We start from the raw sequence: 53,258 nt of genomic DNA, 5'->3' as shown, positions 1-53,258 counted from the left end.
TCCCCAGCACCTTTGGCAAGCCCACCAGGAGGCCTCACCAGCGAGACACGGCTCTTCAAAGCTGTTGCCGTAGGAAGAGCCTGGGATGTCCGACAAGAGTTGGCAAAAAGTAAGAATTCTTACATCAGAGTCTTGTATGTCCATGTGCACCGTCCCGTGGAAGCAGTGGTGAGAGGCCCGCCTTCTTTTTCCTTCTCTAAATTTAGATTAGCAGGAGAAAATAGTGGAATTGGTTCCCTGAGGTTAGCAACTCTAGGGGTCCTTTCTCTCCCAGAGATGGTCATACTCTGTTGTGTTGATTGTCGTAAGAAAGGAAACCACAGGGCAGAACGCAGCGTCCAAGCCTGCCGTTTGAGCCGGTCACAGGCCGGGAGTTCATAGCTGCTACCAGAACAGCATCTTTTTACTTTTTATTTTTTTTTAAAGATTTTATTTATTTATTTATTTGACAGAGATCACAAGTAGGCAGAGAGGCAGGCAGAGAGAGAGGAGGAAGCAGGCTCCCCGCTGAGCAGAGAGCCGGATGCGGGGCTCGATCCCAGGACCCTGAGATCATGACCAGAGCCGAAGGCAGAGGCTTTAACCCACGGAGCCACCCAGGCGCCCCGTGCCCAGTATCTTTTTAGACAAATGTGGCTTTGCGTTAACATGCACATGAGGTAAAGGCTGTTGCTAAGGAACAGGTGGAAGCCAAATCCACAAAATTATTGGGCACAAGCAGGAAGGTGTTCATGTGGCTCTGAGAGACCCAAGGCTTCGCTAAAGCTGTTAATGTGCACGTAAGAACTCGTCTTGTTCTGTATCCTGAGAACACGGCTTTGTGACCTGTGACAACATGCACTCTGGTCCCCACCATCTGGAAGGTGTGGTGCACCTTGGGGTCCAGCTGAACCGGCTGGGGTCCCAAACAGCACATTTTATTTGGCCATGCCAACTCTCAGGGGGAAATGTCATAAAATGTCCCAGTCCCTAGTCTTTGTCATTTCATTCTTCATTACTCTGTGGGCGAGCACCTGCCCAGCATCACAGCTTAGGGGTTTGTGACTGGCGGTGTCTCGTGTTCTCATGGGAAATCGGACTACACCATCCTTACTGCCTAAGCAATGAGGGTCTCTGCTTTCTAGGACTCTCTCTGGGAGTGACCTTTCTGGATCTTAGGAGCACTGCATAGCTCATAGTCTCTTGTGTGAGTCCTCTTTGGTCCCTGGAAAGGCTTAATGGTTTGCATTGCTATTGATGATCCTACTCACCAATGGCCAGACGAGGATCCTTTGAGTTGGCTGTGTTTGAGAGAAGAATAAACAAATTTGGAGTTGTCCTCCTAAACAATTTATTTATCGGCACCTGTGGAGAGTCCTAGCACAAAGAAATGTAATGACTAGCCTTAGGGACTCCCTCAACAAGATGAAAGAACAGAGATTAGAACAAAAAATCAATCTCAATGTAAATTCCCCTTCTCAAAATCTGGCCTCATCTGCCTGTTTTAGGTTCCCTTCATTCTCCAGCCTAAGGTATGCAGATGCTCATGTAAATGCTAGAAGTTAGAAGTGCTTGGACAGACTGCGGTTGCCAGCTTCTGGTCTTCCAATGTGATGTTCTTTGTGGATCTATCCTAGGCCGCCAGCTGAAGAATTCTTGTCCCTTGGACAGCTCTCTTTAGCAGATTATACCAAATTTAGAGAATTAGAAAGATGAGTGGCTATTCACAAACCCCTTCCCACCATCATAGAGAAAAGAGATGACCAGAATTTCTCCTAGGCTTTCCCACAAATGGCCAGCTGAAGGCTGATGTTTAGGGACAGGTAGGAGAGGAAAATGAAATTCCTTATGCCCCCTCTTTTCCAATTCCACACCCTCTGGTTACTGATCCTTTCCCTTCCAGGGACCGCTGTTGCTTTCTTCCTTGGCTCATTCTGTTTGCCTGACTGGGACATGGAGGTTGTCAGTCCTTCCTTAGAGCTATCTTTGGGAGTGACTCTCTCTCTTGGGAAGGTAATATCCTTTGCATCCTCTTTGGTAATATCCTTGCTAGGCTATTCAATACTGCCAGTAGTGTTTACTGCTCCTCTTGGCTGAAAACTGACAAGATATTCAAAAGAATTTGTTTTTAAGTAGCTCTTAAGTCAAAAGTTTGGCCACGGGGCACCTGGGTGGCTCAGTGGGTTAGGCCTCTGCCTTCGGCTCAGGTCATGACCTCAGGGTCCTGGGATCAAGCCCCGCATCGGACTCTCTGCTCAGCGGGGATCCTGCTTCTGCCTCTCTCTCCCCTGCCTCTCTGCCTGCTTGTGATCTCTTTCTCTGTCAAATAAATAAATAAAATCTTAAAAAAAAAAAAAAAAGGTTGGCCACATTGGAAGCTGCCATTTGAGCCTGATAGGAATGTAGGGTTTCTCTCCTAAGCTAAAGTAAAACTAGGTACCTGGAGGGAAAGTAGTAAATTGAGGATAATGCAGTTGGATGGGTAGATAAACCTATGATGTCATTTAAGTTGCAAAGCAATCTTTAAAACCTTTTCACAACTAGGAAATGGCCCCAGAATTGTGCAGAAAAAAATGGAAGTCCTTCAACCTGTCCTTTTGACCAACCTCAAAACCTCCTCTCTTTATCTCAAAAGGCTCGTAGAGTATTGTCCTGAGAAACCAAAGTCCTTGGAGAAACTTGAGTACTTGCTCTGTGCCTGTCACATAGACTTCCCACCCACATCTTCTCTAGGATCTAAGGGCCAGTCCCTCAAATACAAACTTCAGGGAGATGTTTCTCATCACAGAAAAGGAGAGAGAGAAAGAGAGAGGAATTAGAAATTAGACAAACGAAACCCCTTCTCCCCTAAGCTTGGGTACTGAGGTTTCTCTCGGCATCTGTTCCTAGATGCCTCTACTGCTGTGTGGCATTTTCCGACTTCTGGATGGTACTGCCCAAATCAATTTGTGGAAACTTCTCTGGCTTGGTCTCAAAGAGCTCTAAGTATCTTACTTCAGCTACACAGCTTTTTATTATTTTATTTTTAAAAGACATCATTTACTTTTGAGAGAGAGAGAGAGAGAGAGAGAGGACACACAGGTTGGGGGAGGGAAAGAGAGAGAAGCAGGCTCCCCGGTGAGCAGGGAGCCCGGTGTGGGGCTCAATCCCAGGACCCTGGGATCATCACTTGAGCTGAAGGCAGATGTTTAAGAGACTGAGCCACCGGGGTGCCCCCAGACTGAATCTTTTCAATATGAAAAGTTAGGTTTTGCTAATAACCATATAACCTTTGGATGTGCCTTTTCAATCTTTTATTGTCACGCTGTTTCACAACCGAAGTGCTGTTTCACAGAATGACCTATGGCCCTATTTGACCAAGTGCCTTAAAACTCCTTTTGATGTTTCTGACAAACTTCCCCAAATCAAATTCTAAATGAAGCTTCTTGATCTGGAAGAAAACTGGGGATTTCCCTTGAAGGGTCCCTAGAATATTCCAGAGGATTTGTTATGTTAAACTAATTAGGCTTGCTGGATACATTAAATTACACAGGAAACTGTCAAATAAGGAATACTAAACCTTTAGGCTGTATTTGTGTGGATACAAAAATGTTGTAGAAAGCATATGAAACTCCTAGAAATCTGGAATGTCCTGGTATGTTATCACTTGCAATGCTAGTTACTTAAGGGTTTAGTGTTACAGAAATAACCAAATCTCTGTGTCCGCTACATTAGAATGAATTCTCTTCAGATCCGTGGCCATTTTTGAGTCTTTTGTCATTTACAGCTATCGTTTTGCTCTGATTTTGCAAAAGCAACTTCATTTTCAAGGAGATTCATGGAGAGGACTTTTGACAAGACCGGTTTCTGATAACCTTAGGATCACAGAACTGAACTGTGTGAGCATTACTGGGACTAGCGGGAAAGCCAGATTCAAACAGAACAAGAATGACGTGGGATTGAAAGAAAGGAGAAGGATAATTACAGTTTTTATGACCCTTGTTTGAAACATTGCTGTTTAATGTTTGCTCTTCCAGATGGAAACCCTCTCTCAAGCTAAAACACACCTCTGCAAACAAATACTGTCACCAGCTAGACCCCAAGACCCGTCACCTCCACTGCCCACCAGCTTGAACTTGCTAGCTTCCTTACGTTCATCTTTTTGGCGTATTTCTTCACTCAGACAATGAAACCCAAAACTACTGCTCAAGTGGTAGTGACTGCCCTGAGAAGACCTCCAGTGGGCCCAGACCAGTCTGAGCCAGACCACTCACACCAGCACAGATGGACCAGAGAGTGACCTCTGCAGTGCCCCAGAATTACCTTTACCTCATTAGAATATGAAAATCTCCACCGGAGGAGGAGCACCAGCCTCGTTTACATAACATACAATGTATGTATAGGCATGTGGCCTTAGGACGCAAACACAACCTGTCTGCTTCTACGTATGATTTTCCTATTGAAATGTCCACCCTAAGGGCGCCTGGGTGGCTCAGTGGGTTTAGCATCTGCCTTCAGTTCAGGTCACGATCCCAGGCTCCCGGGACTGAGCCCCACTTTGGGCTCCCTGCTCAGCGGAAAGCCTGCTTCTCCCTCTCCCTGTATGCCTCCCACCTACCTTTGTGTGCTCTCTCTCAAGTAAATAAATAAATAAATAAAATCTTGAAAAAAAATCCACCCGTGGGGCACTTGGGTGTCTCAGTGGGTTAAAGCCTCTGCCTTTGGCTCAGGTCATGATCCCAGGGTCCTGGGATTGAGCCCCACATCAGGCTCTCTGCTTGGCGGGGAACCTGCTTCCTCCTCTCTCTCTCTCTGCCTCTCTGCCTGCTTGTGATCTCTGTCAAATAAATAAATAAAATCTTAAAAAAAAATATCCACCCTAACCCTAAACAAAAGGAACCCATCCACCCTTGCTCAGGGAGTCACAGATTTGGAAATTATTCCCTGTGACCTCCTTATTTGCCGCAAATAGTTTCCTTTGTGCAGAAATCACCTGCTGCAGTTTCTACGAGTGAATCACCAGGAAGCAAAATCATGTTGCAAACTGGTGACCGAGATGGGACTGTTGTCCTTCTCAGGTTCTGCTCTCCAGTTCCCTGGTTTCACATCAGTCTAATTACAATACAGAAAAAAAATTTTTTTCTCCCTATCTGATCCCCCAGAACTTGGAAACTTAATGAGTATAGTTGGCCTTGAATAATGTAGGGATTAGGGGCACCAACCCTCTGCTTGGTTAAAAATCGATATACAGGGGCGCCTGGGTGGCTCAGTGGATTAGGCCGCTGCCTTCGGCTCAGGTCATGATCTCAGGGTCCTGGGATCGAGCCCCGCATTGGGCTCTCTGCTCTGCAGGAAGCCTGCTTCCTCCTCTCTCTCTCTGCCTGCCTCTCTGCCTGCCTGTGATCTCTGTCTGTCAAATAAATAAATAAATGGAATCTTTGAAAAAAAAAAATCGATATACATCTTTGACTCCCCTAAAACTTGACTACTAGCCTACTATGGGCCAAAAGCCTGACCAATAACAAATAATCGATTAACATATATTTAGTTTTATATGCATTAGATACTGTATTCTTATGGTCAAGTATGCTAAATAAAATATTTTTAATAAAATCATAAGAAAAAATTTACAGTAAGTATCATTTATCTATTTCTTAAAATATCCATATATGTGGACCCAAGCAGTTCTAACCTGTTTTGTTTGAAGGGGAAACTCTACTTGCATTTTCATGACAATACATTTGCGTAACTTCAGTAAGAATCTGTTCTCCTTGTAACAGGGCACAGTTGGAAACATTTGTTGTACTACGGAGGCTGGGATGGAAGGTCATATTTGAGAGAGACCTGCATATGTTCAGATGCGACCAGCCCAGCCCACTAAGACTGGCTTTATGGTCAGTGGAGTCACTTGGAAATGGCAGCCTGATACCTTGCTCACAGGGTTCCCAGCTTCCTATCCTGGTCACCTCCTGGCAGGAGCAGAAACCTCGGGATATTTTGGAGACCTCAAGAAGAGAGGAATTCAACCTGAATTTATATGTATTGCAGGCAAAGTGTGATGGTAACTCCTTGGTATGGCTTCTGAGCTTTGAGCAGCTTTTAAAATTTTCAGTGTGAGACTCCTCAAGAAAAGATCAGCAAAGCAGATTTAAAGGAGTTTATATGGTCCATCACTAAGCTTTCTCCATTTATGTAAATAATCAGGCTACGTTTACTGAAACTAGGCTTGGTTTGTAAGTTAGTCCTGTTGTAGTTATGTGACAGCACCTTGGTGGATGGGAGATTCCAGTTCTAGGAAATTGTTTTTGACCATTTGTTATTTACAAGAAACAAACTGAATCTGCTGTCCTGAATTTTTCAGCCTTCTTCAAAAGAAAACGTGCAAAAATAAAATCTACTGACTTAGAGATGCACACACTGGTATCTGCCCAGACAGAGGAGGCCTGTCTTTGGAGTCACTTCAAGGGGGATGTCTGGTGAGAAGGCTTCCACCAGGTCCTGGCTTGCGCGTCCTTTAGAATATTTAGGTCCCTGTGCAATCACCTATGCATTTTATATACAAACACTATATCTTACAATTAAATGCAATGAAATCAGTTATGACATCACAATACCACAGTAAAGGAAAAATGTCAAAATATCTGAACAGATAAAGAAAGATGTATCCTATCTAACATGAATCCAAACAGAAACTCTTAGCAAGGGCGCCTGGGTGGCTCAGTGGGTTAAGCCTCTGCCTTCGGCTCAGGTCATGATCTCAGGGTCTTGGGATCGAGTCCCGCATCGGGCTCTCTGCTCGGCAGGGAGCTTGCTTCCTCCTCTCTCTCTGCCTGCCTCTCTGCCTACTTGTGATCTCTCTGTCTCTGTCAAATAAATAAATTAATTAATTAAAAAAAAAAAGAAACCCTTAGCAACTTAAAAACAGGTGGCAACGTGCAAAGCCCCATGAGGGAAACATCAGAAAGGAATGTTCATTAAAGAACACGCAAAGAGGGGCGCCTGGGTGGCTCAGTCGGTTAAGCCTCTGCCTTTGCCTCGGGTCATGATCCCCGCGTCCTGGGATCAAGTCCCACATTGGGCTCCTTGCTCAGCGGGGAGCCTGCTTCTCCCTCTGCCTCTGCTGATCCTCCCATTTGTGCTCTCTCTCTCTGACAAATAAATACATAAATAAAATTTTTTTAAAAGATTTTATTTATTTATTTGACAGACAGAGAGATCACAAGTAGGCAGAGAGGCAGGCAGAGAGAGAGGAGGAAGCAGGCTCCCACCAAGCAGAGAGCCTGATGCGGTACTCGATCCCAGGACCCTGGGATCATGACCTGAGCCGAAGGCAGAGGCTTAACCCACTGAGCCCCCCAGGCGCACCATAAATAAAATCTTAAAAAAAAAAAAGTATGCACGAAGAGTACAGAGTGCAAACATTTCCCAATTAATCTTGGTGAAAAGGAGTCCCGTGACCTCACTCCTAGGTAACAGCCCATCCAGAGCCACCAGAGGGAAAAAATCTGTTAGAATTATAAACAAAACAGTTGCCTATATTCAGAGCTAAAAGTATTATGCAAGAGTCATAAGGAACTAGAAGATGAGCAGAAAATCAGATTTTTGTTAAGTTTCCAGAATGCCAGCACGATCGGAAAATAAAGCTCATCTATTTGAATCACGAGCAACAGCAATTTAGAAGAAACTTTAGAAAATGGGAGGAGGAGACGGCAGTGAAGTGGGAGGACATTAGGCTCAGCTCATCCCAGGAACACAACTAGATACCTATTAAGTCATCCTAAATATCCCAGAAATCGACCCGAAGCTACCAAAACAAACTCCACAACTGAAGGTAGAAAAGAGGCCATATCAGAAAAGGCAGGAAGTGCGGAGCCATGGTTGGGAGAGATCATGGCCGCTACAGTGGGGAGGGAACCCCTGTCACCAAGCACAAGAGACAGACTAGCACCAAGAGGAATGCACCGGGAGCATGAATCCCCATAACAATTTGTTGGAAAGTGAGTGCCTCCACGTTTCGTGAGTTCTTGCAACCAGTGAGGCTTAAAGCTTGGAGTTTAGGGATGCCTGGCTGGCTCAGCGTCCACCTCCAGCTCAGGCCATGATCCCAGTGTCCTGGATCACGTCCTGAATCAGGCTCCCTGCTCAGTGGGGAGTCTGCCTCTCTCTCTCCCTCTGCCTCTCCCCCTACTTAGACACACACTCTCTCTCTCTCTGACAAATAAATAAAATGTTAAAAAAATAAAGCTTTAAAGGTCAGCATGCTTGGCTCTGCAAGAGCGCAGAGGACACCGGTGCTGATCTTGGAGAAAAGACAGACTGCAGACCTGCAGCACGGAAGGTGATCTGAAGAGCACCTGGGAACCACAGCGGGAGCTGAGTTACTCATCCAGGAGCACATCCCAGGGGCGCTGGGGTGGCTCAGTGGGCTAAGCCTCTGCCTTCCGCTCAGGTCATGATCTCGGGGTCCTGGGATCGAGCCCCACATCGGGCTCTCTGCTCAGCAGGGAGCCTGCTTCCTCCTCTCTCTCTTCCTGCCTCTCTGCCTACTTGTGATCTCTGTCTGTCAAATAAATAAATAAAATCTTAAAAAACAAACAAACAAAAAACCAGCCGATATAGCTGACTTGCCTAACACAGAGAAACAGGCACAGAGACGTAGACAACAATGAGACGCAAGAATTTGTCCCAAATGAAAGAAGAGGGCAAGACCATGGCCAGAGATCTAAGCAAAACAGACGTAAGTAACATGCCTGACGGAGCAGTAGAAGTACTCACCGTAGGGACAGTCCCGGGACTCGAGAGAAGAGTGAAGCGCAGCAGTGAGACGTCAACACGGAAATAAGGACAGTACAACGGGTATAACGGGCTCCATCAACAAAACAAGAAATAGGCCTGATGGAATGAGCAGCAGACGGGATACAGCAGAGGACTGGATTAGTGACTAGACGACGGAGTAGCAGAAAGTAACCACACTGAACGAAAGAGAATCATGAAAAATGAGAACAGACTTCAGGAACCCATCAACCATGACAACAGTCATACTACAGGAGTCCCAGAAGAAGGAGAGAGAAAAGGGAGCAGAGAAAATATGTGACGAAACACCTGGAAACTTCGGTAATCTGAGGAAGGAAACAGGCAGACCCAGGAGGCACAGAGAACCCTCCACAAAATCAACGAAAGGAAGTCCACACCAAGGTTTACTGTAATTAAAGTGACAAAATAGAGTTATTAAGAAAAAATATTAAGAACAGCAAGACAAAGGAAGGCCGTCACACACAGAGGAAAGGCATGACAGATTCAAAGTGCTGAGTCGGCAAAACCTGCAACCACGAGTCCTCCATCCAGGAGGCTGTCGTTCAGCAGAGAAGAAGAAATAACGTTTCCCAGACAAACTAAAGGAGTTCATGAACACTAAACCACCCTGTAAGGGATATTAAAAGGGACTTTTTGAGAGAAAAGGACAGAGCAGAAATGACAATATGAAGGTGGGAAACAAAAGCAGTAAAAATGAGTATTTCTGCAAAACATCAGAACTCACAAAATCAAAGGATGTAAAATATGAGACCATATACCTAAAATGTGGGGAGGAGAGGTGTTGGGTTTTGCCAGGAAACCCTGAGGTGGTGAGTGAAAAGATCAGTTCAGACACCTTAGCTGGAGAAAGGAGAGGGCATGGGAACCAGACAGTCTAGTAGTGAAAGGTCCCCAAGCCAGATTCTGTCTCCATCTTTATTATGAATGTCATCAAACCAACAAGGGAATAAGAGAAACAAGAATGTGAAGCTGTAATAATCAGGACAGTGGCACAGGGAGTACCATGTGAACAGAACGAGCCGTGCTCGGGATGGGTGTGCAGACAGGGAGTGCGTGGACATAAATGTTTCTCCTAAGTCAAGCATTTAGTCCCTGGATGAGTGCACCAAGCCGCCATGAGGATCTGGCTGTTTTCAGCCCAGAAGCCTTGAAGGGGCCCAGTTTTGTGGACACTCCCTTGCTTTTCAGCTAGTCTCACCCAGGGAGGCATGTGTTTATTAAGTCTTATCTAGCCAGGCACTATGAACTCCCACAGAGAGGAGTAAAGAATGGGTCCAAACTCAAACTATGAGGAAGACGTTCCATACAAACCTAACGGTAGCCACAAACCAAAATCTACTAATAAATATGCGAAGAATAAAAAGAAAGAAATCCAAGTATGTCACTAAAGAAAACCGGCAAGCCATGAAAGAAGGGATCAGAAAAAAGTGTTCAGAAACAACTACAAAACAAGTAATAAAATGGCAATAAATACGTATCTATCAGTAATTCCTTTGTGGGATGCCTGGGTGGCTCAGTCTGTTCAGCGTCTGCCTTCAGCTCAGGTCATGATCCCAGGGTCCTCGGTTCAAGTCCTGCACCATGCTCCCTGCTCAGTGGGAAGCCTGCTTCTCCCTCTCCCTCTGATGTTCCCCCTGCTTGTGCTCTCTCCCTCTCTCTGTGTGTCAAATAAATAAATAAAATCTTAAAAAAATAATAATGTGAGGAAAACAGAAGCATTCACAAATGATGGAAATTAAGCAACACATCTTTTGGGGAAAAAAAAAGAACATTCCATCCTTAACAGCAGAATACACATTATTTCTTTGTTTATTTTTTTTATTTTTTAAAAGGTTTTATTTATTTATTTGATAGAGAGGGACACAGCAAGAGAGGGAACAGAAGCAGGCGGAGTGGGAGAGGGAGAAGCAGATGGAGCAGGGAACCCAATGCAGGGCTCGAACCCAGGACACTGGAATCATGACCTGAACTGAAGGCTGAGGCTTAACAACTGAGCCCCCCAGGCGCCCTTGTTTCATTAAAAAAAAAAAAAGAAAGAAAAGAAAAAGATTTAATTTATTTATTTATTTGAAACAAAGAGAATGAGAGCATGGTGGGGGGAGGGGTCAGAGGGAGAAGCAGACTCCCCGCTGAGCAGGGAGCCTGATGCAGGATTTGATCCTGGGACTCCAGGATCATGACTTGAGCTGAAGGCAGTCATTTAACTAACTAAGCCACCCAGGTGCCCCTACACATTATTCCTAAGTACACACGTAACATTCTCCAGAATAGATCACATATTAGCCCCCAAAACAAGTCTCAACAAATTCAAGAGGACTGATGTCATATCACGCATCTTTTCTGACCACAGTGCTATTAAGTTAGTCAGCTACAAGAAGAAACCTAGAAAGACCATAAATACATGGAGGTTAAATAACAGTAAACAATGAATGGTTTAAACAGCAAATAAAAGAAGAAATAAAGCACATGGAAAAAAATGAAAATAAAAACACAATGTTTCAAAACCTCTGGAACAGAGCAAAAGTGATTCTAAGAGGGATGTCTATACCAATACAGGCCTACCTCAAGAAGCAAGAAAGACCTCAGAGAAAAACACTCTAACTTTATAAATAAAGGAGCTGGAAAAAGAACAACAAACAAAACCTAAATCCAGCAGAAGGAAGAAAATCATAAAGATTAGAGCAGTGGGGTAAATTAGAGCAGAAATTACTGACATATAAGCTTAAAAAACAATAGAACAGGGCGCCTGGGTGGCTTAGTGGTTTAAGCCTCTGCCTTCGGCTTAGGTCATGATCTCAGGGTCCAGGGATCGAGCCCCGCATCGGGCTCTCTGCTCAGTGGGGAGCCTGTTTCTCCCTCTCTCTCTGCCTGCCTCTCTGCCTACTTGTGACCTCTCTCTGTCAAATAAATAAATAAAATATTAAAAAAACCCACAATAGAACACATTAATGAAACCAGGAGCTAGTTCTTTGAAAAGATCAATAAAATTGATAAGACCTGTAGCCAAAACCATGGAAAAAAAAAAAGGACCCACATAAACAAATAAATAAAATCACAAATGAGAGAGGAGAGATAACAAATGCCACAAAAATACAATTATAAGAGAATATTGTGAAAAATTACATGCCAACAAATTGGACAACCTAGAAGAAATGGATAAATTCCTAGAAACGTATAAACAACCAAAACTGAAACAGGAAGAAATAGAAAACTTGAACAGACCCATAACCAGCAAAGAAATTGCATCAGTAATAAAAAATCTCCCGACAAACAAAAGCCCAGGACCAGATGGCTTCACAGGCAAATTCTACTCAACATTTAAAGAAGAAGTAATACCTACTCTTCTCAGACTATTCCAAAAAATAGAAGAGGAAGGAAAACTTCACCCTTTGAGACCAGCATTAACCTGACACTGAAATCAAATAAGGACACCACAAAAAAAGAGAACTACAGGCCAGTATTTCTGATGAACATAGGTGCAAAAATTCTCAACAAAATACTAGCAAACAGAATCCAACAACACATTTTAAAAAATCATTCACCATGGGCACCTGGGTGGTCCAGTCATTCAGCGGCTGCCTCCGGCTCAGGTCATGATCCCAGGGTCCTGGGATCGAGGCCCACATCGGGCTCCCTGATTGGCAGGAAGCCTGCGTCTCCTTCTGCTGCTCCCCCTGCCTGTGTTCCCCTATCTCTCTCTGTCAAATAAGTAAACGAAATCTTTAAAAAAAATCATTCACCACGATCAAGTAGGATTTATTCCAGGGTTGCAGGGGTAGTTCAATACTCACAAATCAATCAAGATGATGTATCACATTAATAAGAGAAAGGACAAGAACCGTTTGGTCATCTCAACAGATACAGAAAAAGTATTTACCGAAGTACAACAACCATTCATGATAAAAACCCTCAACAAAGTGGGTTTTAGAGAGAAGATACCTCAACATAATAAAGGCCATATATGGGGGCGCCTGGGTGGCTCAGTGGGTTAAAGCTTCTGCCTTCGGCTCAGGTCATGATCCCAGGGTCCTGGGATCAAGCCCCATGGAAGCTTCCCTTCCTCTCTCTCTGCCTACTTCTCTGCCTACTGTGATCTCTGTCTGTTAAATAAATAAATAAATAATCTTTTAAAAAATTTAAATAAAGGCCATATATGAAAAACCCACAGGGGCGCCTGGGTGGCTCAGTGGATTGAGCCGCTGCCTTCGGCTCGGGTCATGATCTCAGGGTCCTGGGATCGAGCCCCGCATCGGGCTCTCTGCTCCGCGGGGAGCCTGCTTCCTCCTCTATCTCTGCCTGCCTCTCTGCCTACTTGTGATCTCTCTCTCTGTCAAATAAATAAATAAAAATCTTTAAAAAAAAAAACCCACAGAGGTGACTGGGTGGCTCAGTCAGCAGGGCATCTGCCTATGACTCAGGTCATGATCTCAAGGTCCTGGGACCAAGCCCCCACATCTGGCTCCGTGCCAGAGAGGGAGTTTGCTTCTCCCTCTCCGTCTGCCCCTAATCCCAGCCCCTGCTCACACTCTGACACACCCTCTCAAATGAATAAATAAATAAAATCTTAAAAGAAAAAAACCCAACCCACAGATAATATCATTCTCAATGGGGAAGAAGTAAGAGCTTTTTCTCAAAGATCAGGAACATGACAAGAACGTCCACTCTCACTTTTATTCAACATAGTACCAGATGCCCTAGCCACAGCGATCAGACGACAGAAAGAAATACGAGGCACCCATCATTAAGGAAGAAGCAAAACTTTCACTGTCTGCAGAAGGCATGATCTTCTACACAATAAACCTAAAAGACACCTCCAAAAAAACTGCTAGCACTGATAAGCAATTTCAGTGAAGTGGCAGGAGAAAAAATCAATGTAAAGAAATCTGCTGCATTCCCATACAGCAAAAACGAACAGCAGAAAGAGAAATTCAGAAAACGATCCCATTCACACTTGCAACAAAATAGTAAGATATGTATGATCCATAAGCGTAACCCTAACCAAAGAGGTAGAAGATCTGATCTGAAAACTGTAAAACACAGAGGAAGGACATCGAAAACAATGCAAAGAAACGGAAAGACATTCCCTGCTATGCGCTGGAGGAACAAATATTGTTACAGCATCTATCCTGCCCAGGGCAATCTACGCACGTAATGCAATCCCTATCAAAATACCAAGGGCATTTTTCACAGAGCTAGAAACACAACCCTAAAATTTCAGTGGAACCACAAAGGACCCCAAATAGCCAAAGCAATGTTTAAAAAGAGGCAGAGCTAGAGGTCTCACAATTCTGGACTTGACGTTGCGTTACAAGACTGAAGTAATCAAAACAGTGTAGTACACACACACAGACAAGTAGATCAAAAAACACAATGGAAAGTCCAGAAACGAAACCACAATTATATGGTGAATTCATCTTCAACAAAGCAGGAAAGAACATCCAGCGGGAAAAGGACGGTCTCTTGAACAAATGGTGTTGGGAAAACTGGACAGCCACATGCGTAAGATCTCACACCACACACAAACAGAAATTCAAAACGGATTAAAGACCTAAATGTGAGACATGAAACCATAAAAATCCTAGAGAAAAGGACAGGCAAGAATTTCTGACATCAGCCACAGCAACTTTCTTCTAGGGATGTCTCTGGAGGCAAGGGAAATAACAGCAAAAATAAACTATTGGGACTACATCCAAATAAAAGTTTTGGCACAGCAAAGGAAACAACCCAACAAAACTAATGGCAACCTACAGAATGGGAGAATATATTTGCAAATGACACATCCAATAAAAGGTTAGAAGTATATAAGGGAGCTATAAAACTCAACATCCAAAAAAACAGTCCAACTAAAAAATGGGCAGGGTGCTGGATGGCTCAGTCAGTTAAGCCCGCGGTTAAGATCACGGTCCTGGGGTCACTGAGATCGAGCCCCGCATCCCCTTCAAGCTGGGCATGGTCCCTGCTTAAGATTCTCTCTCCCTCGCCCCACCCTCGCTCACACACACTGTCTTTCAATAGTTAAAAATGGAAAGAAGACATGAACAATTCCTGCAAAGATGATCTACAGATGGCCAAGAGACATATGGAAAGAGGCTCAACATCGCTCATCATCAGGGAAATAGAAATCAAAACACCTGTCAGAATATAAATCACCGGTCAGAATGGCCAAAGTCAGTAACGCAGGAAACAACAGGTGTTGGCGAGGACGCAGAGGAAGGGGAACCCTCGTGCACTGTTGCTGGGAGTGCAAGCTGGTGCAGCCACTCCGGAAACAGCATGGAGTTTTCTCAAAAGTTGAAAATAGAGCTACCCTACGACCCAGCAATCGCACTACTAGGTATTTACCCACAAATACAAAAACACTAATTCAAAGGGATATATGCACTCCGATGTGTACTGCAGCATTATTTCCAATAGCCAAGATACAGAAAAAGTTCAAGTGTCCATCAACTGATGAGTGGATAAAGAAGATGTGGTGTATTTATACAATGGGATATTACTCACCCATGAAAAAGAATGAAACCTTGCCATTTGCGACAATATGGATGGAGCTAGAAAATATTATACTAACTGAAATAAGTTAGAGGAAGGCGAATACCATATGACCTCAGTCGTGTGGAATTTAAGAAACAAAACAAAACAAACAGAGAGGTGTCTGGGTGGCTCAGTGGGTTAAGCCTCTGCCTTTGGCTCAGGTCATGATCTCAGGGTACGGGTATTGAGCCCCACATCATTGGGCTCTCTGCTTGGCAGGGACCCTGCTTCTCCCCCTCTCTCTGCCCACCTCTCTGCCTACTTGTGATCTCTCTCTCTGTCAAATAAATTAAAAAAAAAAAAGATAAAAAAACAAGCAGAGAAAAAAGAGAGAGAGAAACCAAGAAATAGACTTTTAACCATAGAGAACAAACTGACAGTTACCAGAGGGGATGTGGGTGGGGGATGGGAGAAATAGAAGATGGGGTTAAGGAGGCAATTGTGATGAGTACCAGGTGATTAAAATTAAAAAATAATGAAAAATTTTAGAATCTAACCTAGAATATATGTAACTAATTTTAATGACAATTTTCCAATTTATTACACATTTTTTAAGTCCTCAAGTATGTCTGTGAGGTAAGAGAAAATATACATATTGGTCTCTGCCCCCAGTTCTTAGCAGAGCTCCTGAAATCCTTATAAATTTTGAAGTCATAAGAGCAACTAGGAGCATCTTTTATGCCTATGAGGTGCCTGCGTGGCTCGTGGATGGGGGCTGGTCACCAGAAAGATCAAGCCATGACCCAAGCTGGGAATTTTCAGCCCCACACCACATCCCTCCAGTCTCAGGAGAGGGTCTAGGCTCATAGTTAATCACGGACTATGCCTGGGTGAGGACACTTCTAAAATCCCAGCAGGATGGGGTGCAGAAGCTTCTGTGCTCGGGCCCCTCCCCTATGTGTACCTCTTCATCTGGGTGTTCATCTGTACAGCGAATCGTGTTCCTTCGTAAGCTGGAAACCGCGAAGTGTTTGGTCCCTAAGCTCTGTGCGCAGCTCCAGCAACTGAATCCAAGGAGGGGGTCAAGGGAACCTCGGACCTGTAGCCGAGTGCGCCAGCTGTGGGGCACCTGGTCATGGAGGGGGACTGAACCCCGGCTTCTGGGGTCTGATGCTGCCAGAAGGGAGCTGGACTGTAGGACCCCAGGCTCGAGCTGCAGACGGGGGAAAGAGCCGCACAGCCAGTGACCACAAGTGTCAGAACTGAAGTTTTATGCGTCAAAATGGAAAGATGCAGGAGAACCAGAGAGGCCTTCCAGACACAGTGTCTGGTAAAAACAGAAAAGGATCCTAAAGGGAGCGTTCTAAAATGCTCCTGGATGCCCGAGGGTGGAGAAGCAGAGACGGAAGAGTGGCGCGCGTCTCTGGAAGAAAACCGCCCGCCGTGCAACACCCCAGACTCCTCATGACGTTCCATGAGATCCCAAACCAGGCCGGGCTTTGACTTTAACGTATGAAGAACTATGTCAAAAAACTGAAATTGAAGGCAAATGTCTATGAATAGTCAGTCTTCCACGGAACAAGGGGAAGAGACTTTCCCAAAACACATCAAGGCATGCGAGTAAGAACGGAATGCGGAGGTGTGCACGAGCAGAGGGAGGGGCCAGTGGGCAAGAGCCACTGGGTCAGGTTGGCCTGCTCACGGCCCGAAGGCTCCAACCCAGCAAGCTCCGGCGGGTCCCCCGCAGGCACCGCCCAGTGCTGGCAGGCTCCTCCCAGTCCCCATAAGCACCGCCCACTCCCATCAGGCTCCGCCTAGTCGTCGTTGTCGTGTCCCCGCCCCCCCACCCGCCGCCTTTCCTGGCAAGCTCTAACCCAGCAGGCTCTGCCCAGTCCCTGCAGGCACCGCCCACTCCAAGAAGGCTCCGCCCAGTCCCCCCCCAGACACTGCCCACTCCTGGCCTCTGCCTCAGCAGGCACTGCCCAGTCTTGGCGGGCTCTGCCCAATGGTGGGAATGCTGGACACCTTCCCACAGGAGGTGGTGCCAAAGGTTATCTGCGGGGGATGATGAACGTCTTTCATACCAACTTCATGCAGAAAAAAACAATTTAATGCAGATTTTACAAGCAGAACACTTGCAGAAGGAGGTAAACACAAATGTTCCAGGACTTGCTATTACCAAGTTTTCTAATATAAAGGGGAAAAGAATAAGTTACAACGGGAAGCACTGACAATCACGATTCTCTTAAAGTTCAGAGGAGTCCGTTCAGCAGCACCGAATCGAGTGAAAAGGAAAACCACCCTCCAGGAGAAATGCCAGCACGGCCGAAAAATGACAAAGGGCTCGTGTCCAGAGTACGTAAAGGACCCACGAGCCCAAACACACACGAGAGGTGGGAACATGGCAGGAGACTCTTCCACACAAGCTGGAAGCCCACATGCTCAGCCTCAATTACAGGAATTCAGAACTAGACGTGCATCCTAAGGGCGAGACTCTGGCTCACACATTAGATGGAAAAAAGTACCTCCGGCATTTCGAGGTGCCAACATCACACAGGATTAAACTGCATACGGGCCCGCATCATTTCCAGGAAACTGAAGTTAGCCATAATCTACAATCCACAATTCTCTCCAGTGTAGAAATACTGAGTTGCATTTTGCCTTTGGAAACAAAAATAAGAAGGAAGTAGCCGTGACCAATCGAGAGCCGCGCACGAGATACCCCGAGGCTCGTGTAAGACGCAGGCAGGCGGAGTGAACTCTGGGACCCACGCAGCAGACGCCTACGCGAGCGACACGGCAGCCGCCACGGCAATGACCATACCCAGCCCTGTTCCCTTGAGCAAGTTCAACAGAGGCAAAATCAAGCCATCCACGCTCGGCGAGGGAAACAGCGAGAGCTGCGAAGGAAAAGCAGCAGAACAGCAGTCCCGGGGGCAGCACCCTGGGAGCTGCTCACACCAGACGGTGAAAATCTTACCCTGCAAACACCGCACAAAGTCTGCAGGGCTCGCCAGCACCGGCGTCACCCGGCAAGAAGGTGGGGAACCCCCTGCATCCTCCCCCCAAACCTGATGAACAGGGACACTTCCTGGACTGAGACACTTTTCCCCGAGGGGACATTCTCTGGATAAGCCCCAGAATAACACGAGAGTCCGCAGGAAAGGGAAGACGTGACCCACTGACCACCCTCCCCGCTCAAGGGGAAGAAAGGAGGCAGAAAGCATTCAGTCTTTTTCCACCTGCTGCTCGTGAGGCCGCCTGAGAGCGAGCTGTCCGCGCGGAGCTCGACGGGGACAGTGCCGCCACGGGGCTTGGCGACAGGCAGGCTCTCCCTGAGCCCGGAGCTCCTGGGCAAACATCCTGGAGGAGAAAGGCTCTCCCTCCCCCACCCTGTGGGGCTCTGGAAAACAGCAGGCTGCAAAAAGGGCCCCCTCCCCCTTCCACCAAGCCCCGACTCACGGGAAGTCCCCCTTGTTCATCCGCCCCACGGCCGGCCACAGACCCCCCAAATCCACACTCTGGGCCGCACCCACGATCCGCTCAACTGCTGGTCCCCACGGACCCGTGGCCACAAAGTGCTTGTTGTTCCAGGCTGCCCTGGCTTCCCTCCTTCCTCCGGACCCTGAACGTGGGCCTGCCGCCTGCCTGAGCCACGACAGCCCCTCCCGTGGACAGGTTGGCCTCAGGGAGCCCCAGGTCGCCACCACACCTGGCCATGCCTGCGCTTCCTTACTCCTCTCTAGAAAAGAAACCGCCTCCCACCCAACCCTTGAGATGCTGGCGGGTCTCATGCTCACAGCCTGGTCCTACTGAGGCGCCCCCTGTCCCCAGCACCACAGTGCCCGCCCCCCAGCCTTCACCCTCATTCTTCTCCATACAAGTCTCTCCTCCCTAAATTCGCATGTTTCACTGGACACCGTGTGACCAGCTGCCCAGCACTGTCCCTTTCCCGCCCACACTTGGCCCAGGCTCCTGTCCTCCCCACAGGCCCCGGGCTGCAGGGGGCACTGGGAGCATGCACTGAGCTGGTGAAAAGGCCCTCGGCCCCTGAGCCACGAGGCCTTCCTTCGGTGAGGGGGCCGATCCTGACCCTGGGCTTTCCTGCTCAGCGGAAGGACACAGAAAAGCACAGCTCTGGCTGTGGGTCCCTGGAGATGCTGGAGGATGTGTGACATCAGACCTTGTCTCCGCTGGAACTTCTCTGCAACCAAGGGCCTCAGCCAAGCCCGGATTTGAGTTCACACCCAGGTCCACCATGGGTCCCCCGACCCTGATTCCCAGGCTTTATGGCCCGTGGGGAGTGGTCCCCGCCTCCTTCCACCAGGCAGGGACTCAAGTACTCAGAGGATTCCCAGCACACCGGGATGTGACAGGAGGTCGGAACCCCATCCCCCACGCCAGACAGACACCTGGGATGGGACGCCGGGACCCCACCCCGCGGCCCAGGGCAGAGAATCGGGACGGGACCCGGGGAACCTCCACGAGGGGAGGGGACAGGATGCGGGACCCCACCCCGCGGCCCAAGGCAGAGACTCGGGATGGGACCCCTGGGCCCACTCGCAGGGATGCGACAGGAACAACACGGCCCACCGCGGGTTATCGGGTGGGACCACAGGCCTCTCACTAGGAGAGGGGACAGGACGCCGGGCCCCCACCCCTGACCCAGGATGGAGACTCGGGTCGGGACCCGCGACACCGACGAGGAGCGGGGACAGGACGCCGGAAGCCCAGCCCGCGGCCGAGGGCGGAGACTCCGGACGGGATTCCTGGGGCCTGGAGACCGAGACCCACCGCCACTTGCGGCCGGATCCAGCCCCTCCCCGTGTCGCCCGGGCCCGCGACTCACCATCTCGGGGCTCCGCTCCGTGCTCTCCAGGACGCCTCCACGCGGCGCTGCAGCGGGTCAAGTGGGCGCGGCGCACACCCCACACCTGGGCGGGCTCGGGGCCGCCGAGCACCAGCCCGCGGCGCACGCAGACACGCCGTCCACGAGGGGAGGGTCCCGGGTCCCGCCCCCCAGGCCCGATTGGACAGTTTCCTGAGGGCGGGCCTTTCACCGCGATACACGCCCCCACGCTCCGATTGGGCGTTGCTTCAGATCCTGCAAAGTGACTGGATAGAAATACAGCGAACACCCTGCGACCCTGATTGGACATTGCTCCGAACTCCGCGACCTCGCACCGTGATAGGACAGCCTGCGGCCCTTCCTGTTCTGATTGGTTGGTAATCACAGCACTGCCCCCACGGGCCCTAATTGGGTAGAAGTCCGAGGCCCCGCCTCCCGGATCCCGATTGCGGCTTGCGGTGCTTGCTCCGAGGTTGGCTCCCCCAGTGGTACAGACCTGACAGCTGACCCGCCTGCGACCTCCTCCTGCCTGGGGTCTGAGTCCGTTTCCCCTTGGAGCCTCCCTTGTGCGGCACCTCATCGGGATACGACAGAAAAGAACCCTCCCTGGTCGACACCGGGAGAGGGGACGTCCACCTGTCCTCGGTATTCAAGCACAGCCCGGGAGCCGGTGACGTCACCGCGAGAAGAGGCCATCCTGGGTTGGGGCCTGACCTGTGACCCCGCGAGGCCGCGCCCTCCACTCCTCCTGGGATCCCGCGGCCCCGGCGGGCAGGGCCGCAGGCGGGACATGTTGGAAGACTCGGGTGTGCGTCTTGTGTCCTGCCAGGAAGGCCACGGCAGGTCCAGTCTGCAGCCGGTCCCTGCGAACGTGGGCTGTAGGGCGCTGTCGCCTTTGTTAGGTCCGGAGGTGGTACAGCCGGACAGACCCCAGACACTCAGTTTGACTCTGAAATGTGGCGGGGAACCGAGCTGCGGACTCCTGATTGCGGCCCAGGTCACGATCTCAGGGTCAGGAGGCCTCCGGAGCCTGCTCGTCCCTGTCCCGCCCCCTCGGCCACTCCCCGCCCTCACCTGCTCTCGCTCGCTCTCAGATAAATAAAATCTTAGAAAGAAAGAAAGAAAGAAAGAAAGGCGTGAGCTTATGGTCTGGGAATTGTATCTTCCTTTTTCAACAAACTCAAGGCCAGAACAGCCAGAAAACCATGCCTCGTGGCCGCCGCCGAGCAACTTTATTTCTCCAGATTAGACTCTCACCCCGGCCGTCCGTCTCCGGTTTCAAAGGCGTCATGTACTTCTGGGATACACTAGCAGCGCATCACGTGTCCCTACTTCGTGCCTTTTTGTGGGTGACAATCCTTGGTCTGTGTCCGCGCTGCACTTTCTTCATCCATCCGCGCCGGCGGCCTGGAGCGGTTCCCCATGTCCGCAGGTGTTGAGCAGCTTCTCGCCTCGCATTCATGCACACGTGTCTGCTTCCATTTAGGTAGGACGGGGATACGTGGGTCACATTTCAGTTCCGTGTTTAATTTCTTGAGGAAACACCACACTTTTCCCCACATGGGCTGCCCCCGTTCACATTCCCAGCAGCCATGCGCAGGGGGTCCGAGTTCCCCACATCCTCCCTGAGGCTTGTTTTCTGAATTCTGGATCCTAGTCCTCTTAGTGAGTGGGAAGTGGTATCCCCTCGTGGTTTTGACTTGTGTTTCCCTTGATGGGGAGGGTCCTTTTGCGCTTTTAAGGGCCATCGGTACAACGTCTTAAAGGAAATCTGTTGGCAAGTTTTTGTTCAGTGCTTAACTGGACTGTTGAGTTTTTGTATGCACATATGAATTCTTTGTGTATTCTGGATACTAAAAGCTTACGTATGTGATTTGTGGATCAATTCTCCCATTATTGGGGTGTCCCTTCAATCTCCTCATAGTGACCTTTGATGCCCAAAATACTTTAATCTTGCAGAAGCCTAATTTACATACTTTTCCTTGTGTTGCTTGTGGTTTTCTCTTCCCATTTAAGACCTTACTGAATGCAAATTCATGAGATTTCCCCCCTGTTTCTTTCACTCTTGGGTTTCCCAGGACAGCTTCTTTAGGGCTGGGGATACTCCTCAGAGCTGTCAAAGGCCTGGAACTGAGATGCTCTTGATAACGCACATGTACCTAGATAATCGTTCATCGTGAAAGGCCATGAACTAAAAGGTAAAGGAGTTTCTGTTTTAACTGATGACCTTTGGTTTCTGTGTGAAAATACTTCTACAGTCCCACCCTTTCATCATTATCTTACAACAAGGTGAGTGTCTAATGCTTGATCATTAGGGCAAGTCCCTTCACTTCATTATTCAAAAAGAATGGCCGATTTCTCACATTTGTTCTTATTTATGAAATTATGAAATGGGATTTATGAAGTTCCAGGGGGAAAATTGGTTATAATTTTGGTGGAATTCTATTGAAATGATTCAGCTCTCTGGTAGTTATACACATCATGGCAATATTGATTAATCATTTCTTAGAATATGCACCAGATTTGCATTTGTTTTGGTCTTTTTGATGTCGGTGAATATAACTGCACAATTTTCACATTAGGTTCTCTCCCTTTATAAGATTTACTTTGATACTTGAATAACTTATTTTAACTTTTATACATGTCACCCTTTACATACTATCTTTTTGATAGTGATTAGAAATGGAAGGACATCCTGAGCACATCCTGGAAACCTGTTAATTATCTTTTCTCTTTGATGACTGTGAAAGCTTGAGGTTCTATGTACACATTGGCTTTGGCTATGAAACAGGGTAAGGTCCTTTTCTTTACTGTAATTTTACACCCACATGTCCTGGTTTTGGCTGGGAGATCTACGATCCTGCCGAAGTGGACCGGAGTGATGGGTATTCATGATGTACATGTAATTCTACTGAGCAAGTGACTCTAAGCACATTTACGTATGCATTCTTGCATAAACTGCATTTTGGAGATGTCCTTCAAGAGGACTGGAGAGTTCTCATGTGTTCCTAAATTATTAAGTGTATTTGTCATTGTATAAATATTGAATACTACCAGACGCTTTTCTTCTGCCTACTAAGGTAATTTTAGATAGATCATTTGAAGTGTGGCATTGGGGAGCACCTGGGTGGCTCAGGCAGGTAAGTGTCCAACTCTTGATTTCGGCTCAGGTCATGATCTCAGGTCTGTGAGACAGAGCCCCGTGTTGGGCTCCAAGCTCCATGTGGAGTCTGTTAGAGATTCTCTCTCTTCCTCTCTCATTCTACTCCTCCCCCTTCATAATAAATAACTTTTAAACATACATCAAAACTACAAAAATAATATAAAATGGGGCATGGAGGTAAGTTAGATTCATTCATTCCATAACATGCTCCTGTAAATTCGACACACAGGGAAATCCACGAAATGCACATTTGACAGAAATATAACAAAAGAAACATCCATGGCATCACAACATGAACAAGAATGAGGCAGCGACACCCCCTGCCCCTGCAGACTCCAGTAACTCAGCTGCAAACGCGTTCTTTCCTTTTGGTTCCTTATTTTCATCACCATGTGCACACTGGATCTGTTCTCTACTGCATATAAAAAGGAGTCAAAGGTTCGTATCACTTTCACCAACTGAACCACCCAGGCGCCCCTCCTATCATTTTATATCAAAACTCCTTTGTTCACATACGCTTGGTCTTTCCTACCTTACACTCCACTCATTTGTACTCAGATGCCCTTGAAGGACCCAACCTTTTCCTGGGTTGATTCAGCTGCTTGCAGCTGGGGCACCTGGGTGGCTCAGTGGGTAAGCCTCTGGCAATGGCTCAGGTCATGGTCTCAGGGTCCTGGTATTGAGCCCTGCATCGGGCTCTCTGCTCAGTGGGGAGCCTGCTTCCCCCCATGGCGCTGTCTACTTGCAATCTCTGTCAAATAACATCTTTTTAAAAAAATCCTTGCAGATATCTTAATGACTCCATGATTTTTTGCTTGTAAAAGGAATGTTTCTAGTAAGTTTCTTCTCAAATTAGTTTTGAACTGGAGTGAAATCACGTAGCATTGTGAAGAGCTTATCTTCTCCTTGGATGTGCACTACTCACTGCCATCTCAACGGGCTCCAAGTGCTCTCCCGCCACTCCACCGAAACCTGCTCAATGTGCGAAGACCTCCATCTCAGCGGATGCTTCTCCATCATGGCAGTTTTTCTCCAACAAAATCATGGGGTCTCCCTTGACTCCATCTCTCTCTCTCTCTCTCTCAGCCCGACCTTCAAGCAAGGAAATTCTGATGGCTCTAACTTCTAACTTCAAATTGTACCTGGGGTCCAACCTCCACATCAACGCCACTCCTAACAACCCAGTCTGATCCACCACTGTGGCCAACATCACCATCCTAGTGCCTGTAGTCATGGTAACAGTAGGATCCCGTGAAGCTGCCTCATCTCATCTTGAGGGTCCAGGCCACCCACCACCAAAGTCAGTCGTCTTGGCCTCTGCTGTTCCTCCTCCCCCTCTCACTGCGCCGTGGGCACCCTGGCCTCCCGCTGTCCTTCGGATATCCAAGGCACCTTCCCTCCTTGAGAACCACATTCATTTCCCAGGGCTGCCATAACCTAGGGCCACTGGGTGGCAGAAATGACAGATGTTGGTTGTTTCGCAACTGAGGAAGCTGCAAGCCGGAGATCAAGTTGTCTGCAAGGTTGGTTCCTTCTGGAGGCTCTGTCCCAGCTTCGAGTGGTTGCCAACAATCCTTTGCACTCTCAGGCAGGTGGACGCATTATGCCCCTCCCTGCTTCTGTCTCACGCGGTCAGACCCTGTCTTCAGTGCAGATCTGTGTCTAAATTTCCCACTTTTATAAGGATAGTGGTCACTAGCTCTAGAACTACCCTAATCCCATATGGTCTCATCTGCATTACGTGTGTTCACGTACGGGTTTGCTACTGACTGGACAAGGAGGCCCAGAATTACACGGCTGGCTCCTAACAGGGCCCAATGGATGTGTGGCTCTAACCTGTGTCCATGGCTACCCCCGGGCCAGATAGACCGCTGTATTCTGGGTTTGGCCTGGATGCACGGACCCAGTATTAAAACCATTACCAACCCAGCCAACCTTCCGCGTTGAAAACAATGGTGGACACGTTCCGTGTTTCACCGGTATGACCACCTAGAGTCCACCTTTACTCCTCTTTAGGACAAAGGTTTTGTTTTGCACAAGGAAGCTCTTCATAAGCAGTCAAAGCCCTAAATGACCCTCAAAATAGCATTTCCCTATTAGAGACTGAAGTAACACAACCGTGCAGAGCACGTGTGCGACACGGAGTGCAGGAGATGTTTCAGCTGCTGCACAAGGTGGACCTTGTGCTCTGACAGAAACAGATGCTGTGTACACATGCCGGCTGGTCACAGTAGTGTTTCTGGGTTCCTACCCGACCTGAATAGTCAACCAGGCCCTTGAACGATCCCTCTCTTTCCTTTAGTGCTGGCTGAACTCGGGACTATAAGATTTTTGGTCAACGATGAAACCACTCTTATTTGGGCTTCTGCCTCTTCTCCGTTTGTTACAATAAGTACGCTTTGCTCTTTTCTGCCATGTCTCTCCACCTGGTGCCAAGACCCCTTCAGCGCTGTTAGGTCAAGCCAGCAGCTGACCCTCTCCACTAGGGTAGATCCGGACTTGTGGTCTCCCTCGGATGCAGCTGCCTCTGCCTTCTTAAATGCTTTCTCTATATGTAAGTCCCTGGCTGACCGCATGGGACCCAGAGGTGGGGACGTCTCTACAACCCCCACGGAGCGGGAAGAATTTCCAGAAGACCTTCCATCCTCGGCAACTGTAAGATTGAAGGGTCACAACTGCTCAGGGGGAAGTGGTGTGGAGAATTAATGCAATAGAAAAATCCAATTTCCTTGCAACCTACAAACAAGTCCTTGGACGGGCAAAGTGACATTCCTCTAGGAACTCACTGCCTCGATGTTCATATTTTGCTGAGGGCAAAAGGCAACCTTAGCACAAAATTAGCCTTCCACAATCCTGTCAAGCTCCTTTAAGTTATAAAAATTCTTCAGGAAACTCCCATCAACTCTACCCTCCAAGGCGTATATTAACAATCACCCTTGGATAATACTGACAGACAGTCATGCTGCAGGGACCCACAGAGTCTTCTGTAGTTTCCATGGACCCCTAAGGCAGCTCTGGATGGCGGATAATCTTCTGCATCTCTACTTTGTCACACTATGGAGACAATTTCATTCTCTGCCTTTCAGTGGAAGGCATCATTACTTGTTGAAACTTTTGGTTTTAAAGGGACATAAAGTCTCAAAAAAACTAAAGTTTGCTCAAACTCAAGATAAACACTTAGGGTATCTGATCTTGGAACCAGACCACACTGGGATCCAGACAAAACCCCTCATCCTTAATGCAGACACATCATGTTTTGAGTCCCAGTGGCATTTTATATGTCACTCTTCTAAGGAAGAAAGATTGTTTTCATAGTTTACTGGTGGGTATTTTAAAAAGCATGAACACAGTAAACATTATCTTGGGTGTGCTTCTGGGAATCCTCTCTTTTTAAGATGTTATTTGATGATTACTTATTTTACATTAACACTACACAGAATGTGGGGCTCAAACCCACAATGCCAAGATTAAGAGTTCCACAATCCACCGACCTAGTCGTCCAAGCACCCTGCAAATTCGTTTTAAGGTCTGAGACAGCAATGCCATCCCATTTGATGCCCAACCCAACAGGGTGAGTTACACTCTCTCCTTTTGCCAAGGGTAAAACCACAAACGCTAGTCCAACTGGTATGCTAGTGGGGTACCTCAGGACTGTGGAATATTATGAAAACTATGAAATGTTGTGACATCCAATAAAACTGAAGAGGCTCCCATGCCTAAAATTTACGTTATGCTGTATTTAGGCAGGAGTTCTGGCTGTGATTACTGGCACTGTGCACACCAGACTTTGGCTCCTGGGGGCCAGAAGAAAGCACCTCACTGATATTTCCACCACCATCACTGACCGCAGGAAAAACAAAAAACAAAAACAACATCAAGCAATCCTGAGCATTGGTCAAAAACACATTCTTCCAAGTCATATTTGGAACAAAATCAACCAAAGACACCAAAAATCACTCTCAGGAGAGATAAAAACAACATAAAAATTTAACAATTGCTCAATGAAAGGAGAGAGCTTATGTCAAAACATGTATTTCAATAATGAAGACTGAAAATATAGAGGTGATTCAGAGTCAAGAAATTCCAGTAGTTAACAACAGAGAACAAAAAAGAACTTTGAACAATCAAAAAGTCTCATGTGATGACCATATATTGGGAAATTTTTGGAATATGAACTTCAAGTTCTTTTCTAAAATTATGTAAAATTGTACATACACACGCCTCCCACAGACACGTTCTTATCAACCTGAGTCTAAAAGACACTGTAATTGAAAAGAAATGTGTTTTACATAACCAGGTGATTACTTCAAGTCTGAGACAACAGAGTGTATGTCGTAGTGATGTAGAAGACAAAGGACACTGAGCACCATGAGTGTTCACATCAGCAACACGAACTAGAAATTAAGACACTTTGCATCTCTATCAAGGAAGAGGCACTTGCAAAAACGAAGCCACGTTTTTAACAATGAAATGATTTCTGTCCTGCCACAACTGTCATGAACAAATACATGAAGTTCTATATGGAAGTGTTCCCCAAATTGTGTCCATTTGGGTTTGTCTCCAGTATATTGGCTCTCATTTAAAAAACGATTTTGGGGAGATTAAATGCTTTCCCACAGTGTCTGTGCTCCCAGATCGAGGAAATACTGGAAGGCTTTTCCATGGATCTTAACTTCATCTGCGCTCTCACAAGCATCCTCGAAGATTAGAGGGACACCTGAAGGCTTTCCCACAGCGTGGACATTCACACAATTTTCGTCTAGTGAATATCTTCACATACACTTGCAGTTCTATGCAATACTAGAAGGTCTTACCAGAGTCCATAGATTCATAAAAGGTTACCGTCCACTGTGATTCCTTATGTGTTCCTGAAGGGAGCAGTGACCGGTGAAGTTCTCTCCCCAGTGTGTTTCTTCATATGCCCTCGAAGGGATGAGGGAAACTTGTATGCTTTCCCACACTCCTTGCATTCGTAGGATTTAATGGTGTTGTGCGTTTTCAAATGATCTTGAAAACACTGAGGCCGGCTGAAAGCTTTCCCACACTCTGTACACTTAAAAGGTCTCTCCCCAGTGTGTGTCCGCGTGTGTGCTTCCAGGTGCGATGGACTCCTGGAGGCTTTGCCACAGTGGTGACATTCACAGAGTCTCTTCCTAGTGTGTGTCCTCATATGTATTTGCAAGGACGCAGCACGGGTGAAGGCTTTCCCACACTGCTGGCATTTACAGGGTCCTTCTGCACTGTGTGTCCTCATATGAGCTCGTAGGTTTCTAGGAGAGGTGAAGACTTTCCCACACTGCTCGCATTTGCAAGGTCGTTCTCCACTGTGTATCCTCATATGAGCTCGCAGGCTTCCAGGAGTCGAGAAGATTTTCCCACACTGCTCACATTTGCAGGGTCTTTCCCCAGTGTGTGTCCTCATATGTACTTGCAGGCTTCCAGGAGTCGAGAAGATTTTCCCACACTGCTGACACTTGCAGGGCTTTTCCCCAGTGTGTGTCCTCATATGTACTTGCAGGCTTCCAGGAGTCGAGAAGGTTTTCCCACACTGCTGACACTTGCAGGGGCTTTCACCAGCGTGTGTCCTCATATGTTCTCGAAGGTTTGCAGGAGACTTAAAGGCTTTCTCACACAGCTCACATTTGAAGGGTCTTTCCCCAGTGTGTATCCTCGTACGTACCTGTAGGTCTCTGTGCCACCTGAAGGCTCTTCCACACTCCTTACATTCATAGGGTTTCAGGATACCGTGTGTGGCCGTGTGACGTTCGAAAGGTCGATGCGTTCTGAACGTTTCACCACACTCCTTACATTCCAAGTGTCCACCCTCGGTGTGCCTTCTCGCTGTATGTAGTACAAGGGTGTGGTGACGAATGAAGGCTTTTCCACAGTGGTGACACTTATAGGGTCTCTCTCCAGTGTGTTTCCGCATGTGTTCTCGCAGGCATGAGTTATACCTGAAGGTCTTCCCACACTGCTGACATTCATAGCGTCTCTCCCCCGTGTGTGTTGTCGTATGTTCCCGCAGATTTCCAAGATATCTGAAGGTCTTCCCACACTGCTGACATTCATAGGGTCTTTCCCCAGTGTGCGTCCTCATATGGATTTGCAGGTTTGTGTGGTCCCGGAAGGATCTGCCACACCGGTTACATTCATAGGGTTTCACGGTACTGTGACTGGTCATGTGACGTTTAAAAGGTTCAGACTTCCGGAAAGTTTTCCCACACTCCTTACATTCGTAGGGTCTATCCCCAGTATGTGTCCTCATATGGACTCCAAGGGCTGTGTGATATCTGAAGGCTCTGCCACACTCCTTACACTTGTAGGTTTTCACGACATTGTGTGTGGTCATGTGACGTTCAAAAGGCAGATGCTTCCTGAAACTTTGCCCGTACTCCTTACATTCCAAGGTTCTGTCCTCTTCATGTCTTCTCATGTGTGCTTCAAGGGAGTAGTCACCAGGGAAGGCTTTCCCACATTGCTGACATTTATAGGGTTTTTCCCGAGTGTGTGTCCTCACATGTCTTTGCAGACTTGAAGCAGACCTAAAGGCTTCTCGACACTCCACACATTCATAGGGCTTCTCCCCAGTGTGAGTTCTCATGTGACGTGTAAGGTAGGACTGATACATAAAGGCTTTCCCACACACGTCACACGCATGGACTCTCTGTCCATAGCGATCCTTCACGTGACCCCGAAAGGACGACACGCAAGTGTAAGTTTTTCCACATTTCTTGCACTCTAAGGATTTTTTACTACCACGACTCTTTAAGTCTCTCTTCGATGCTCCCCCAGTGTCCTGAGATTCATAAGGTTTCTCTACAAGGCCTGTGTCCACGTGAGGGCTGGGGCTCGAGACACAGCTGCAGGCGGGCCCACATCCCTCACAGGGACTAGGTTTGTGTCCAGGGTGGGGTCTTTGTGGATTCTCAGGGAAAGACCCATCTGTGACGGCTTCTCTACACTTAGTGCACTGACAGGACTTGTCTCCAGTAGGACGATCCTCACGCACAGGAAGACTTGTCCTCTGCCTTCTGGTTTCTCCACATCGATTATCTTCATTGCTTTCCCAGACCCGCTCCACCAAATGACTTCTGTTCAAAATGGGAAGGCACACTGTTATGGAATAATGATTTTAACCGATCTCTTTATTAATTATCTACTGATCCATATTAATGATTACTTGACTACATAATGGCCGCCTTCAGTAAACGGCTGTGTTTCTGGCACTGTCTCAATGGTAACAAAGTGAAACAAGCTTAATGTATTGGCTGAAGACTGTCAGAACACTCTAGGTTTCTCTGATGTAGTTTTTCTCACCATTATTTCCAACTGAATTAGTTTTCAGATGTTCAGTATCTAGAATGCATTCATTAAAACTTCATCATGTGAAAGTTAGGATCATACAATTATTGAGGTGTGTTCTCAGCGATCCTCTGATTTCAAGTGAGCCCCTCCTTCTCCTGTATGAGTGTTACTCACCTCAAACGCCTTTCCTGGGTTTGGGTCTGACCTCCACTGTTAGGAAATTTCCAGTTTTCTCCAAAAACAGAACACAAATCATTTCTTGCAAATAAGACACTCTTGCCTTCACTGGGGAGCAGCTCATTCTGCGAAACATTCCACTGAGTCCTTGATGCACTCCTTTTATCCTGACTGGGACCAACTGCAAAAATTGGGAGCACAATTTAATTTCTTGGGAATGATCTGTTGTTTGAAGATAAGAAAACAGACCATATGTCAATTTCTAGTCATATACTGATCCCGAAATGGAAAAGAGGTTCATCAGGAAGAACAGACGAGTAACCAAAGAAAAATCCTCAGGACTCTAGTGATTTGGGACGTTGGCAATAAGAGGAAAAGTGTATGTAGGGCAGCCTGTTTACTCAGAAATACTTCAAAATCAATGGCGACTGGAAAAGTAAAGTAGAAAGGAACTGGACAAGATACGTACCTCCACACCCTACTTCTATAAAGGAACACAGAAAGGCTTACCACGTGGGCAAGGATGGATGAAATGTCTGAATGACAAAATCACCCTTTTCAAAACAAGGATAGAGTCCCATTTCTAACGGACACGGGCGAATGCCATTCCCTTCTCCCTTCTCTGACTGAGGGTTGCTGGACTGTTCTGACGGCACCAAGGCCCTTGGTGGAGCTGCCTGAAGTGCCCCAACTGCCACTGGGAGGTCGGGTGGTGGATGCGGCTCCTGCGAGCTCCGGAGAAGAGCCCAGCAGGAGGGAGGATTTGAAGGGCCACAAACAGTCTGGAAGATGGACTCTTTATTCTTCCAATTCACTGATGATGGTTAAGTGTGGACTTTTTCTTCTTCTTCTTGCTGGAAGCATATTCACCGATCATTTTATTGTCAGGTGCCCAACATGGTGATTCAACAATCATCCGCATTACAAAATGCTTGCCACAGTAAGTGTAATTGAAATCTGTCACTATGGAAAACTAGTAATATTATGACATATTCCCTCTGTGGTACTTTCCATTCCCACATTTAGTTTATTTTGTGTGTGTGTGTTCCAAAATTCACTGCTATACACCACACCCAGTGCCCCACACAATACAATACATGCCCTCCTTCATTCCCACGTTCAGTAAGTGTGGCTCTGGACCACTCAATCCCCTTCCTCTCCCTCCGTACCCTCCAGTCGCACAAACACCAATTTTTTCTTGATAGTTTTAAGTCTGTTTCTATTTCCTGTTGTTTGTTCATTCACTTTGTTATTTAGATTCCACGTGTAAGTTAAATATGGTGTTTGTCTTTCTGACTTATTTACTTAGACGAATACCCTCTAGGTCCTTCCATGTATTCACAAATGGGAAGACACATCCTTCTTCCATGGCTGCATAATATACGCATATTCCACATGTTCATTATCCAATTCATCCATCGACGGATGTGTGGGTTCCTTCCATACCTTGAGTATTGCAACTAACACTACAATGAACATTAGTGGTTTTTGTATGGGTAAATGGCCAGAAGCAGAATTACACACGATAAGGTCCGTCTGTGGTGTTCTGCAGAAACTCTGTATTGCTTCCCATGCAGGCTGCACCATTTTACCTTCCCACCAGCAAAGATGAGTTTCCTTCTCTCCACATTCTCACCAACACTTGTTATTCCTTGTCCTTCTGATACAGCCATCCTGGCTGCCATGAGGTGGTATCTCACTGCTGATTTGATTTGGACTTCCCTGATGAATTTCTTTTCAAGATTTTATTTATTTATTTGACAAAGAGAGATCACAAGTAGGCCGAGAGGCAGGCAGAGAGAGGGGGGAAAGCAGGCTCCCCGCTGAGCAGAGAGACCGATGCAGGTCTCGATTCCAGGACCCCGAGACCATGGCCTGAGCCGAAGGCAGAGGTTTAACCCACTGAGTCTCCCAGGCGCCCAGTCCACATCTCTCTTACCAGCTTGCACTGCTCGGGACAAAGAAGTTCCATCATCCACTCATTGTTCTTTGGCCCTGGTATTTTCTGATTCCTCCCTGACCTTCTCTGTTGACCCACTGGTGTTAGTAGCATGCTATTTGGGCTCAACATATTTTTGCTTATTTTTATTTTTTTTGGTAAAGATTTTTTTAATTTATCTGTCAGAAAGCTGAGAGCGGGCACAAGCAGGGGAAGCCACGGGCAGAGGTCGAATGAGCATGGGGCCAAGACCCACGTGGGAGGCAGACCTTTCAGCAACTAAGCCAGCCAGGCATCCCAAGCTGCTTCCTGTTCGTATTATTGACTTGTAATTTCATGCTGCCATTCTTCGAAAACACACCCCATAAGATCACAGTCTTCCTAAATTTACTGAGATTCGTTTTGTGGTCTAACATACGAACTATCCTGGAGAATGTTCCGTGTGCCCTTGAAAAGAACGTGAATTCTGCCATTTGGAATGGAATGTTCATTATGTCCACCTGGTTCCATGTCACTGGAATCCACTCTTTACTGATTTTCCGTCTGGGCGTTCTATGCAGGCATGTTAGTGGAGTGTTAAATCCTCCAGTTATTTACTACTGTCACTTTCTGCCTTTATTTCTATTAATATTTGCTTTTTATATTTAGGCATTCCCATTGGGTGCACAGATATATTCAATTATTACCCTGCTCTTGTCTAACTAATCTGTTTATCATCATGTCACGGAAGTCTCTATCTCGTCACAGTCTCCGTTGTGACCCCTCCTGTATCTCATGTAAGTATTCGAGCTCTACTTTTTACCCCACTTCTATTTGTGTGGAGAATCTATTTCAGTCCCCTTGACTTTCAGTCCATATTGTGTCTCCCTTTTAGGAAGACTACACATGGGTTCTTTTTTTAGTCATTCAGTCAATGTATGTGTTTTGATTGGAGTGTCTGGTCCATCTAAATTGAAAGTAATTACTGAGAAGCTTGTACTTCTTCCTAGTTTGTTAAATGCCTTTTTTTAAAATTTAAGATTTCTTTATTTGAGAGAGAGAGCACGAGAGAGCAGGAGCTGGGTGAGGGACAGAGGGAAAAGGAGATGACTGCACTCTGAGCAGAGAGCCTGATGTGGGGCTGGATCCCTGGACTCTGAAATCATGACCTAAGCCAAAAGCAGATGTTTACCTGACTAAGCCACTCAGGTGTCCCTACAGCCTGCCTTTCTTTCTTTCTTCCTTTCTTTTTTTGAAAGAAACATGTAAGCCCAATGTGGGGCTCAGACTCATGACCCTGAGACCAAGAGGCCGATGCTCTACCAGCTAAGCCAGCCAGGCTCCCATATTTCACATCTGGTCCTCTGTATCTATGGATAAACTTCAAGATACAAATGATTTCATTACTTGTGTGTTTTAACCTCCATAACAGCTTTCTAAGTGACTTGTCTACTAATCTTATGTTTCCAACTACCAGCAAGTTCTTATATCTTTTCATAATTTTCATGCTTTTTCATATCGCCTTTTCCTTTCCACTTAAAAAAAGTTTTCTTTTCCACTAAAAGCAGCACATCATGATTTCATATAAGGCCGATTTAATGGCGGGATATCCGGGTCGATCAGTGATCCGAGCACGCAACTCTTGATTTTGGTTCCGGTCACGATCTCAGGGTCTTGAGACCGTGCCCCACATCGGGCCCCACACTCGGTGCGGAGCCCACTTAGATTCCCTCTCATCCTCTCCCTCCGTCTGCCGCCCACCTTGTGCATGTGCGCACTCTCTCTCCTCATATAAGTAAGTAAAAGATTTTTTTTTAAGAGATGGTTTCCTGGTGATGAAGTTCTTTAATTGTTCTTTGTTGGGAAACCTTTTTATCTCTTTCCATTCTGAGTGATGGATTTCTTGAGTAGAATTATCCTTGGTTCTAGGTTTTTTCCTTTCAGCACTCTGAACGTATGATGCCACTTCCCACTGGCCTGCCATTTTCTCCTGAAAAATCAGCTAACAGCCTTATAGAGTTTCCCTTGTAGTTTAGAGTTTCTCTAGCTGGTTTCAGATAATCTCTTCATATTTCCTTTTTTCTCCATTTTATTATAAATGCTGGTGTGGACCTCCTTTTGTTCTTCCCATTTGGCCCTGCTGAACCTCCCCGACCTGAGTATCTTGTTCCATGCCCAGATCTGAGAACTCCTCACCCACAGTTTCTTCAAAGAAGTTTCTGCTCTTCTCTCTGTTCTCCTCCATAGACCCCCATGATGCAAATGTTCTTATCACGGTTGTGCTCAACAGGTCCCTAACTTAATATGTCAGTTACTCATTTCTCACCGTCACTGTCCTTCTGCTGTTCAGCTTGGTTGCTTCCTACGTTCCCTCACCTTCCAGATTGTGGGGAGCTGCTGGGCATCCTCCAATATGCTATGGATCCCCCTAGTGTATTCCTCATGTCAGTTACGGTGTTTCTTAGCTGTGATTAGTTCTTGTTTATATTTTCTATCTCCTTGTTGAAGTTCTCACCGTGTCTATCCACTCTTCTCTCAAGCCTGGGTGGTATCTACATGACCACTACCTTGAATTCTTTTCTCTGGTAGATGACTTCTCTCTCTATGATTCAGGTCATTTTCAGTGCTTTTATCCTGTTATTTTCTTTGCAACAAATTTCTCTGTCTTCTCCCTGTGCCGGCACGTATTAAGTCAGTCAGCTACATCTCCCGGTCCTCAAAGGAGTGGCCTTACCAGAAGATATCCTACGGTGCCCTCCGCCAGAGCACACCCCGGCCACCAGGACCAGGTGCTCCAGCAGTGTTCTGCTGTGGCCGTGTGTGGCCGCCTGTCACGGCGGAGACCCAGCTCTACATGCACACGGTGTGGGGCTTGCGTCGCTGGCTGAGAAGTCCTGCTGGAGCCTTGCTGGGGGCACTGATGAATGGGTTCAGCCTCAATATGGCCATGTGCAACAATGCGTGTTGACTGCTGTGGGCGCAAAGGTGGGCCAGTGGGCAACTGAGAGGCCAGGGGACCAAGGGCCTGAAGGCGGCCAATGCAGGCTCCCTGGTCGCTCTGGTTAGCTCCTTCGCTCCCTGGGACAGCAAATTGCTGTAGAGGCGGCCATCACAGTTGGGGTTGCCTGACAGGGGTGGTAGGACAGGAGTCCCAATGGGGAAGACATCAGTCCCAAGGGAGGCTGCCACCAAGAGTGGCTGGACAGGAGCTACTTCGGACGGGTACCTCCAGGAAAGGTGGGTTAGATGGGGTGGGTGAGTGGGAACCAGAGCCGAGTGGGAGAACCAGTATAACCACGCATACGTGACGGGTCAGAACTGGCTCCCAGATGCAGCTGGCTATCCCGGGGGATGGACTGCAAGATAAATGACACCCCTCAACATGTCAGTCCCTAGACAGCTCTCTGGGCCTCCAGTGTGTGCCCTAAAATTAGGCAATGAATCTTCACGCATAACCCAGGGACATTTCAACATGCAGCTGTGTGCTCCGTCTTGTGCCAATGGATAAGAGTGTGCTCTCTGTCAGTTGTCTATAGCCTCATCCTTCCTGGAGTTGCACCCCACGTTTTAACTCCCAAACTTAAGACCCACTGATTTTCAAAGGCAGGTTTTCCAGGCCCTGGTCTTCGCACTGTGGTTCCCAGGGCCAGGGTTCCTGGTTTGGGAACTCATTTCCTTGCCTCTCCATACCTGGGAGGTCCCACCCACTTTTCCACGTAGCTGCACTGGGGCTGGGTTTCCAACCACATCTCTGCCCCACCTACCCTCTCCCATGAGGACTTCTCACGGGGACTAGCTGCAAAAGATCTGTTCTGGCGGCCTTCAGACCATTTTCAGACTGAGTCAGAACACATGCGGTTCTTGCCTCAGTGTGTTCAGCGGAGCTGGTGAGCTCAGGGTCCTCCTACGCTGTCATCGTCCCTCCTCATTAAGTGAGGGTTTAACTGGAGCGACGTCACCGAGCCCGACAGGTAGCGACCCCCATGTAACATTCATAGGAGTGAAAAGTACACAGCAGGGCTCCCTGCCCTAACGGGACCCTGGAGACCACATTCGTGTTTAGAAAAGTAGGAAGTCTCAGACTTGGATCAAGACTAATGAAGAATCAATTTAACACATGAAACTCTGTTTTCACAGAAAAGGTGTGTGACCCTCAGTAGTGTTCATGAAGGCTTGGACCACGTCTGTCTCCTCTCCAGCATATTCCCAGTCCTCGGCCCCAGGAAGATCAGACACGTGTATGAAACACTCGTTCCCTACAACTCCAGAGACGGGGTGGAGCCACGCTTACCCAGGGAGGCCAGGTTCCTGCAGGTCTCCAGCATCACGTCCTTGTAGAGCCGCCTCTGACCACGATCCAGCAAAGCCCATTCGTCTGGGGTGAAGTTCACAACCACATCCTCAAAGACCACCGCGTCCTGGAACATCCACATGTTCTGTTGCAGCATCGCTCCTTCCTCACCCTTGTGTGTGGGAGGATGCGGGGGCGACACTCAGAGATCTTCATCCCAACCTAGGACCCCAGTCACACCCGTGTGGGAAGTGACAACATGCGAACACATCCACGGCGGTGCCCTCAGTGACGGGAAGGGCTGGGGGACCCCGAAGCAGAGGGCAATGACGACAGCTCGTACGGACGTACGTACACCCAAATACAGCCTGTTTGTGCTGGAAATGAGCAGATCTGAGGACATTTGTAGGGTAAAGAATGAAAAATCAGACAATACATCTCTGACTTGCTCAAAGACAATTACTGCCTTGTCAGCCCCAAGAACTGGAACCAGATGTCAGGATGCTGTGAGCATGGATTCCAGTGCTGCTCTCACTGGAAGGAAACAAGGTCAAGGAGCCTAGCACAGTCCCCTCCATCCCGGCAGAGGCAGACACCACCCTGTCCCTGTGTTAGATGGACAGTGAGCACAGACACAGGGCCCAGGAGGCTGGCACAAGTACTGCGTAAGAGGAGCTCCAGTTCCTAAAGAGTCACGGAAATCAGCAGGGCCTCGACCATATACCCCAGTGCCCAGAATGCAGGCAGAAGGGCGCCGGAAAGGAGCCCCTGAGAGACTGATGGTAACAGAGCCCAGGGTGACTTTAACAGAAGGGGGGGAACATAATGTAGGGGCCACTTTCGAGCAATAAGCTTGAGCATCGGAAAGATAACCATCAAAGCAAACGGCCCATAGTGACCACAGCTGAATGCTAACCGGCTCATGAAGTGACTACCTGGAAATGGCCAGGGGCCCTAAGTAACCAGCAGACGTGTCCCAACCAGGCTTAGTTACCAAAACAGGGAAAAGTCCATAGGATCACATACTCCTTCAGTCCCCTTAGTCTCGCCCCTCGGCACCACCTCGTGGCAGACACTCTCCTGCGTGCTACTCCCCTGTGGTGTCTTCAATAAACTTCTATCTCCTTGGTCTGTCTTGGGTGAATTCTTTCCCCACCCATGCCACCAGCTCCATGGGATCAGGCTGCCCCGTGTTTGGTGGCCTTCACGGGGGCCACTTTGCTCTGACAGTGTATCCCCGGATTCTTTAAGAATTTTGTGGGAGTTTCCCTAGGTGACGATCTCCAGCTGGGACTGTTCCATGAGAACATCCAGAGGCCTAAGGGAAGCCCTACGGACTGCCTTTGCCCAAAAGGGTGAGGGATTTCCCCTCTTACCCCTTTCCTCCCTCTTTTGCTTTTTGGTCCTTCGGCTGGTCTAACCCTCGTACTCCACAGACAACAGAAGGTTTTGGGCTGTGCGTGCCTGTATGGGCAGAGGACCCCTTTCCTATTCTCTCCCACTCCATCACCTGAGCCCTCCACCGCCAACACGAGGCGCAGTGGGCAGCAGCAGCTCCTGCACAGGGACTCCGCACGGGGCATGTACCCTGCCAGACCCTCTCCTGATGCCTGCTGACTCTCAGCAGCCTCGCTTCTTCGAGACCAACCCCTTAATTTCTTTGTTCCCTTAGATTCAGCCGCCGTCTTGATCTAGAGCCAAACACGTTCCTATGTGTCCCGACGGTGAGTCCTCTCCTTGTATGACCCGGTTTGGCCACCTGGTGTGTGGCTCTGGCTACTGCCGGAAACAATGCAGCAGGGCTTACTACCGCCGTCTGCTGCAAGCCCTCCTTGGTGGGACAGGCCTCTGGGCATCAGCAGCAGGTCTTTCCCATTATAGGAAATAAAACGGCTGGTTCAGTGAGCAAAACTGCAGTCATAAGCCTTATGAATAGAATAAAAACCAAGAGCCCATGAGCACTTCGACAGACACAGGAAACTCAGGACCCTGTCTTAACAAGTGACCTCAACCAACCGGGAACAAAGGGAACGGCCTCATCCTGGTAAGGGGCAGCTAGGAAAAGCCCACAGCTAACAACCGAGCAGCCTCGGCTCCAAAGAAGATCTGCCAGCGGCCGACAGGCTCAGGAGATGCTGGACAGTAGTCATCAGGGAAATGGACGTGGCCCTGCAAGCAGACACCCCTTCGGACCCACTAGAATAGCCACGAAGTCACGCAGGTGCCAGCCGGGGAGGAGGCGAGGAAGGGGGAGCTGTCACGCCTCTCTGCTGCTGGCAAGGCCAAACGGTGCAGCCACCTGGGCAGAGTCAAAACGATGACCGTCAAGTCACTGCGCATGACAACGACAAGGGAGGGAGCGCGCCAACACCAGCTCGCGCTCGCACGCGCTCCGCAGCCAACCCCACAGCCAGCAAGGAAATGCGTGCAGAATCCCGTCCGCTCTCCGGAAACAAGTAAAGGAGACATGACTACGATGGGGTCAGGAGTCGGCAGAGAAAGCACCCAAGCCGCTCCCTCGGGGCAGAGGAAGCGGAGAGATGCGGACCGCAAGTGCACCGCATTCCTTTCCACACAGAAGCAAGGGAGACTGTTTCTCTGCGTGGCAACAGTCCAGCCAAAGAGACAGAGTCACAGGCCAACCAATGAGACACACTCACAGCTCAGCCAATGAGAGAGACTCACAGCTCAGCCAATGAGAAGCCAGAACACATGGACCCTCCAGGTTGCTCCAATGGATGCTCCGTATGTCGGGCCCCTCCCTATGGCCCCGCTCCTCGAAAAAGCAGCCACTCCCTTTCCTTCCCAGGCTTGCCTGTGGTTTTGCTGGGGGCTTCCTTGTACCCTATTACGATTCTCTGATATTTCCAGATAAACCCATTTTTCTTTAAGGTTTTTAGAATTTTTTATTTGTTTTTCATTTAATTTGTTTTTATTACTAATTTATTAATATTCATATTTATTTATGCATTGATTTATCCTTAATTATTCTTACGTATGCATCTATGAGCGCAGAGGGAATCTCAAGCAGACCGTGTACTAAGCACAGAACAAGGATCAATTTCAAGACATCAGGATCATAACCTGAGCCAAAATCAAGAGTCGGACACTTAAGCCACTGAACCACCTTCTTCCCCCCACCCTATAACACAATTTTTCCTGTAAAAAGAAGTGACGGTTTTATTTTTAATGTTCGTGTGATTTGCTGATCACAAATGGACCCCAAAAAGACACCAACCACTGAAAGCACCCAAGTATGGGAGCCCACGGTGCTTGTTCTTTCTCAGAAGACTCATTGGGCTTTTGTTGCAGCTCCTTTTCAGAACTGGGCTCTTCCTCTTGAATCAGTGCCGGATGGAAATGGGCTGGCCTTCCGTCTGATTTCTTCTGTAACAAGCCTACTCCTACATAGAAACCATGTTTAGAAATTCCTTAGTCTAGAGAAAACCACCAGGAAATGGGTTCCAGTCATCAAAGCGCTGAGACAGGGCAACTAACGGGGACCCTGGCCAGTTTGTTTTCAACACCACCATTCCCCCAGGGGCACCGGGGTGGCTCAGTGGGTTAAGCCTCTGCCTTGGGCTCAGGTCATGATCTCAGGGTCCTGGGATCTAGCTCCGCATCGGGCTCTCTGCTCACCAAGGAGCCTGCTTCCCCCCAACTCTCTGCCTGCCTCTCTGCCTACTTGTGATCTCTGTCTGTCAAATAAATAAATAAAATCTTTAAAACAAACAAACCAACAAGTAAAAACAAAAACAAAGCCCCACAATCCCTCCACACATGCATTTCTAACAAAATGAACCAACTGAACCAAATGGAATTCAGAACTAAAATGGCCTTAGGGTGTTTGCATGGCCCATTGGTTAAGTGTCCTCTTGGTTTTGGCTCAGGTCATGACCTCATGGGTCCTGAGACTCAGCATCTCCCTGCACTCTGCGCTCAGCAGGTGGCCGGCTTGCGGATGCTCACCTTGGCCCCTCCTTGATTCATTGCTCTCTCAAATAATAATTTTTTTAAAGAGAAAAGAAAGGAAAGAAGGAAAAAGAGAGGAAGAAAGGAAAGCAAGGAAAGGAAGGAAGAAAAAAGGAAGGAAGGAAGGAGGAAGGAAGGGAGAGAAAACGGAAGAGGGAGCTGCAATGGCCTTTATGGGAACTTCCGGTCTCAATCTCCCAAATTTGTTTTACTGATCATTAAATCTGCATGTCATGATCCCAAAACACAGAATCTGATACACGTGTTAACGGGTCCCTTGAGACTCCTGAATCTTCAGGAAGTTGAGGGAGGCTCCTTACCGAAGACTCTTTGGAATTAACTGAGGCAAACGACGAAGGAAGACAAGTGGCCTCAGACCTGTCTTCTCGGTGGCTTCAGGGGCCACAGACCCGCGCAGCCCCATGCACCGCGCCCCACAACAACCACCGGCTGGAAACTCCGTGGACCTTCGCTGCTCTGACCCGGTCCTGGCTCCCTGCTGACCTGGTGCACTGACACCACCTCGCTAGAGAGGAGCCGCCTCAAGCTCTCACCCCCAAACGCCTCCTGTTCCCCGCACTGAGGCACGAGCATCCCGAGGGACTGAGACCCCCACGATCCTGCCAAAGCACATGACACGGCTTTTCGATTGGCCCAGTGGGTCCCCAGACTCACACCAACTCTCCTACGGGCGTGTGGGCGTGGGCCAGGCCACGCGTGGGGCAACACCGACTGGGGAGAAGGACAGATGCCTCACGTCTGTAGAGACACTGTGACACGCGCTGGAAACCCCTTCCGAGCAGCCACAGCCACGGCCAGTCAGCCCCCAGGAACTGGGCACCTGTGGGCCGAGCACAAGGGACCGTGGCGAGTGCACGGGACTCGGGGTCTTCCTCCCACGGCCCCCAGCCAGGCGGGGCGGACAGCTGAGCGGGGTCACCCTTCGGACTCAGCGCACGGGGATGGGACCCCGCGGCCTGTGGCGGCGGTTCCTCTGGCATCGAGCTCGCTCCGGCCCACGAGGAGGATGGACAGCGGAGGCTCCGCAAGGTCACGGCGCCACCGAAGGCCCGAGAACACCAGCGGCCTGCGGGTCCGCACAGTCACCGTGAAGAGCCAGAAGTGCTGAGAAAGGCTGCGGCCACATCCACACCTGAGCCCGGAGCCCTCCTCCCAGCCGTTCCCATTCCCCCCATTCCCACTGGGGAACCCCATGGGCCAAAGGGCTGTCCCCCAAGTCCCTCCTGACGGGCTTGGAGGAACCGCTCTGCAGATGGGGATGGGCCCCTCCGTCCTCCCTGACCCCAATCTCTGTCAAATAAATAAATAAAATCTTAATAAATAAATAAATAAAATACTTTATAAAAAGAAAAAGATAGAAAATGAAGATGAAATAAATGAAAGTTGCAAACGGCACAGATCGTGCTGGGCATGTGACGACTCGTCCCCGGAAGGCCTGAGCAGCAACTTCGGCTCAACCTGGGGCGTCATCTGCACTTCCCCGGGCTCTGTCCCCTCACCGCGTGCAAGAGATGAAGTGCTCCCAGCGGGAGTCCACACGCCTGTCAGGGAGCTCATGACCTTGAAAACTACAGAGACCTTGCGGTGTTCCTGCCTCCAACGGGATCAACTGAAAACGGCGCCGGTGTCCCACGCTTACCAGATGCTGAACTTTAACTGTCTGCTCTGACATCAGGAGGGTCCCGCCTCCAGGGGCGCCTGCCGGGCTCAGTCCCTTAAACGTCCCAACTCCTGATTGCAGCTCAGGTCACAAGCTGAGCATTGGGCTCTGTGCTGAGCGTGGAACGGGCTTCAGCTTCTCCCTCCCCCTCCTTCTGCCCCTCCCACACCCCCACACTCGCACGCACCAACTCGCTCTCCCCCTCTCTGAAACAAAACCGAAAACCAACAGAAAATGAAACGCTGCTCTAGGAAACTGCAGGCAAACATCTGTTTCCCCCAATGATGCGTGAGAACATGGGTGAGAGACACCCAACGGCCGGCTCAGAGAAGGACAAGTTAATACTGGAAATCGAGTGTCCCTTAGTCCAGGCTGGTTTGGACGTAAAAACCATCTGCCCCACCAGGGACTCCACAGTCCCCAAGAGTCACCCCTGGACGTCGTGAACCCACTGGCCTGAAACAACACGGTTGCTGCTCCGTAACCAATCTTACTGCAGAATGTTCCCGAAGCCACGAAGAGCGCACCTGCCAGGTCCCACCCGTGCCTGGCCCCGGGACACCTGTCTGTGCAGACGGAGGTCACACCGCTCCCTCCAGCGGGAGAGGAGTAGGTTTTAGCCACGGCTTACACGTTTCCTCACTGCACCCAGCCTTCTGGTGTAGACAGGCCAGCGCGTGTCCTGGGCCTGCAGTTCTGAGGAAACACTGTCCCTCCCCGGGGGACAGCTCTCACTGTCACCGGGATCGGGGCGCCCACGTGACCAGCCAGGGGCCTCACCAGCTCTGCTGACTTTGGCCGGGTCCACGCGGTCACTGTGCAACACCACAGTCCCGGGGCTTCGTGGAACCCACTTGTGTCACTACGGAGACTCACGGACACACTGCGGCGAGATCCCCCCACAGCCTGAGTCCGCAAGGCCTGCGGTCCGTCCCTCTGAACCTCACGGCCTCCCCGGCAGCCCCTGCACTCCCAGCGCCGAGACCTCGCAGGGACAGCCAGGTCGCTCCGCCCGCCTCCTTCCACCCTCGGCTGGAAGGACCCATGGCTTCTCCTGCCAAGACCCACCGAGCTCTGGGAGAGCCATCCCCGCAGCACCTGCCCAGGGGCAAGACCGCAGGGAGACCCAGGCCCCCGGAGATTCTGTCCCCGAGGAGACACCTCCAGATGCTCTCGGGATCTGCCCCCCACCCTCGAGCAGCCACACTGCAGGGAAGAGGTCCTGGATGCAGGGACACATCGGGACCCCAGCATCCCCACCCAGTTCCACACACTGCATGCAGAGGCGACAGTCATGCGCCAGCAGGGGGCGCCCTCGGGTCCCACCGTGGTCCCCACTGGGGGCCCAGCAGGAAGCCCACACCCTACACCTCCACACGACTCTCCCTGGGATCCACAGAGGAGACCCGCCTCCACCTCCCAGTGCCCCAGCCCATGAGCCCACCCCCTGCACTGGGCTTCCCACTCCCCGTTTCCTCCCACATCTCCGTGTTTCCACAGCCACTCCTGCCCCCTCTCCTCTGCACAGAGCCCTCCTCCCCTCTGTCCTTCAAAGGGCCTGTGATTTCGTGACCATACAAACTCCCAAGTGCAGTTCCCGCAACAGCAGAAAAAATCCAGTTTGGGGGTAAAGTAACCGACAGCTTTGTTTTTAATGAGGGATCAGAACCGTTGGCACTTACAGAGGACGGACGCACGGCCTGTCGGAAAACAGCGGGACGCACGCACAGGCCCCCGGTTTGGGGAAGGGACATGGGGGGGCGCGGCTGGGGCGGCCACGGGGAGGCGTGGACATGGGGCAGGGAAGGCTGCTTACGTGCGGGGGAACAAGGGACGGTTTCCCTTGACACGGGCACGGACCAGAGCCCAGTCCTGCGGATTCCATGTCCCCGAAACAAGGGACCGCACTGGGGGAAGCGCCTGCAGGGGTGCGTGTGACCGCAGCCACGGAAGGGGTTTCTCACAGCGGGGAGACGCACCCGGGGGGACGGGGACGCGCAAGTGTACTGAACACGCAAGGAGCCCATCCACGTGGACACAGAGAGACACGCGAACCCCTGAGCAGGACAGAACACGGACAACACACGGAAATGAGACCGCACGGACGTCCACAGAGTGAAGGAAGAGGAAAAGCCCATAAGCAGACACACAGGTGACAGGTGACAGCATGCGGGAAACGCTGCCCTAGAAGGGGAACCCCGCGATGACAGTGTCCACCCCAGCAGGGATCAGAGCGACCGCCGAGTGACCCCCAGCAGATCCCGGGTCCGCCCCGAGCTGGACAGAGCCGAGCCGGAGAGCGCCGGGGGCCGGGTGACAGGCATCCGACCCGACGGGTGACGCACGCGCCGCAAGCCGCATTCACTGGTCAATTTTAACGTCCCGCCACGACAGCGCCAGCCCCCCGCGTGTCAGTGTTTCCTCCGGTGTACGCTCAGTCAGACGACCGCAGCCGCGGTGCCCAGACACGCTGGGATGAGCGTGGAGACCGCCCCCCCCCCCAGGCCCCGACTCGCCCACACTGGAGAATGGAAGAGCCCACCGCACACACGGCAAGGACAGAAGTCGTGTCGCCCACGCTGGCCTCACTGGGCGGCAAGAGCCTCCCCAGGACAGACTCGGGAGGAGCAGCAAGGGTGAGCGGCTCAGAGCAGGGGCTGCTGCCCCCACGCGGCACCGGAAACCCGCCTCGGCCGGCTCTCTGCAGAGGAGGACGAGGCGTCCCCAGGGAAAGATCCATCCACCCTGCCTCCCGGAGCAGACGCTTTGGAAGCCCTTCCCTGAGACCTTGCCTCTGCCCATCAACAGTTCTCTCGGGGGACGTCTCAACCTGGTGTTGATTCTGACTCACCAAGGAGTGACACCAGGCTGGATGGGTTACAGGTCCCCCCAGTGAGCTCAGAGGGTCAGGACGGCCAGAAAGAGGCCCCCCACTATTTTCTCCCTCCAAGCGGTGCTGCCTACAACTACCCTCCCACCCTTCCCAGTCTGTCCGAATCACACAGAAATGGAAAAACAAACAAACAAACCAGAACAAAAAAAACCTCCTTCCTTAAAAGTTTGACCAGCACAAAGGGCACACAGAGACCAACAGTGACCCCAGGTCTGGAAAGAGCCAAAGGGTATCAGAGACATAAATCTCTCCTTGCGGATCGGACAGTAAGCAAAGGCCCGCGTTCCGTCCCCAGGTCCCAGCCCCAGGCCCCCTGCAGGGCGCACCTGCTCTCGGATGAGGCCCTGCGCCCCCTCCCCGCTCCCTACAGCGACCTCGGGGCGTTATCGAGTTCGCGTCTCCGCCCCCGGCCCCAGGGAAGCCCCGGCTTCGGCCCGTCACCTCGGAAAACCCGCAGGTTTTCCAGCAACGCGTTCCAACGGCGCTGGGCCACCTCCCGCCGCCTCCGCTGGGAGTTGGTGTCCCGCGCCGACGGGCGGTCCGAGCCGGGTCCCCAGCAAGAAGCGAGGGGCCCGGACGGCGAAGCCAAAACCACACTCACGCCGCGGGTGCGGCTCCGGCGGGACCCAGGAGCACTGGGTGTCACCGCCTCTGCACGAGGGATTTCAGCAAAACGTCCCCAATCACGCAATGAGCGGCGGCGCGGCTGTCACTGTCCCCGCAAAGAGGCAGTGTAGACGCCGCCCACAGCTGTCGGCCCCGAACACGGACCGAACCGGGCCAGATCCGCGGCCGCAGCCCGACGGGCACCGCTCGGCGCGCCGCGTGGCTGTTCCGACCGACCCGCAGCGTCCCCGGCCCCCGAAATGTAGCCAAAGTTCCTAAAACCCTAGCGGTAGCCTCCGCGAAGCAACCCGCTCCGGTCCCCGTCCTCTCTGCGGCTTCACACCCGTCGTCGGGCCTCGTCCGTCCCCGAAGGGACCGGACCGAGAAGCGCAGGCACCGCAGGAAGCGAAACCCCACAGCGGCCGACCGGGCGGCCCAGCCCCGCGACGCTCGTCCCGGCCCGAGGGAGAGACCCCCACCCCCACCCCGGGGAGCGCCCTGAAGTCCTGCCCGGAGGGGTCCTGGGCGCGCCCGCTGCCCCGGGCGGTGTCCACCGTCACCCCCGCGGGGCCGCGCACCGACCGGAGCCCCAGGCCTGCCCGCGCCGCGCCGGCCTCGCTCCGGCTCCGCCCGCCAAGCACGCAGGTGCGGCCCCACCGGGAGGGGAGCGCCCCGCCGCGGCCGCTGTGCTTAGCTCTGGCCGGCTGGACCCACGCCGCGGGCCCCGCGCTCACCATCTCGGCGTCCCGCTCCGGAACCTCCCGGCGTCCAGACGAGCCGCGCTGCCCCACACACGCGCAGCTCAGCGCCGGCGAACTGCCGCGGGCTCCCCCCGGAGCCACACCTACCAGGACCTCCCTCAGGCCTGATTGGACGGGCTACAGGCCCCGCGCTCCGATTGGGCCATGCTTTAGGGCCTGCGACCTGATTGCACGGGGATTCGGAGTCACCTCCCCCGACTCTGATTGGACATACCTCCGGGACCCGAGCTCACCGCGCTCTCTCCACACAGGAGCCTGCAGTTTGGGTCCCTCCAACACCGAGGAAACACTGGGCCTGGGACGCAGCTCCGTGTCCGTGATGTAGGAAAGATGTTAGGTGGAAGCCGGCAGCCAAGGAGGAATTCTTGAGATGTCTTCGGTGCAAAAAGGTGGTTTTGTTAAAGTCCAGGGCACAGGACCCTTGGGCAGAAGGAGCTGCACTGGGGCCATGAGGAGTGGCCCGTTACGTCCGCGCGAGTTGGTCGGTGTTCGGGATAGCGTATGTCTGGAAGGAATATTCTGGAACAAGGCTGCCAGGATCTTGAGGGTGTAGCTGTTGTTGGGAAAGGTCCCTCATTACCGTTTTGTAAACCCTGAGTCATGAAACCCTTCAAACGTGTATCAGTGGGTTGGTCGGTCGTATGCTTGGGGGATGATTGCCAACATGTATCGCGGGGAATAGAAAGAAAGGAAGTTTCCAAAGGAAGTTTTATACCTTAGACTTACAGGATCCCAGAAGGGTTGCCTTCTGCCCTTAGCATAGTATCAACATCAAAGCCATTGAGTCCCTAGAGGAATGTCACTCTGCCTGTGTCAAGGACCTGTCATCGGGCTGTAAGTAGTAAGGAAATGTAGTAATTTCCCTTCTGCCTTTGTTTGCCACATCAGTCCATTTTTCCCGAGAGTGAGAACTCCTTGAGCACAGGAGGCCCTGTCCAGTCCAGCCACACTGGCCCTGTAGTCCTCTGGGCGCCCCCATCAGTCCGACTTCCCCTTCTTACGTGGAAGAGAAAAGCCCCTTCCTGTCTGACTTGAGATGCTTGTACCTCTTGGATCGGTTTGTTGTTACTTGAGTCAAGTTTCTCCTTATACCAAATCCAGATCTGTTCGCTGTTAGACAGACATGCGTTTTACATCAGGAACCCACTGCTTCTGGGGAGCTTGGTGCTCACAGGAGTTGGAACTATTTAAGAAGCAAGATTCGGGGTGCCTGGGTGGCTCAGTGGTTAAGCATCTGCCTTTGGCTCTAGTCATGATCTCGGGGCTCCCTGCTCAGTGGGGTTTAAGCTTCTCCCTCTCCCTTTGCTCCTCCCCGCTGCTTTGGCATTCTCTTTCTCTCTCTCTCTCTCTCTCTAATAAAGAAGTAAAATCTTAAAAGAGAAAATGTAAAAACAAAAGACATGACCTCCAGATGGCCCAAGACCTTGAGGCAGGCGTCCAGAGCCTCATCCCCCTTCCTTTGTCCTTGCAGTGTGGGCTGTGCTTGCCTTCTGGGCTCCCAGAGGTTGCCCCCCTTGGAGGGCACAGCCTTGAGAGCGTGACGTGGCATTGAGACGGAGCACAGTTAAGGCGTCTCTAGAAAGATCTGGTGGGTGGGTGAGGGGACCCAGTCTCCTTGCTGCCGCCCCACAGAAGCCTTTCTCGTAAGTTCCCTTTGCTTTGGGAAACAGCCGTCTACCAAGCTGGGGGGAGCTGCCTCTTTCTTGGGGTCTCTCTCTGCCCCCCCCCGCCCCCCCGACTACGGGGGTGGTTTCAGATTATACGCAGGAAGCTCCCAACCAGGCTCCAGAACAACAAGCTCAGAGAACTGGAGGCCTCCCTCCCGTGGGATCCCTGACTGGTCCCCCCCCCCCCCCAAGCCGTGAGGCCTTGCAGGACACCAGGCCTTCCTGTCTTGCATCCGGCTGGCCCAGCTGCCCCTCAGCTGTGAACAAAGGGTCACTCCATGGGGAACCGGATTCTGAAATTCCTGTGTCCCCAGTAAGTTTCCAAAGGGCTTTTCATATGTTAGGACTTAAGGATCCTGGAAGTCGGACTAAAGTCAAGCTAAGATTGCTTTTTGCCTCTAGGAAAGCATCAACATTGGGGTGCTGGGGGTGGGGCTCAGTGGGTTAAGCCTCCGCCTTTGGCTCAGGTCATGATCTCCGGGTCCTGGGATGGAGCTCAGCATCAGGCTCTCTGCTCAGCGGGGAGCCTGCTTCTCCCTCTGCTCCTGCACTCCGCTCTCACTTTCTCAAATAAATACTTTTTTTACAGCACTAACGTGAAGGCAGTTGTGAGTTCCTTGAGGAACATCATGCTCCGCAGCGTCATGCATTTCCGGGCGGCTGCGGGGTACAAGGGCGTGTCGTCCTCTCCGCATCTTTCTGCCTTTGTGCTCCTCATCGTTCACCACCCACCGGCCTCGGACAGCAAAAGCTCTTCGGGGTCACGGGTCCCGTCCCCGTGCTATAATAAAAACACCGTTTTGCACCAAAAATGTCTCAAGAATTCTTTCTTGGCCCCGTGCTTACGGTCCCCCGTCCCGGGGGTTTCCCACCCTGAGTCCCTGTCCCTCCCGCCCCTCCCAGGGAGGACTCCCGGGCGCTCGTGACCTGCTGACTTGTTACTCGTCACCACCTGGGGACTTGGGTTTACTGCTGACTCGTGAACTCTCAGGAAAAGAGCCCAAGGACACAAGGAAGCCTGTTCCGTGGCCCCTCGGCCCGGTCCGTCTTGCTGGTGTCCCAGGCCTTCCCCCACCCCCACCCCTCGCCTCCCCCACCCCTCCCCCCCTGCCCCCACCCCCCAGTCACCCCCGGAACTCCTCCACCCCAGCTCTTGGCAGCGATGCGCTCTCTCCACTACTTTCCCTTCTTGCGGGCTCTTGCTGCGACCGTCACTCTTGCTTTCGTCTCTAAGTGCCAACGATTGAAAAGTCTGCCACATCCTGGAGAAAAAGTGCAGCGCGGTCGGTACTGATGACTGACAAGGGAGCAGGAGGCAGGTAAGGGCAGGAAGCTGACACCCCCCACCCGGACCCCTGACTCCCTCCCGGGGAGAAGTGTGACATTCCTCAGGCATTCCTGCCTGCCCCAAAACTAAGGGAGGGGGAAAACCAAACGGTTAACACACAGAGATCTCAGTCCTGCAGGACGAGAGTCTCCTGTCGGTTTACCCGGCTCTCAGGGGCTTACCAGGAAAGAGCATTCTTATCCGCGGCCGGTGACTCCCCCAGACCCATAGATTTGGTTTCCTGGAGCCCTAGCCTCACCCGACCTCCGCGGTGATGTGGGAAACAAAAGCAGAAGGGAATGCAAACAAAATTAAATTTCTTTATAGCCTGCAGCCCAGGACAAATACTGGAGAGAAGCAGATTCTTAGAACCTTCCTGCAGGAAGGTTCATGTCTCACTAGAAGGACAAGCCACCGCAGCGGGTCCCTAGGCAGGCCTGCAGAATCCCGCGTGTCTTCTTTAGCATATCAAAGTCCTTTCGGAAACCTCCCTTTCTCCGAACCTCCGAACCTCCCCCAACGCCCGAGTGCAGAATCCTTCTCCCTCACGCTTAACAACGCAGTTCTTCCTGCCCTTGGGTCCTGTCCCCGAGCCTTAATAAAACACCGGTTTACCCCCAAGACGTCTCAAGAATTCTTTCAGCTCAGGACCCCAACAACGCTCCAAGCCACATCAATAATGTTCACATTTACCAAGAAATGCTGATAGAATCTGTGATCTGACCCTCTACCATTATGTATACGTTTTATTATGTACAGGTTTTATTAGACAGTAATAAATGACCTAACCCAACAATAGCTAGCCCCCTCAGGGTCCTAGAAACCTTGCTTCCAATTTCCTTAGAGACTCCCTCTATCCCTAACCCCCTCCCAACTTGAAGTATATAACGGGCCCCTCCTCATGACCCCAGTGCCCCTCTTTCTGCCCTCGGGTTCTGTCCCAGGGCTTTAATAAAACCACTTTTCTTTTTAAAGATTTTATTTATTTATTTGACAGAGACAGATCACAAGTAGGCAGAGGGCAGGCGGAGAGAGAGGGGGGAAGCAGGACTCGATCCCAGGAACCTGAGATCATGACCTGAGCCGAAGGCAGAGGCTTAACCCACTGAGCCACCCAGGAACCAAAGCCGTCTTCTGCACCAAAGACGTCTCAAGAATTCTTTCTCAGCTGTGAGCTTAGAATCGTCACAGTGTCCTTCCTGCATCATTACGTAAAGTCCCACCACCTTGTTCTTTAGGAACTTCCGGGTGTTCCTGGGTACTTGTTCTGCCATGTAAATTTTAGAGAGATTTTGTAAAGCACCAAAAATCCCTACTGGCATTTTTTTTTTTTTTTTTAGATTTTATTTCTTTATTTGACAGACAGAGACCTCAAGTAGGCAGAGAGGCAGGCAGAGAGAGGAGAAAGCAGGCTCCCCGCTGAGCAGAGAGCCCGATGCAGGGCTCAATCACAGGACCCTGGGATCATGACCTGAGCCTAAGGCAGAGGCTTTAACCCACTGAGCCACTCAGGCGCCCCCCTACTGGCATTTTGATATAATTTAATGAAAACTATACATCTATTTGTTTAGAACTGATATCATGGGGATGAAGTTCTAGAATCTGGGTGAGGTTAGGCAGGGCGAGGTCTGGAGCCGATTGCGAAGAAAGAATTCTTAAGCCTCTGGTGCAAAAAGGTGGTTCATTAAAGCACGGGGACAGGACCCATGGGCAGGAAGAGCTGCTGCCCCGGGGATGTGAGGAGTGCTCTATTATATCCTTGTAAGTTGGGGAGGGGATTAGGGATGACGTAAGTCTCTAAGGAGTTTTGGAAGCAAGGTTTCTAGGACCTTGAGGGGCCAGCTGTTGTCTGGGGAAAAAGTTATTCATTTCCAGTAATAAAACCTTTTCGTGAGACCCTTTAGATGTCTATCAGTGGGCCACGTGCTTGGGAATGATTGTCAACACTATCTTGGAGGTTTAGAGATAAAGTTTCCAAAGGAATCGTTAATGTAGACTTACAGGATCCTGATTGGGGGTAGGGGGGTCCGTCAGGCTAGGATTGCCCTTTGCCCTTAGCAAAGCCTTAAGGTGGGGGTAGTTGGGGCCCTAGAGGAGAGTCACTCTGCCTGCTTTAAGGGCTTGTCAGTAGGTAAGGAAATTTAATCATTTTTCTTCTGCCTCTGTTTCCCACATCAATGGCAGCACCGAGTTCTCTTTTCTAAGAGCATTATTCATGTTTCTCTCTCTCTCTCTCTCTTTTTCAGTTGGCTTTGATGGAAACAAAGGCAGGAGAGAAATTATTACGTTTCCTTACTACCTGCAGCCCCTGGACAAGTCCTTGAAACAGGCAGAGTGACATTCCTCTAGGGACTCAACAGCCTCGATGTTGACACGTTGCTTAGGGCAAAAGGCAATCTCAGCCCGATCTCCAGGATCCTGTTAAGTCTACTTTAACATATAAAATTTCCTTTGGAAACTTCCTTTATTTCTACTCCCCAAGATACATGTTGGCAATCATCCCCCAAGCATCCGACCCACCACCAATATGCATATGAAAAGTCTCATGACTCAGGTTTTATTAGTAAGAAATGACCCTTTCACAGCAACAGCTAGCCCCCTCAAGGTCCTGGAAACCTTGCCCCCAAAATTTCTTCAAGAATTACACTCTCCCTAACCCCCTCCCTTCAAACTATATAATGGACCCCTCCTCATGGCCCCAGAGCAGCTCCTCCTGCCCAAGGTCCTGTTCCCGGTGTTTTAATCGAACCACCTTATTGCACCAAAGACATCTCAAGAATTCCTTCTTGGCTGTTGGCTTCAAACCCCACCATCTTTCCTATATCATCTGGTGACCATGAAGGGACTTTTGAGTCTTTTCATCTGGACTCTGAGCCTTGGTGCAAACTTGGCGAGTACTTTCTCTCCTCTTCCCTACTTTCATTCCAGGGGATCTTCGAGAATCACGTACTTCCTGGAACACGTCTGTATGGGCTGCTCAGGCTGTGGTCCTCTAGCCTGTGGCTACCCCACAGGGAGGAGAAAGCCTGCCTTTTGCCTGAAGTTAGTGCCTGGCTGGAATGGTAATAAGATCCTGGCACTCTCTTTATTCCTGTCCTTATACAAAGTTGTTTTTCTCGGGCATCAGGATGGTGGGTAATCTTAACTCCCGTGTGAGGTTTTCTCCTGACTGGTTTAATGTGATCCCTTTCACAGCCCTGGTGCAGCCACATCTGGACATGGGAAGCCCTTGGGAGCTGGCCAAAACCAGCACCTGACTGACTGAAAACCCAACCAGGATATTTCCCAGGGAAGTTTACTGTGAAGACTTCCTGTGTTGGAATGTCGCTTAGGTCACGACGGATTTCTGTCTTTACTATTGTCCATCAACATCCTCTGCCAACTACTTACATTAAAACTTAAATT

The 53,258-nt window shown here is 50.0% G+C and overlaps 1 protein-coding gene across 1 annotated transcript; it reads right to left on the bottom strand.

The window, feature by feature from the left end:
- Nucleotides 1-27,490: 27,490 nt before the first annotated feature.
- LOC123932800 (zinc finger protein 77-like) lies at nucleotides 27,491-47,047 on the bottom strand. The gene is made up of 4 exons (XM_045991421.1): nucleotides 46,833-47,047; nucleotides 36,947-37,073; nucleotides 30,735-30,918; nucleotides 27,491-30,346 (listed from the first exon to the last, which is right to left on the bottom strand). Exons 1-4 carry the CDS (start codon nucleotides 46,833-46,835, stop codon nucleotides 28,114-28,116), a joined length of 2,547 nt encoding a protein of 848 aa, XP_045847377.1. The 5' UTR covers nucleotides 46,836-47,047; the 3' UTR covers nucleotides 27,491-28,113.
- Nucleotides 47,048-53,258: the final 6,211 nt, after the last annotated feature.

The sequence above is a fragment of the Meles meles genome, chromosome 20 (assembly GCF_922984935.1).
Source record: "Meles meles chromosome 20, mMelMel3.1 paternal haplotype, whole genome shotgun sequence".
NCBI lineage: Eukaryota > Metazoa > Chordata > Mammalia > Carnivora > Mustelidae > Meles > Meles meles.
Note: the sequence above shows the minus strand (reverse complement) of the source record. Positions and strands in the feature narration are given on the sequence as shown.

What these genes read in the sequence shown, in the direction of transcription:
- LOC123932800 (XM_045991421.1), bottom strand. An exon ending in CAGGAACCTGGCCTCCCTGG is followed by an intron (nt 30,919 to 36,946) that starts GTAAGCGTGGCT and finishes CAATTTTTGCAG; the next exon opens with TTGGTCCCAGTCAGGATAAA. An exon ending in ACCCAGGAAAGGCGTTTGAG is followed by an intron (nt 30,347 to 30,734) that starts GTGAGTAACACT and finishes CATTTTGAACAG; the next exon opens with AAGTCATTTGGTGGAGCGGG.